The 69956-nt window shown below is 49.5% G+C and overlaps 4 protein-coding genes and 1 long non-coding RNA gene across 5 annotated transcripts; 2 read left to right on the top strand and 3 right to left on the bottom strand.

Moving 5' to 3' along the window:
- Positions 1–20495: 20495 nt before the first annotated feature.
- LOC120663573 lies at positions 20496–22833 on the top strand. The gene is made up of 3 exons (XR_005670538.1): positions 20496–20617; positions 20713–20810; positions 21696–22833. It is a non-coding gene; the product is annotated as an uncharacterized LOC120663573 (long non-coding RNA).
- Positions 22834–27193: 4360 nt separating this feature from the next.
- On the top strand, positions 27194–32677 carry LOC120666399 (5'-adenylylsulfate reductase-like 6). The gene is made up of 4 exons (XM_039946240.1): positions 27194–27506; positions 28656–28831; positions 28938–29062; positions 31946–32677. The coding sequence occupies exons 1-4, from the start codon at positions 27306–27308 to the stop codon at positions 32362–32364; spliced, it is 921 nt and encodes a 306-aa protein (XP_039802174.1). The 5' UTR covers positions 27194–27305; the 3' UTR covers positions 32365–32677.
- A 283-nt stretch (positions 32678–32960) lies between these two features.
- On the bottom strand, positions 32961–38756 carry LOC120666397 (polyprotein of EF-Ts, chloroplastic-like). Its single transcript, XM_039946239.1, has 4 exons — positions 38555–38756; positions 35498–37225; positions 33966–34677; positions 32961–33815 (listed from the first exon to the last, which is right to left on the bottom strand). Exons 2-4 carry the CDS (start codon positions 37164–37166, stop codon positions 33209–33211), a joined length of 2988 nt encoding a protein of 995 aa, XP_039802173.1. The 5' UTR covers positions 37167–37225; positions 38555–38756; the 3' UTR covers positions 32961–33208.
- Positions 38757–40070: 1314 nt separating this feature from the next.
- On the bottom strand, positions 40071–47673 carry LOC120666396. The gene is made up of 9 exons (XM_039946238.1): positions 47423–47673; positions 47283–47330; positions 46225–46278; positions 45702–45755; positions 45358–45411; positions 45195–45266; positions 45019–45108; positions 44835–44891; positions 40071–40409 (listed from the first exon to the last, which is right to left on the bottom strand). Exons 1-9 carry the CDS (start codon positions 47522–47524, stop codon positions 40347–40349), a joined length of 594 nt encoding a protein of 197 aa, XP_039802172.1. The 5' UTR covers positions 47525–47673; the 3' UTR covers positions 40071–40346.
- A 12142-nt stretch (positions 47674–59815) lies between these two features.
- Positions 59816–64672, bottom strand: LOC120666395 (respiratory burst oxidase homolog protein B-like). Its single transcript, XM_039946237.1, has 8 exons — positions 64534–64672; positions 62927–63468; positions 62600–62759; positions 62403–62451; positions 62164–62277; positions 61246–62064; positions 60863–61077; positions 59816–60778 (listed from the first exon to the last, which is right to left on the bottom strand). Exons 2-8 carry the CDS (start codon positions 63441–63443, stop codon positions 59980–59982), a joined length of 2673 nt encoding a protein of 890 aa, XP_039802171.1. The 5' UTR covers positions 63444–63468; positions 64534–64672; the 3' UTR covers positions 59816–59979.
- Positions 64673–69956: the final 5284 nt, after the last annotated feature.

Here is a 69956-nt window from a genome sequence, read left to right as displayed (position 1 = left end):
GCGGGACATCGCGCGCACCTTGGCGGTGTGTTCAGTTTTGGTGTCGGCACAGCACGTCAGTCTCTATACGATCATCAACGGGCCGCCTTTCACCCCCCGACAGCCTCATCCGCCACCTTCTGCCTCAGCTCTGAGCAAAGGAAATCAACGTCAATTATGAAAAAAAAACAAATCGACGAAAACTCGAAGGTACTCACCCGTGATGTTCCTCTGGGCTCGAGCGGCCTCTTCGAGCGAGGACAAGGAGGCTTCCTTCTCCTTAAGGGTAGCCCCCATGTTCTGGAGAGCCACCTCCTTCTCCTCGAGGGCCTCGCCCTGTTCCCGGAGTGTCCCGGTGAGCGTAACCACGGCCACCTCTTTATGGAGGAGCTCGGCCTTCTGCTGCTCGAGCATTGTGCTGAGGCGCTGCAACTCAGCGCTCTGCACCTCAGCCTCGCAAGCTCTCTCCTCGAGCGCCGCCCGAAGGCGTTGCAGCTCGGCAGCTTGCGCCTCGGCCTCCCGGGCCTTCTGCTCCGCTGCTGCCTTCTGGGCGTCCCGCTCATCGGCAGCCTGCGCCAATTCCTCCTCCAGCGCCCGCTGACGCGCCCCCAGATCCGCCATTTTCGTATTGGCGTCAATGTTCTTGAGCACCAGCTCGACGTTGTGCTGCCCGAGCTGGCGCATCTGGGAGTACAGCCGGGTCATCTCGGCGCTCTTTTCGCGCGAGATTTCCCTCAGCTGCTGCAAAGGGGAGGATGTGGGTGAAGACGCATAAAAGTTAAACCGAATCCGAGCAATTTTCGGGGGGGGGAGTTTTTACCTGGCTGACCAGGTAATCCGCATTCTAGTGAAGCGTAAAGGCGCGGTCGAGGGCTTGCAAGATCTCGCCACCCACGCCCATCTGCTTGTTCCAGGCTTCCTCCTCCTCTTGCTCCTTACGGAGGAACTCCGAGGGGACCCCAGATGGGACGATCGCCCCGCGATGGCCCCCCTCGGACGTCCCCGCCTCGAGCATGCCCGCACTGGTTGACGCGAACTCGGCGATGTGCGCGGCGGTGCTCTCCGCAGCAGCGGGGTCGATGTCCATCGAGTCCCCGTACTCCTCGCTGCTATCCGGCAGCTCCACCGCCACCGTCACGCCCCCTTGCGCCGTTGGCACGGGCACTACCGCGACAGTACCCTCGTCCCGGGCCTCCACGGGCCCCGGGACTGGGGCTCCTTCCACCACCGGCGCCTCTTGCGCCGTCTCCTCCTCTGCGACACCCTCGCCCTCGACCCTCGAGGGCTCGAAGACGAGGGTCTCCTCCTCCACACGGTCGGCAAGGCGCTCCTGCGCGCCCCCGCCGATCTCTCCACCTATGTCCGGTCGGGCGGCACTAGCCGCATTGCCCTGACCGGCCTCAACTTCAGTAACTGCCAGGGCGGCGCCGTCCACGCCGCCCTGGCCGGTCTCCCCTGCGTCGGCAGCCGGAGCGGCTGCTTCGGCACCGCTCTGGCTGGCGTCACCCTCCTCCTCCTGTGTCCGAGCTTGCTGCGCCGCCTGGGCGCCTTGAGCCATGGCCTCCCATAGCCTCGCGGCCGCCGCCTTGAGATCCACAGCAGGCAGGGGCTGCAGGGCCGTGTGCGGCATGCTGCGTGCGCCGGTCTTGAGAGCCTTGGCCGAGGCAAGCTACACCGCATCTTTGGGAATGGCCCCGGGGCTGGAAATCAAGAGACACGAGTTTAGGACAACAGGATCGAGAAAATTCACCAAACTCGCAACGAAAACAAAATCCAATTCACTTACCCAGATCGAGCACTCATGCTCCGCTTCCTCGTGGCGCTTCTTCGAGCCCGGGTCACTGAGCCACCCCTCGAAGACTGCCCCGAGGGCGCCCCCCTCGTGTCAGCCTGGTGACTCAAGGCCGGCAGCGCGGACAACTCCGCGCCCACCGCAGCCTCGTCGCCACGAATCGGCACCTCGGGCGCGGGCGTCTCCTCACCGGCTGCCGGAGGCGACGACTCCCGGTCCGCCCCCGTCGAGGGATGGGTGCGCCAAGGCCACGGCCCTTGTCTCTTCCGGCGCCGCCGGCTCCCCCTCGTCCTCGTCCCACAGGAAGAATGGTGGGGGGCTCGCGCCCGCACCTTCCCCGTCGCCCCTCAGAGCGTGGTCCTCGGCATCCGAGGCCTCCTCTTCGTCCTCCTCCGAGGACTCGGGCGTGGCGGGCTGCGGCTTCCCCTCCGCGCGAGCGAGTTTGCACGCCTTGTCGTGCCTCGCCTTCCTTTTCCTCTTCCTCTCGACCTTTGCCTCCGCCGCGTCCTTCCGCCTTTTCATCTTCTCCGTGTGGAGGCGATTGATCAGGCGTTGTTCCGGGACCGGGGGCTTCAAGGAGCCGCACCTCAACCCCTGCGAAGCACGCCCGGGATGGGGTCAGGAAAAGGGGACTACACAACACATAGCGAATTCGAAACCAGAACTTACCGGAGAAATGTACCCCGGCTCGGGGCGCATCTTGATCCACCAGAGATCCTCGGGATTTTGAGGGAACTTCGCCACCGCGTACTTCGCCCTCCGGGCGGCGGTGGTGTGGGAAAGGAGCTTGTTCGACATCCTCGAGCCCTCCACCTGGCTCCCAGGGGTGAGCTCGAAAATCGGCAAGGCCCTTTCCACGAGAGGGATAACCCTCTGCCGGTGGAAGTTCGTGATGACGGCCGCTGCCGTCAGCCCCTTCCTCGCCAGATGCACCAGCGCATCGGTGAGGCCCTCGAGCTTGGCTTGTTGCGATGGGGGCGACACCCCCCAGTCCCACTTTGGCGGTCGCTCCCGGAGAACTTTGTTAGTGAACGACGGGAGTGCGCCCCTATAGTTCCGAAGGTAGAACCACCCTCGGCTCCACCCGGAGTTGTTTGTCGTCATCTTGCTCGTGATGTAAAAATTCCTCCGGGTCGGGCGGACGTGGAGCGTCAGGCCACCGGTGCGCGCGAACTGCCTCGGTTGGCCCCGCGCGTTCTCGACGAAGAGTTCGCCTCGAAATAGATGGATCCAGAGGTCCTAGTGGGCTTCGATGCCGAGGTACCCCTCATAGACGGCGACGAAGACCGCCGCCTGCGAGATGGAGTTGGGGCTGAAATTATGCAGCTCCACTCCGTAGTACTCGCACAAGGCCCTCATGAACCTGCTGACGGGGACGCCGAAGCCTCGCTCGTGAAGGCGCACGAAACTCACGACGTAGCCTTGCGGGGGCTTCGGCTCGGTCTCATCCGGATGCGGGGGAATCCACGCCGGCGCCCCCGAGTCGATGATCCGCGGCAGCAGCCGGTCGGTGAACAGCTGCTCCAGGACCGCCACGGTGGCGGAGGACTTCCCCCATGGCAAAGGCTCCTAGATATCTGACATTTCTTCAATCCAAGGGGGAAAGTGGGAGCGAAGGCTCTGGGATGGCTAAGGTTCTCTCTCTTTTTCCTCCTCCTTCCTCCTTTTCGCTCTTGGCTACGGGTTCAGGATGCAAGGAAGGCGGAGAAGGCAGAGAGGGATGAAGGCAAATGGCCAGGTGAGCCCAAACAACACATTCCTTTTCGTTTTATTTCACCACGACGGGCGGACTCGCCGCCACAGCCCAAATCTACCGCATTGAATGCAGTAGAGTTCGCTGTTGCTGATGGCCGGGCCCCACGGCCGCGGAGCCTCCCACGCGCACACGCAGCAATAACTGCGGCACGGTAACTGGCGGGCACGGCGCGACTGTTGCGCTATCCCATCCGTCCGCCACCGCCCACGCCACTTCGTCTGCCCGAGGTTGTCGCCTGAAAAGGTGTGCCCACACCGCACCGCACGATTCCGGCCACGTCGCCCCCCACCAGTGGAAGACCCGCGCGTGTGGCTCGTGACTCTGCGACGTTTTCGAATCACAATGGAATATTCCTTCAAGGGGTCTCTTTACCCTCGAAGGAATCGCATTTCGAGGCCTTACTGATCAGGGGGTCGAAGCCTGGCCCTTCAGGGGGTTTGACAGGCGCCCCAGATCACTAGAGTCAGGGACTGCAGGGATGTGCCGTACAAGCTACCCTCGAATGCGGAGTTCGAGACATCCTACGCAGTGTTCAAGGCCAGTCGAGGGTGCCTAGAAGGGGGATCCCATCGAGGGAGAGCATCAAGCCCTCGGACCCTATCGAATGGGTCCGAGCCCCGCCTAGCGAACCTTCGCAAGCGCTCTATGTGACGTGTCTAAGGACCACGAGCCGACCCTTATCGAACAGGGCACGGACGTCCGCTTGAACAACCCGCTAATAGCTCAATGAAGCAGCCATAGCTCGCGGCCCGGGCATGGGTAGCATGGTGCGCTTCACCCCTCCTCCCTGCGGAAGGGTGACGAGGGTCGTAATCAAAGTCAAGGGTTCCCCTGAACGCCTTCATACGGGCCTAGGCTCGGGGGTTCCTCGCACATCACGGTTCAAAACCGCACCCTCGAATAAATCGACAACCGTCAATTATGAAGCTCCACATGTATAACCGAACCCCCCCTGCTATTAGCGTACGTTCCCCTAACTGCTAAGCTGAACGCCGGGTCACTGTACCAGCACTGAGAGTGCCGAGGCCGGCTGAAAAAGTGCCGATGCCGGCTGAAACAGACGCTGGACGGCCATCTCAGTAAAGCTACCCAGTGGGACAACGTTTGTAGCCCTTGGACGAGCACAAACGCCCCTCCAAGGCCTCGGGGGCTACACCCGTGGGTGCGCTGACGCGCCCCCGCAGAGGAGACTTCACACATGTTCGAGGGTCGTAACTCTTTGTACACCCCTATACCCTCGGTAATCCTCCCCGTAGAGAAGGAAGGGGACTTTATCGCTCAAATGCAAATGAAGATTACAAAGGGTTACCGGCGCGAAACCATCGAAAGATACAAACACATTGCCACCTACGTGGCAATTTTCCCTGTCTTGGGGAGGAACAAGCGACAAAGAAAGGCACCGAGCCCTTGGCTGATGCAACGGCCAGGCTGCTAGGGATGCGAGAAGCAGCCCCCAGACCTCACGGGTCCAGCGGGACGCTCTCCTCACAAGCCTTCTTCTAGCGTCTCCTCCACCGAAGACCGCGCGGGGGGTCGAGCTGGCGGACAGCACCCTCCGCACCGTCTCCCCGAGAGCAACCTTGTCGCCGGGGGGACGATGCGAAAAACAGCCGCCAGACCTGGCGCCAGCGCCACGGTCAGGCGTCTCCATCCCCCTTCAGGCTAGGGGACATCGCAGGAGCAGGACCCCATGGGCCCAATGCTCTTCTGCTGATCCCACTGAAGCTGAGGGATGGTGCGCACGCCCACTCCGGTCTTCCCCCACCGCTCGCAAGCTTTCTTCTAGCGCCAAAAGCCTAAAAAAGCCAGGCCGCCCCATCCGGAGGCCGGTCACAAAAGGGCAGAGTAAACATTACAAAATTAGGGCGATACTGGAAGAAAGAGCTGAGAGGTTGGAGAAGAAAGGGAACCCCATGACCCCTATTTATAGCTGCGCCAGGCACAAAGCTTTAAGCTTATCAAAGAGCGGAGGCTTGTATCGCCCATGACGAAGCGGTGCTCCACGAGCAAAGGATGTCCTCGGTCCCCGCGCCGAGACACGACCGAACGAAATAAAGCGGAGCTGAGCCCCTGGACGCCAAGCGGTGCAGTGTCGGCTCTGGCCGGCTGCCCTCGAACGGCGCACCGCAAGGCAAACAGGAACGCCGAGGCCAAGGCCCTACGTGCGGGACAGCGCGATGGGAGTACCAGCTGCCGAGCAGCGGGTGCCACCGTTGCCCTGGCCCCCCTCAGCGCGCGGACACGTCTTGTCCTTCAAATAAATGAACAAAGAGGCGCGCACCTCGAAGTACTCCCCCGCGGGCGTACTACCCCGACCGCCGTGTTGTCACATCCGCTGGGCTGGCGCTCAGGCGCGTCTGGCGGGTGCGCGGCATTGACTGATCACAACAAAGGGGAAATCGCCGAATCACCCTTTGGCCGAATCTGTTGACTCGACCAAAGCCTCGGGGGCTACTGTCGGGTGCCATGATTAGGGACACCCTAATCGGGGTGCTAAGATCGCTTTAAAAACAAACACCTGTTAAGGCGACTAGGCCCACGAAGGCGCACTGCCTGCTTCCCGTCCAGAAAAAAGGAAAGGACTCAAAGAAGCCCAGCATGCGGCCCATTCGCATCCCCCTCGAACCCGCGAAATGATCTCCGCCTCGCTCGAGGGTTCCTCTAGGGCCTGCTGGACAAATTCCGCCTCGCTCGAGGGTAGCGGATCTACCCTCGAGCGGGTGACTCATTTTCCACCTCGCTCGAGGGCTCCCCTCGGGACCCTCAATCACGCAACACACGTCCGCCTCGCTCGAGCTTAGCGGATCTACCCTCGAGCGGGTGACTCATCTCTGCCTTGCTCGAGGCCGTCTCTCGGCACAAGGGACAAACGGCCCCGCTGCCCAACCGCTCGCCGTACGAAGGCATTAAATGCCAGCCACTCCGCTACGGCACCTAGGACAGGCGGCGTCAGACTGCCACTCCCACAGTGGATGTGACCGGGGTCCCATCCGCTGACTTCGGTCACCGCTCCGCCGCCCCAGTTGCTGTAGCAACACTGTGGGACCTGTGATGCGGGACAAGACAGGCCCGGCACTGCTCCCGTACTGTTCTGCCGACACCGACCATCCGGACTCACCTCCCACTGGGGAAGGGGTCCGGCGATGTCACGTGTCCTTCCGAGAGGGGCACTCAGCACGCACGGGCGGAGCCCCGGACCTCCCCCCTTGTGGAGTCCAGGACCTCCGCGCGTCCCCAGGACCTCCTAGTATGCACGCCCGCACTCCGACCAGGGGGCCCGGGGCCGCCACGCACCCCACTGCAGCTGGTGCATGCAGGACCCTAGTCCGTAGGGCCCACCGAACGCCGTCGCACCGTATATGGAAAACCATACATCAGCCACGACCACGCCGCCTGCAGGGACACTGCAGGACGACCAGCGCGATCTTCGCAGAACCAAGGACGAAATCCAGGATGACAGCGACGCGCGCCACCTTCCCACAGTGTACTTCCTACAGTATCCGACCACCGTACCCCGCGATTCAGGGGAAAACAACGACTTCCATGCCCCCACTCATGTGCCCACCCCTCCTTGTGACTATAAAAGGAGGAGGTGGGCTTCCTTTAGCCGGGTTGGTCTCTCGTTCTCTGGCTTCTCTCTTCCAAAAAGACGTTCAGGGACTACTGAGCACTCATCTCAGCCGACTCTACTTCTAGCAGAGACTTGGGAGCTTCCCTCCCTCACTCGCCTTGCTTGTATCCCCTGCTACAAGCACTCCGGGTGCAAGATAATACAGTGCCCTCGCACACCCCCTTTGCTGGACGTACGGCCCCGCGGCTGGAATCAGGATAAACCGTGCGTTACTGTGTTGCCTCTTGCATCATCATCTGGGGCGAGGAAGCACGCCGCATTTACTAGTTGGGATCCGGGCCCCCTGGGTCGGGACACCGACACATACCCACTGTTACCATCCCTTGAGGTGCTCATGATGATGAGGCAGGATCCTCTGGTGCAGCCCGCACCCCTACTCCTTCAGTTACCACTACTCAGGTCACTCAGCCCGATGCACTCGCTGCTATTCTGCATAGGCTCTCTGACCAGCAGGACAGGTTTGCTGCAGCTTAGCTGAGCATGCAAGCCGAGCAGGCTCGCCAGCAGGAGGCCCAGACACTTGTACTTGAGGGGATCCGGCAGCAGCAGGAGGCCATGAGGTTACAGCTTCAGCAGCAGTCCCAAATTCAGCAGCAGATATTCACTTTCTTCTCGGGATGCTTCGGTCAGCTGTACCATCACACTGGAATGCCTGAGCTGCTCCCTACACCCCAGAAGCTCCAGTTCGACCCCACTGCTCCCGCTCCACCTGTTGGCGGTATTGTGCAGACACCCTTGGCGTCTTTCCCGATGTCACCTCTTCTTCAGACCGGGTTGTTTGCCAGCCCTGCTCCTACTTCTACTATTGCTCCGGCTCTTGCTCCACAGCCCAGTGTCTGGACAGCCGAGCAGCGTGCAGAGTTCCTCAGGCAGCAGCAGGTTCTGCATCAGCTACAGCACCCCTCAGCTCAGTCACTCACATTCGAGTCACCCTCACAGCCTGAGGTGCTCCGTCCGTCCGTTGTGCGCCCTACTCCGCCAGACCTGACTCCGGTCATGTCTGCTCCTCCGACGGACTCCACGGTCATCGCCGAGCCAGTTGCTACCGCTACTCCAGCTACTTCTGCTGCTCCGACGACTCCGGTCGAGCAGAAGTCCTCTTCGGTCGACGATGACTGGACGGACGACGACGTCGACGACTCTGCTGCTCAGTTCTCCACCGGACCGAGCCTGAAGACCCCGCCTTCTCCAGCTCAGGACTAGATCACCTTTCTTTCTGGTGCTTTGTTGCCAAAGGGGGAGATAGATAGGGGGAGTAGAGATAGGGGGAGCTTGGTGGTTTGTGGCGTGTTTGGATCTTCATGAATTTTGTGTATGGACATGTTATTTGGATATTATGTATGCTCTGTGTTAACATGTTCCTACATGTGCTTTATTTCGAGTAATGCGTGCTTGTTGGTTGCTTTCAATTTCATATCTCTGTATCTCTACTTTGTGTTGTCATCAATCACCAAAAAGGGGGAGATTGAAGTGCATCTAGGCCGATAGATGCTAATGGTAAGTTTCGGTGATTAATGACAACCGTATGCGACTAACGTGTGTTTTGAAGGAAAAATTAATGATTAGTTTAGTCTCATATGAAATGTGAAAAGAGACTCCTCAATTCGGAACAACCATCCATGCCAAGGACTCAATTTTAAAGATTAAAGACCTTTCTAGTCTCAAGTGTCACAAGGAAATGAAGGACACTTGATTTAGCTAGGGTTTATAGTTTTTAGTTCTTGACCATACTATTAAGAGGGGTTCATGAGTTAGCAGCTTAACCGAAATTGAGTTGGCCTTAGAAATCTTGCACACTAGCTCAAAAACAGCCCAAGATGGTCAATATAAGTTAACACAATGCTTGGAAGAAGAAACAATCGAAGTTACGTTCAAATCCAAGTCAATTCAGTTGAAAACAAAGAAAAATAGCAACACCGGTTTAACCGATGCCTTAGCATCGGTGCATCCGACGCTTGGCGGAAGTTCCGACGCCCCTGTCGGTCTATCTCTCTGGATGCAAGCAGAAATCAAATCAACAATCTCTATAGCACCGGTTGAACCGATGGTCCCAATAAAAGCACTGGTGTATCAGATATATATGTTCCAGAGAGCATGTTTTGGTGGACCTCAACTCTCCGTCAGCACCGGTTGAACTGACGCTTCAGAATCAAGCACCGGTGCATTGGATATACTATGTTCCAGAGAGCTTGTTTGAGTTGATCAGTGAACCTTTTCAGTACCGGTTGAACCGATGCCCCTACGGAGCATGCACCGGTGCAATGATGCAATCCTTGATACTGTGTCAGAACCCCAACGGCTACTAATTGGACACAGAAAAACCGGTTGAACCGATGCTTTCACTTACTAAGCCGTCGGTTCTTCCGATGGTCTCGATTTTTCTGCAGTGGACTTCCAACGGCTATGTAACTCTTTCCACTCTATATAAGGGCACCCCCTGGCTCATTTGAAGTGCCTTTGACACCCTGAATACCTGAGGTCACCCTTGAGAAGAAGAGCAAGTGCTTTGAGCAAAAGAGAGAAGATCTAGTACATTGTTTGTGCTTCAACCTTGAAAAATTCATCCTTTGCAAGTGTAGCAAGTGTGCTTGAGCTAGGGCTAACTGAGTGTAGGTCAAGTGAAGGCTTAGGAGCTTGTTACTCTTGGTGTTTGACAGCACCTAGCCGGTCTTGGTGATCGGGAGGTTCTTGGTGAGCTCTTGGAGTTTGTGGGAGCCCCAAGACAAGAAAGTTGTACACGGTGTGAAGCTCGCCGTTCCGGAGATGGAGAAGGAGCATTCTTAGTGATCACATGCTCCTTGGTGAAGCAAGGGAGGTATACCCTTGTGTGGGTGCTCCAACGTAGATTAGGGGGGAGCGTCAACTCATCGATACCACGGGAAAAAATCCGGTTGTCTCATGTCCCTTACTTTTATTTCAAGCAATTAAATCTATTTATTGTTATTCTTGCTTTTGATTACTTGTAGATTGACTAGGACAACTTGCATGGTAGTGTGAGCTCTTGCTTAGGTTTTGATCTTGCTAGTGTGCAACCTTCTAGACAAAATGATCATGATAGTGTGTTTAGCTACCTAAGGACTTTTTGCTAGCGTGCTCTAGTAACTAGGTTTCAAATTTATAGATTGGGCAATACTAGTCTAGGTTAAGGACTAGATAGAAATTTGAAAAAGTCCCAATTCAACCTCCTTCTTGGGGCCACGATCCTTTCAGAGACGGAGATCAGGAGACGGTGGGCTGCATGGAGGAGATTTGAAGATTGTTCTTTGTAATTAAGCTAGCATACACATAATTTTCTGTTCCACCTTGTCCGCCTCGATGGCCCATGGGGTAAAGCCCAAACGAAGATGCATGGGCTTCTTCTAGATGGCCCATGGGCTAAAGCCCAAACGAAGATGCATGCATGGGCTTCTTCTGGATGTAGTCCTTGCTAATCCCAAATTGGACCAAAAGTGAAGCCCAACTAGTAGACCATACCATGCACTGCAATGCACCTCAACTGTGTTTGATCGATCGGCGTCGCTGTGGAGCCGGTGGAACCACGGTTTCCCAGCTCCTTCCCTCTCGTAGTTGGCTGTAGCATGGAGTAGACGGTTTCACCCCCAGTGGGTGGTCGCAGTTTCGAGCTACAGTGCAGCACAATGCCAGTTACTGTAGCACAGAGCCGGAGCAGCAGCGAACGAGCTATCCCAAACAGGGCCGTAGTTAGCTAGGAGGATCATCAGGACACGTGAGACACTCTCGAACGCCGGCCAAGTCATCCCAACACGACGACGACAGTGCATTATTTCAGACCAAGAAAACAATATAATATGCATCGTGATGCATGTGTAGCCTACATATACATGCATCCACAGAGCACGCGCCAAGCAAGCTACTAGTTATCGGCCGTAAACCTCCACGCACTGTTTCCAGAGAGCAGTTTCACAAGGACGACCTCCGATGAACACCCTCTCCTCTCGTGCATAAAACTGAAAATCCTATTTAATTATATTCAAGAAGAAGAAGAAGCATCACAATGCAAGCATCACTGCGCAACTACCGTCGTCGCTGCTGACCGGCACCATATATCGCCGACGGCGGCAGCACGTCTCGGCGGTCGGTCCCGCCGCTAGGCCCGGAGGGCGGGGGCTTCCCCCGCGTCAAGACCTGCTCGTCCACACGCGGCGGCAGCGGCGGCGGAATCACTGCCGGATGCTGCCGGCCAGAGGCAGGACGCCCCGCTACCGCCGCTGTCGAGAGGAACGTCGTCACCGCCAGCAGCAACAGCAGCAGCAACCCGGCGATGGCCGGCGTCGTTCTGCCGCCGCTCGCCATGGTACGGTTAACTTGCCCCTACTGAAAAACGCGATCGATACGCGAGAGATGCAAACGCGCGCAGTGCTCCATTGATGTGCCCGGGATCGATCGGCTTATATAAGTTCTACACGGATACAATCATCGGAAGGTAAAAGGAAATACATTTATGCATGCACGCTTGATCAGTTTTAGATGGAAGCCGGGAGATTGCGATGTGGTTGTTGCCATACATGCGATGAGCTCCGTGGTATTCCCAGGAAACTAAGCGAGATGGACTTGGTAACTCCGCATTGGCGGCAGATGAGTTACTTCGATGTCCTACCACACACACTACTGGAAATCGAAATTTCCCTATGTGCCTATAAATTTGGAGATTTACTCCTTTAAGGTGACTTGCAAATATACAAAAACTTAGAAAGAAAACTAGGAAAGAACTGAAAAGGATATAGCGAGCACCGAAAGAACCCCAGGAAGGTGATCCAAGTTAGGCCAACAATTTTAATTCGATATAGGGTGATTCTTTTCCTCATCCAAGGTAATCTTTGGTACTTGGTAGGGTAATTTAGTTTGTAGCTGTTAGATATCTAGGCAATCTTCGGTATATTTTAATTCCAAATATTACTAACAATTTTATGACATAAAAGAGTGATAATGTGTGAACAAAATATGTGCTTGTGTTCATGTTATTCTCACTAATAAGCATGAAAAAATCTTAAACCAGAACAGGTTTAGAATGTACCCCAAGACGGAACCAGTGCCGGAGGCACCGGTTGCCTCGTTACCAGCTGAAATAGACATTCTATTGGACTGGCCTTGCTCAATGTAACCGAACGACGTCGGTGCAGGAACATGTTCCCAGTGCAGTCCCACAAACGATCACCTGAAAGTAGACGAAGTAGTCGTTCTGGTCGCCGGAATGTGGGCGAAGTAGTCGTTCACGCCGCCATGAAATAGTCGTTGAGGGAGCGAGGAGTCGCGTCAAGACACTCCCTAAAAACCTGATTGCCCGCTATCCCGTGCAGGACCTTCAGCGAGCAAAGGTTCCGAGGCCTGCTCCCGTTAGAACTGTGCGCGCAGTGCTAGCGATGTGATGCCAGAAAGTAGCAGAGGGAGAAGGGAGAGGTCTCCTAAGCAGGAGTATCTGAAGCAATAGCTTGTGTTGTGAGGATGAGTGGAGGAGAAGCTGGTTTATATAAGCGTGGAGGTGCCTCAGATTCAACAAACCTAGTCGCTGTAATTGGCTTTGATGAGTGCAGTTACTGGTGAATCACTGCCATCAGTTACTAGTAACGATCAAGGCCATGATTCTCCAGTCATCACTGTCGATGTTTATTATCTCTGAATTATTGCATTCAACAACAAAACATTCTCATCTCAGCACGTCGCACCGCACCGCATGGCCGCGCCACGCACATGCCACGGCCTCGGCCCGGTTCGGTGAGGCGAGCGAGCGCGCACGTGTGGTTCACTGACCTCCTCTTACCGGCTTCACAAGTGGTGTACACAAGGTCCACCCTTTAAGTCGGTTGAGATCCTCCTCAAATTCCGATACAGAATTAAGCAATTGATTCCCTAACATTTAATAGTGGGCTTTGAATTCTTTTAATTGCATTGAAGAAAATAAATGGGCCAAGCCCATAATTCCAACAATCCCCACCAAGAATTTCAAGCCACACTAGAAATGCTCTCATTCCCTCATTGATATACCAGTATTTGACAGAGACTGTTAAGTTGAACTTCCATCTAGGACAAAGGCTACACTTGTTCACAATTGTACAATGGACTATACCTTGAATTGCTAGTCTTGTGCAAACAAGTTTGAACAGAGCTCTACACTGGTACTAGGCTGCATAAGCATCCCCGCGGTTTGGAGCTTATAAGTCATACTCCATGCCTTTCATGAGTTTCTAGAGAATACCCAGTTCTCATAGACTATGACCAGTAGTCAGACTCATATAGGTGTGTTCCTTTCATATGTTCTGTAGGACAATATCTTTGTTTCAAGAAAACAACTCATTTGTTTTAAAGAAACCACCTGGAACACATTAAGGTATAGACCAACCTACCATATAGATTAAAAGAGAAATGCACCTTATACACGGAATGAGCCTTTTTACAAAGGTTTTTTTCCCTCAGTCAGACTTTAGTTTGTTTCACCATCCTACCATACGGGATCTCCGATCACATAGGACAGGTTACCACTATAGAATGACTCACGTGGGTTTCAAACCCAATTCCATAGATGCATTGTCTATCACATTCCATGAAAGACCCTTTGTAAACTGATTTGCCAGATTTTTAGCTGCCTGAACATAGTCCAAGGCTATTACTTCGGAGTTTCTCAATTTTCTAACAGATTTCAACCGCCTTTTCACATGTCTTGATGACTTCATATTATCCTTTGAACTGTTCATCTTGATAATCACCGTTTGATTATCACAGTTCATTAAAATTGCCCGTATCGGTTTTTCAACTATCAGCAAGTCCATAAGGAGCTCACGAAGCCACTCAGCCTCAACAGTGGCGATATCTAATGCTGTGAGTTCTATTTCCATAGTTGACCTTGTTAAGATGGTCTGCTTGCAAGCTTCCAGGAAACAGCTCCACCACTAAGTGTAAACACATATCCACTTGTGGCCTTTATCTCATCAGCATCAGAAATTCAGTTTGAATCACTATACCCTTCTAGTACCCTAGGATACCCGGTGTAGTGAATTCCATAGTCCATTGTGCCCTTTAAATAGCTCATTACTCTTTCAAGAGCCTTCCAATGATCATCTCCTGGGTTTGATACAAACCGACTCTGTTTGCTCACAGCAAACGAGATGTCAGGTTTTGTTGCACTAGCTAAATACATCAATGATCCAATGATCTGAGAATATCTCAGCTGATCTCGCATTATCCTTTTGTTCTTCCTTAGAATTAAACTGCCATCATATGGTGTTGAGACAGATTTATAGTCGCTGTAACCAAAGCGACTTAACACCTTCTCCACATAGTGAGACTCTGTAAGAATCACCCCACCATTGGTCTCTTTTACCAGCTTTATATTAAGGATAACATCAGCTTCTCCCAGATCCTTCATCTCAAAACTTTGAGATAAAAAGTCTTTGACTTCCTTAATCACATTAAGGCTAGTGTCAAAGATCAGTATGTCATCCACATACAAGCACAAAATCACTCCTTCAGTCCCACCATAGCGATAGTACACACATTTGTCAGCTTCGTTCACAACAAACCCAGCAGACGTCAAAGTTCTGTCGAACTTTTCATGCCACTGCTTAGGCGCTTGCTTGAGACCATATAAAGATTTCAACAACTTACAAACCATTCCTTCTTGACCTTTTGATACAAACCCATCTGGCTGATCCATATAGATCTTCTCTTCCAACTCTCCATTGAGGAAAGACGTCTTAACGTCCATCTGATAAACCAGAAGACCATAAGAGGCTGCCAAGGAAAATAACACTCGAATTGTGGTCAATCGGGCAACCGGTGAATAAGTGTCAAAGAAATCTTCTCCTTCTTTTTTGGGTATAACCCTTGGCCACAAGCCTAGCCTTGTACTTTTCAATAGTACCATCTGGCCTAAACTTTTTCTTGAACACCCACTTGCATCCAACAGGTTTACATCCATAAGGACGTTTAACAACCTCCCAGGTTCCATTAGACATAATAAAGTCCATCTCACTCCTCACTGCTTCCTTCCAATAGTCAGCATCAGGAGATGAATATGCCTCTTCAATGGTTCTGGGTGTATCATCTATAAGGTATAGAATGAAATCATCACCAAAAGACTTTACAGTCCTTTGTCTCTTACTCTTTCTAGGAGCATCATTGTTATCCACCTCAGAATTTTCCACAAGTGTAGGTTCATTGTGTTCTATCGACTCAGCAGAGCTATCATCCTCGATAAACTCTTGCCTAGATGAACTTGTTTCATCTCTCATGGAAAAATATTTTCAAAAAATGTAGCATCTCTGGAGTCCATTATTGTACCAACATGCAGGTCAGGTACTCCAAATTTCACTATTAAAAATCTATACCCAACGCTGTTAATAGCATAACCTAAAAAGACACAATCCACAGTTTTAGGTCCAACCTTACATTTCTTGGTTATTGGCACACTCATTTTGGCCAAACAACCCCATGTACATAAGTATGAAAGTGTTGGCCTTTTCTTCTCCCATTCCTCGAATGGTGTTATCTCTTTATTTTTTGTAGGAACACGATTTAGGACATGACATGCAATCAATATAGCCTCACCCCACCATTCCTTGGAAAGTCCCGCTGTATCTAACATAGCGTTAACCAAATCAGTTAAAGTGCGGTTTTTTCTTTCGGCAACCCCATTTGACTGAGATGAATAGGGAGGCATCCTCTCATGAATAATACCATGTTCCTCGCAGAATGCAGTGAATAAATTTGAGAAGTACTCGCCACCACGATCTGACCTAGCTCTTTTGATCTTTCTCTCAAGTTAGTTTTCTACTTCAGCTTTATAGATTTTAAAGTAGTGTAAAGCTTCATCTTTTGACTTCAACAAATAGATGTAACAAAATCTAGTGTTGTCATCGATCAAAGTCATGAAATATCATTTACTACCTTTTGTCAACACGCCATTCATTTCGCACAAATCAAAATGAATTAATTCTAAGAGTGCCAAGCTCCTCGCCTCCGCGGCCTTATGAGGCTTGCGAGTTTGTTTTGATTCAACACATACATGGCACTTATAATTTTTGACAAAAGTAAACTTTGAAATTAAACTCAAATTAGCTAAGCGCATCATACAACCAAAATTAATGTGACAAAGCCTCTAATGCCAAACATTTGATTCATCAACGTTAATAACATTGTACGCAACTTTATTACAAACATCTGACAAAGAAAGATGGACCAAACCTCCGCTTTCATAACCTTTTCCAATGAAAGTACCAAACTTAGGCAAGGTACATTTATTGGACTCAAAGACTAACTTAAAACCATCTCTACACAGTAGAGAGCCACTGACTAGATTTTTCTTGATGGTGGGGACATGCTGCACGTTCTTCAGCTGCACGGTCTTCACTGAAGTAAACTTCAGATTTACCGTACCAACACTAAGAACACGCACATACGATTCGTTCCCCATCAGCAAGGAGGAAGTCCCTCCGACCTGGTAAGAAGGAAACAAAGAAGCATCAGCACAAACATGAGTATTAGCACCAGTGTCAACCCACCACTTAGGTGAACAAAATACTAAAAGAATTGTAGGTAATGAATTATCGTACCCCAATGTTCCTCCAGGCTCGCTAATTACCATGTTGGCAGACTTCTTGCCTTTGCGGTCCGGACACTTTGCAGCAAAGTCATCCATACTAGCGCACACATAGCAAGCTCCCTTCTTCTTCTTCTTGAACGTGGTTGTCTGCTTAGCCTTTGATAGGTTCAGTGGTGGCTTTTTCTTATTCTTGTGGGAGTTGTTCTTCTGAACAAAATTGGCGCTTGAAGCACCAACAACTCATTTCCCACGTATGTCCTTTGCTCTCGCCTTCTCCTCAACATCAAGAGCCCCAATGAGTCCATCGATCGTGAACATCGGTCTCTTGTGTTTCAGTGAAGTAGCAAAATCCCTCCAAAAAGGTGGCAGCTTAGAGATAATACCTCCGGCCACAAACTTATCGAGTAACACACATGGAGACTCTTTGCTATAATTTCTGAGGTCTTTGCTACTATTGTACACATAGTATGGCGCCACATGGTAGATCTAGAGGCATCTTGCTTGGGGTTGACTTGAATGTTTTTGATATTGGAGCCATTGTTGAGGGTGATTTTTATGTTAAATTTACCCTTGGATGCAAAAAATGATGGCTTCAAATTTGTGTTATATACGGTCTATGGACCAGCACAACATCAAAACAAATAAGCTTTTTCATATGAATTGGCAAACACTTGCTCAAAGGAATCGCTCCCTTATCTAATTAGGAGTGATTTTAATATAGAGTTCCGGAGTGTTTGACTTTAAATGGCCCAAATTGTTTAATGATGTGATAGAGTCTCTAGATCTCAAAGAAATTGTGATGTCAGGCCACCAATATACTTGGGCAATTCCTGGGACAATCCAATTTTTGAGAACTTGATAGAGTTTTGGCTAGTACAAATTGGGAGGATAAGTTCCCGCTGTCAACAGTTGAACCTAGAGACAGAGACATTTCATACCATACCCCACTGGTGTTAAACACGGGGGCGTCCACTCACTAAACTGACCAACATCACTTTAAATTTGAAAGAGGCTGGTTAATTCGGGATGGTTTCATGACATGGTTGCAAAGATTTGGCAATCGGAAACCACTAGACGTACGCCCTTAGAGCGATGGCATAATAAGTTACGTAGGCTCGGACAACATCTCAGAGGCTGGGCCAAACATACAACAGGAATTTATAGGAAGGGGAAGAAGAAGCTCTTAGCGCTCTTAAAAAATCTAGATAAGAAGGCTGAGAGTGTTCCTCTTTCCGATCAGGAAATTAATTTTAAACATTTCCTTAAAGAGAGAAGAAGAGATAAAATGGTACGTGAGAGCCAAGGTGAAAACTCTACTAGAGGGAGACGATAATACAAGATTCTTCCATCTAGTGGCCAATGGGAAGCATCGAAAGCAACATATTTATAAACTTGAAAATGATTAAGGTGTTGTTGTTGGAGATGACCAGCTCAAAAGCCATATTACTCAGTTTTATAAGAACCTATTTGGGACTCCAGATGTTTCGGAGATTACATTGATGGAAAATCAAATTTCAGATATTCCACAAGTATCTCAAGAGGAAAACGACGTGCTCGTTAGTGAGTTCACGGAAGCTGAAGTAAGGGAGGCAGTGTTCCAGATGGAACATAATAAAGCCCCGGGTCCTGATGGTTTCCCAGCAGAATTTTACCAAGTTTTCTAGGGATTAATTAAGGACGACTTTATGGCTCTTTTCTTGGATTTCTTTAACGAGGATCTTAACCTCTTTAGTTTGAATTTTGGGATAATTGCACTAATCCCTAAAATTCAAAAAGCTACTAAGATTCAACAATACAGACCGATTTGTGTTCTTAATGTCACCTTAAAATTTTTACCAAAGTTGGCATAAATAGGTTGAATAAAGTATCTTCGATAGTGGTTAGTCCTACGCAGACTGTCTTTATGCCGGGCAGGAATATCATGGAAGGAGTAGTAATTCTACATGAAACTATCCATGAACTTCATAAAAAAAGAGAGATGTGGTCATTTTTAAAATAGACTTTGAAAAGGCCTATGATAAAGTTAAATGGTCTTTCTTTCAACAAACTCTACGCATGAAAGGTTTCTCTCCTAAATGGTGTAGATGGATTGAAGGAATGGTGACTGGTGGGAGTGTGGGTATCAAGGTTAATGATGACATTGGTCCCTGCTTCCAAACAAAATGAGGGCTCCGTCAAGGAGATCCAATGTCGCACATCTTATTTAACATCATTGCTGATATGCTGGCTCTCCTAATTAAGAGAGCAAAAGCCGATGGTCAAATAAGAGGTGTCATCCCTCTTCTTATAGATGATGGTCTGTCAATTCTACAATATACTGATGACACCATCATTTTTATTAATCATGACTTAGAACAAGCAAAAAACCTCAAACTTTTGTTGTGTGCTTTCGAGCAATTATCTAGGTTAAAGATCAACTTCCACAAGAGTGAAATCTTCTGTTATGGTGCAGCTAAAGAGATGGAGGACATTTATACCGATCTCTTTGGTTGCAATACATGGGAATACCCGTTCAGGTATTTGGGAATTCCTATGCACCACAGACAACTCCTTAATTCGGAATGGAGTAAAGTTGAGGAACAATTTGGAAAAAAAACTCTCTTGTTGGAAAGCTAAGTACCAGTCTTGCGGTGGACGTCTAATTTTACTAAATTCAGTACTTAGCAGCCTTCCCTTATTTATGATGTTCTTTTTTGAAATCCCCAAGGGGGTACTAAAAAATCTTGACCATTTCAGATCTACATTTTTTTGGCAAGGTTCCTCAGAGAAACATAAATATAGACTTGCAAAATGGGACATCTTGTGTCGCCCAAAGGATCAAGGGGGATTAGGAATCTTAGATTTACAATTGCAGAATAAGTGCTTATTAGCTAAGTGGTTGGTAAATTTGCTAAATGCTACTGGCTTGTGGCAAACTTTACTTACTAATAAGTATATAAAATCTAAGTCTCTCACTCAAGTGAAAGCCAAACCTTATGACTCCCATTTTTGGAGGGGGTCATGAAGATTAAAGATGAGGTGCTGGCGAATGGCTCCTTTATTATTAAAGATGGGTGCCAAACTAGGTTCTGGGACGATACTTGGGTAGGCGACTTATCATTCAAAGTTAAATATCCATCAATTTATAATATTGCTCGAGATCCACATGCTTCTGTGGCTCATGTTATGGCTTCGAGACCCCTCAATATTTCTTTCAAGAGGGCTTTGGTGGATATTAAACTTGTGGAATGGCAAAATCTGGTAGCACAGATCGTTAATGTTGAGTTGGTGGACGGGTCAGATACTTTTAGATGGAACTTGACCAAATCCGGGTTGTACACTGTTCGATCGTATTATATGCATCTTATTGATAACCAGCCACCTTCTCAACATAAGATGATCTGAAAACTAAAGACCCCTCTTAAGATTAAGATATTCCTTCATTATTTACAAAGGGGTGTGGTTTTAACAAAGGATAATCTCGCTAAGAAAAACTGGAAAGTGTAATATCCCAGTTATTTAGATAATTTTTAATTTCAAGCCAAGAGAGATTAGAAAGTTGACCAAAATTTGACTTTCTTAATTGTTGGTCAGATGGACGATTGGACACCGCGGTTACGTAGATCTTGTCTAAACGAATCTGTTTGACTATACACATGCCAAGTTTGGATAACGGATGAATTGATGGTGAGCCGATGAATCTAGGCCATTGGTTATGCATTAGATTTCTGTTTCTGATTTCTCACGACACCTTCTTCTGAACGAAAAAATTGCAAATTTCTCCTCTTGGACCCGACTCCTGTTCAGCGCCACCTCCTCTCATCCCTGGCGCCGCCTCCTCTCATCCCTAGCGCTGCCCCTGCTCTTAAGCCTGCAACCCCAATCGGCGGACCTTTCCATCCACGAGAGCTACTGCCAGCACCGGTTGCTCATTGTAACTCTATTGGTTTGCCTTGTTGCTGTTCGTGTTGGTTCCTTGTGCTAAAGGGGCGTGTGGTTTGTTGTTGCTGGGCACACAGTAGAGGGAGGATCGGCTGCTTCCTGGTGGTGCTCTACTGGACGCAGGGGGCAAGGAGGCAATTAAGAGGGCAGCAGAGAAAGGGGAGGGCAGGAGAAGGTTAGGTTTCATCTAATTTTTTTAGTCCTTTAAAATTGGGCTACGGAAGACATTAATCTCCAAATCAGTATATAGATGCAAGGGGTGTTGGCCTGGGGTTTATTCAACAGGAAGATTGAGTTTAGTTATGTTGTATGAATTAGGCTGATTTCTTCGATGAATTTCTGGAATTAATTCTCAAGGAATCTCAAGTCGGCCCAATAATGAAAGTTGTAGGTTTCGTCGATATCTTTACAATGGCGCTAGTTTCGTTCAATTTGGATTAGCGGTTTAGGAGATATCAATGAAACTGTGCTGCTGTTCCATTTAGAAAATCTGTGTGCAGAAACTGTTGTTATAGTTTCGACTTATTTAGAGGCCGAATTTCCCCTGGGCGCTGTGACAAAAGTTGTATGAAATTTTTGGTAGATGTTCAAGATGTATTTATTTGCTGCATTTGGTTAAGAGAATCAAAAGTTATGGGTCAAACAGCGAGTAACTCAGAGAATTAGTCGAATTTTCAGAAATTGCGAGAGTTAATGGTTTAGCCTTTTAGTTCGGGATTTCTTCGAGTATATAAGCTTTCGGTCGATATGAACTAGTTCTTAAGGGTGTTTATTCCACATGTTTGTTAAATTCTAGTTGCGAGCGTGTGGTGCCGGATTCCCGACAAGGTTAAGGCAAGTGCAATGATGAATTCCTTGTTATGTGCATATGCTTGTTTCTTGCTGCCCACTTGGGTCATAACTATCTGGTGGCTTTATTTCACATGTCAGATTTTCCAAGTTCACGCTTTGATTTTTCTGGTTCAATTACATATTCAAGTTGTATGTGCTTCCCTACATATTATTCAAGTGCTGGGGGTTTGAATAAACCCCGATTGTGCGAATTGGTCCTTATGTTCAGGTTCCTGTGAATAAGTGTTGGCCCCACTTATTCGGCTTTACCGGTAAATGCAAAGGAAGTTTCAGATGACGTCCGATTTAGACGGAAACTACTGTTTCATTGGTTATGAATTTTCTGTTGTTCTTATACTTGCAGTTGTTCTTCTGGTTCTAAGTTGTGCTTGCTGAGTATTTTTACTCACTCTTGTGTTTATTTGACTTTTAGGTACTCGTTGATTAAGTTTGCATGGGATGGCTACTACTTCATGATGAGCAAGCACACATTCTCTTGCGATTCATTAAACAAATCTCTAGGCTGAATAAATCTTTGATATTGAGAACTGTCGCGTGTGGTCGTTTGGTTGTCGCTTAAATTTATTCGTTCGTGTTAGTCGATGTGGAGTTCTTGATAATATTTATTTATGCCACCTTGTGCTTATATGACCTGTGTGCCCGTGGATGTTAGGATTTACAGGGGAAACTCTATCAAAATTTACTAGAATTTTTATATTTAGCGTAATTTAGTGCCTTTAGTAGTAACCTCCAGGTATGTCGTTACTTGGGGCGTTACAAAAAAGGAGTCAAAAATGCTGCGAATGTAACAGTATTGAGACTATCAAACATCTCTTTCTGGATTGTCCTTATGCGAGAATGGTTTGGAGGGTAATCTTTTTTGCTACTGGTTTATCTCAACCTATTTCTGTTCGCCATATGTTTGGTTCCAGGCTTTCTAATAAGAATAAAAGGATTAGAAATTTTATTTGGGTTAGGGTCGCTGCTGTCTGCTGGACTATTTGGCACTGTAGAAATGATATTATTTTTAATAAAATCAAAGTTAACTCGATTTTGCAGGTCATCTTCAGGGGAACGTACTGGTTACGTTTCTAGTCGCAGCTGTAGCGTGATCAGCAAGCCAAGAACACACTCTCCTCGTTGAGCAAGAACATAGAGATGATTGCTTTGGAGCTTGCTAATGGAGGGTGGAAGCACATTTATCTTTTGCTTTAGTTCTTGTTTGTTTGTAGACTGGTTTTGCTCTTTTGTGTTTGGAACTATCTGTAATAATTGGGCTGTGTATGTCTTTGGTCGTTGAGACCAGATGTCTCATCCTTTATCTATAAAAAAAATTACTGCAATGATAGCTAAATACCTTGTGAATACTCACTCCGTCATGTAAGACATTAGCAATTTTAGGATAAGTTACATTACAGGATGGAGGAAGTATAAACAGTGCTGCTTTGGCCGTTTTGAGAATGTTTAGAAGTACAAGATGAGATAATCACCAAAATATAGGGGAGATCAACAGTGTATATTGCTGCTAAATATTAGACCTAGCTCGCTATAGGAAACTTATTACATTCGCAAAAATGTTTTCCCTCATTTTAGGGCAGAAGCGGATTTCCTAAACTGCAATTCAGAAATTCTATTATAAAATATTTTTCAATCTTATTCTATTATAGAATCGTTGTATCTTATCTGACATATAGGTGAATTTCTCTGGGATATGCTTGCGGCCTATTCTCCTTCTCTACCACGCGACAATCAGTGGGCTAAAAACAAAAAAATAAACATCATGGGCCTTCCTACAGAATACCATCCAATTCACATGGACAATGGATGGATGGGTTGGATTCTAATGTTTCTACAGCCACAACAGGGCCCAGCCCAAATTTTGTGGGTTTTTTCCTACCATCAAAATGGTTGAATCTTGGTTATTTGTTTTTGGAGTTTTTTTTTACGATGATTGTAAAGTATCAATTGGTACTTTCAGGTATTTTTATCTTGACTTTTTTCTAGCCGCTCATCTATAAAAATTATTTATAAAAATTAAATTAGATTAGTATTCGGTCCCACTTTTTGGTACTTGGTCCTACTTTTTGGAATTATCAGGTACTTTATCCTAGGTACTTCTAGGTATTTTCTACCTTCACCACTGTAGGATTTTATCAGATAGACGTCTTCTATTTTTTCCAATCATTATAAAGTTTCTCTTGTTTTTTAAGGGAAAATGTTCTGAACTTCTCATGCAAATTTAAGCAAAAAAAGTCTTTAGTTACTTGAATTAGTGGGTTAGGTTGTTCTACTTTTATTTTAATTATAGGTCACCAAAAGATTAAACTGAAAAAATTGTGATGACATAAAAACTTTACAAGGCAAAGCTAACATCTTTATGTGTTTTAGGTGCCTAAGTTTTCAGAGCATGACACCATGTATTCTCTAGAAAAAAGTATCGTTTTCTGGTGCAGTTGTCAGCAACGTGTGATATTACCTAATGGAGATCTCTACCTAATGCTGATGTGAGACTTATTACCTAATGCTACACTCGTCATAAGTTGTGATTGGAACAGTATATATACATTACCTACATCTGGCATACAATCAGATGATGAACCGGTGTTGTTGGTTAAACCAAATCATGGTACTTTCCTTTCATAAACAACCTCTTGAAGATCCATCATAGATAAGCATATAGTGGGTTCAAACTTAATTAGAAATGTGTCTCCGCCACAAGTACAACTGTGATATCAAACTTGTGGGCGATACGCGTCCAAGATGTGAGTTGATATAAAATACTGCCACGAAATATTGGTTACTTTTGGAATAAGACTGTTCTGTTCGGCTGGCTGTGGCTGGTAGTAACTGGTGCTGATTTGTTGTCAGAGAAAAGTACTGCTGACTGGTGGCTGATGCTGATTTGGTGTTACAGAAAAACACTGCTGACTTTGGAAGAAGACTAAAGACCAAGCAGATTGCCCGATTAGAGAATGCCCTTTTGTGGGCCGGGTATCAATGTAATTAGATATTTTCCATAGGTGTTATGGTAATTTATTAGGATGGAATATTCACTTTTTCGAGCTGGTTAAGAAATTCCCAAGTTACTACAACTCAAGCAACTTAAAAATACCTGTTTTAGAATATATGGATGATGTTTAAAATAAACTAATTTTCAGTTCAAAGTCATATATTTGAAAATAAAAGGAGTACCTGATAATCGCCTAAGTTAAACCCAATACATATTTTTCGCGTGTGAAAACCTGATATTTCTTGAAACAACTTGGGCAAGGCAGCTTAGAAACACTGCTGTAAGTCAATGCTAGCATGACACTCTTGCTGTTTTTCACATTTTCAAAACCTGTGACAACGACTTTAGTGCACGAGGCCAGGACTTAATCGTTCATCTTCCTCTTGCGAATGAAACGTACTGTACAGGATGACAGACATGGAGAATAAACCAGCTGGAGGCTTGAGATTTTCATGGTTGACGTACAACTGCTGGATTGTATTTTTTTTTCATTTCTGACTTCCATTTGTCCATGTGCTTACTTGCTACGAAGATTCTTAGTTCGTCAAAGAAAAGAAAATGTTTTTATAATTAAGGCACCAAGACTTGTATCAAACCACGTGGTTGGACTTCTTTTTTCCTTACAAATATAGTTTTGAATGTTTTGAGTGACATATATTGAGGGTTTGTTTAGATCCTAAAATTTTACACTAAAAAATGTCACATCAAATATTTGGACACATGCATGAACTATTAAATAAAATATATTTATAAAACTTTTTGTATGGATGGGTTGTAAATCGATAGATGAATCTAATGATTCTCAGCGATGCTACAGTAATCATCCGCTAATTATGGATTAATCATGAATTAATTAGGCTCATTAAATTCGTCTCGCGATTTACAATCCATCTGTGCAAAATATTTTGTAAATAGACTTTATTTAATACTCTAAATTAGTAAGATTCTCTTTCAAAAATTTTTGCCAAAATGATCTAAACACACCTTGAATTAGCCAAGAGACCAACTTTAATTTTTCATGCATGTGACGCCTAAAATTAGACAGAAAATAGGAAAGCCTGAATGATAATGTTGCAGATAAAAATTCACTGTGTCTTGACATTGAACGCCGTCCACTCGTCTAAAGATGCAATCATATGCATCCATGGCAACGAATACCCAAAACACTGGGAGGTCCCAGCAGCAAGAAATAAAATATAGAGGACTATTACATTATTCAAACATAGCTCAGGGACCTTGGTTTAACTTTACCCAGGCAGCCCAGCATGGCAAGCAAACCCGGCGGCCATTAAGATTCAGAATGGGGGAACTGTGCTAAATGCTAACAGCAGGTGGCTGGCCACCGCAAAGGAAGTGTAAAGGAAAAGTTTGGACGGCGCAAAACGGCAGCAACACGTTGGACTGACGTGGTTTCGTTTCGTCCCAGCTCATCGTTTTCATCAGTTATGATTTTTTAGTATGTGTTTGGTTTAGGAGCGAGCTGGACACGGAGCAATCCCACTTCTTGTTTGGTTCACAAGGACACGGAGCCATCCCACTTCTTATTTGGTTCACGAGCACTAGGATCGAGCTATTTCTTTACACGGATAAAGCTACTATATGTGAGGGAATCTTTCAAAAAACAAAGCTGTCATACAAGCAGGTGCTAGTGAAACTCTAGAGGACACTTTGCTTGTCTTTTATAGTTGTGCAACAAACTTGTCCAACACATTCTTCAAAGAAATGAATTTACATTTTGGATGTTGGGTGAGGATCCAAAGGTCGCAGCATCATCTAGGAGTTGTTCTTTGCATAGCATGTGTCCTTGCTACACGACTAATAATTAATTCTTATTACTCTTGTGTTCATCACACAACTCCCTTAACTTACCCTTCTTCGTATCTGGCGGTTCTTTTACCATCCAATTTTCCACTGCAACCAATTCCTTCAACCTCCTCTACCTTCCTTCCTACCCAATCCCTCACTCGGTAGTGTCACCACAACTCCACTTACCACTTACGATTCTTCCTCTATATTCCATGTACATCTCGAAACCCCAATATACTCTAACCCCACATCGCCAATTGCAACTCTTTTCTTGAGGCTTCATCTAGCCCAAATCAATCATCAATATGTAGGAGTAGGAAGGTGTAGCAATCTTGTGGCTGAGAAAGAGAAAATATCAACAAACTATAAACAAGCCAAGACTCTAAAATACCTGCATATCCTCTTCGGCTTGTCTACTTTCGATTTATTCTGACTTATTTTATCTTACACAATATTATTGAATTGGGCTTGTTTAGATGCACCATGTAAAGTTTTTGAAAAATAATCTTTTCACATTTAAAGTATTAAACATAGACTAATCACACTAATTACAAAACTTGTCTGTAAACTACAAAATAAATTTATTAAGACTAGTTAATCCGTCAGGAGCATAATTTTAATGTAGCAATTACTGTAGTAATTTAGTGTCTAATCATGGTCTAACTAGGCTCATTAGATTCGTCTCGTAATTTATAAGCAAACTATACAATTAGTTTTTTATTCTATCTAAATTTAATACTCCAGAAATGTACTGCACACATTGGATGTGATAGTTTTTGAAATTTTAAATTTTACATCTAAACCGGACCTCACTTAGAAATGAAGCTTTCATTTCACCGGCCGAAATGGAGTTACTCGGAGTACGGGTTGCAGGAATACTATCCAACACCGTTAAGAGTACGGCCGTCCCATCCGACCCCAATTCCAAGAGCACACCAAATCTCGAGAGATTCCAAAGCTGACCCTCGAGAAAACCAAGAAATCTCAGTCCTCCTCCCCCTCCCCCTTCTCGCCTCCGTCGCCATGGCCGGCCGCCTCCTCCCCCTCCTCCTGCTGCTGGCGCTGCTCCCCTCGCCGGCGCCGGCTGCTGCATCTGCACGGGATAAGGCGCCGGTGGAGCCGGATTTGGGGCGGTGTCCGGGCCTGGAAGGCGAGCTGCCGCCGTTCGCCGCCGCGCTCCGGGCAAGCTGCCCCGTCTCGGCGGAGGGATTCCCGGCCGAGGAGGTGCGTGTGTGTCTCCCAGCTCTATCCTCTGGCCGTTCGGCTGTTCGGTTGGCCACAAAATCTGTGCTTTCGGGAGGGTGAATCCGGCGGTACGGCGCACGGGTTCCTGGTGGATCTCTCTCTTGCGCGCGCTCCGATGCTGATGTTGAGGGATTTCGGTGGTGTTCATACTTCTTGGTGTTGCTTCCATCTCAAAAGAATTAGTTCCTCTTGGTTTCTTCACTGATTAGGGTGGATGGATTCTCCTGGGGAGCCATGGGTAAATGATGTTGCGTTTTCCAAGTTTCGCAGAGATAGTTGGAGGCATCGAAACCAAACTGTGCTTAGTGGATTGATGTCATTACTTTCGTTATAGGATCGCTTTCGTGATTCCCTTCCCGTCGTGTTGACGGAACTTTTTAAGTAAGATAGCTAAACTAGTCAACGCAGAGTATCAAGATTCAAGGACAGTGTGATACGTAGCCTATATTCTTGGTCTTTCGTTTTATCATTCTATTAGGATCTGCCAAATCTGTCTTTGAGCCTATACACCCCTGAACTACTGGTTCAAAATTATTACCTTTCCTTTGCGGCTTTTTATGGGTTGATGAGGTGGCAACTTTCCAACAAGTGAACTATTTCTCTTGTATTATTTGTATCTTCATCCGTTGTCTAAGTGTATAATGCACATGGTCCTAGTTGGAGTGACTCAAAAGTTCATTTGATAATTCATAGTGAATGGCTGTAGCACTAATTGAAAAGCTTGGAACTAATGTAGAGTCATGAAGTAGTGCTGCTGGGTATAAAGATTAGGGGCTGGTAGAGAGTAGAGACGGACATGGTGCTTCAATGGAATTTAATCGGCTACAAGTTAAAAACGGATGCCATATGGCGCTTTGTTCTTTAATTCGGGCAAGAGGCATAAATGTGACAGCGGAGTATGATATAGTGGATAGCCCATAATAACTTTTTCTTTTTGCCAAAGCCCATAATAATTTTGTATAGCCAATATGTCATAGGGATTAGATTATTTGCAAAGGAGAATGCAAAACCATATGATGACTTTTGCTTGGTTGGCTTAGAGTTCTATTGTGTAATGTGTAGAATGTTCGCCGGGTCACTTTGGATCTTAGGTGTCTAATATGAATCTCACTTCAAACATTTTGGCAGGTTAACGGGGAGGAACTTGTCAGGATGTTAGATGGCAACAAAGAGTACACAGCTGTCCTTTTCTACGCATCGTGGTGCCCTTTCTCACAACGAATGAGACCACTCTTTGATGATCTGAGCTCAATGTTTCCGCGGATTAAGCACTTGGCTGTCGAAGAGTCCAACGTCATGCCAGCGTAAGACCCAAATATGCTCTAGTGTAGTTATTACCTTTCATTGGCATTAATATAGCCAAAGCCCATAACTATAAGCCTATAACCTCTTTCCTTTAATTGTTTGCAGCATTTTTTCGAGATATGCTGTCCGTACACTGCCTTCCATAATAATAGCTCATGGATCATACGCATTCTGGCCTCTTGGTTCTAAAGATCTCGACTCTATGGCCAACTTTTACACTGCTGTAACAGGTATGTTTCTTTATTTTAATTATGTATTAAAATCTGTCATCTGTATCTTGGAATATTTATTATGTGTAGAATAATAAGATTGGTGTTATTAATGGATTGTATTAGCCTGAGCCTTGGGGCTGAATATATAGGGGTGCATGACTTGGAGGGCAAGAAGCCTCTCCTACAAATATGGTAGGATACGGATACAATCCTAATCTACCTAATATAGAGATATCCCTAATATACTCTAACATCCCTCTGCAGTCACAGCGGGAGCGTCGCAGATGGTGAGACTGGAGAGAAGTCGGTAAACTGACACCCCCCCACAGTCACAACGGTCAGTGCACCGCAGATGCTATGGCTGGAGTGGAAACCCACAAGGTTGCTCAAGCAGATGATAGCCCTTGGTGCCGATGTCGAGGTAGCCGAGCTGAGGATGAGTAGCCATGGTCGATGATGCCGTGCGTAGGGTAGCCGTGGTCGACGTAGCTATGTCGAGGTTGCCGAAGACAAAGTAGCCGCACATGAAGCCGCGGACGCACGAGGATGCGCCATGGTGGTGGCGTAATGGAAAAGATGCTGGAGACGAAGATGGCGACGCGTCGAGGCAGTCGTAGAGGGAGCGATGCCGAAGTCGATGCAGTCAGGCCATCGGGCGACACATGCCCGAGTTTGCCAGGCTCGGGAACGCATCGGGGACGAAGGGCACGCACCGGTGTTGCCAATACCGGACGTGCAAGGGAGGATGCACAACCAGACGCCGTCGCCAAGGGGGACCAGCAGAGAAGGCCTCCATGGCGGTCGTAGGCGCAGAAGAAGGAGAGGTAGAAGGTGCCAACGGCTGCTGTTGATGGAGTAGACGAAGTAGTCGGGGACGAGATGGCAACGCTGGCGACATGATTGTGCTAGACGAAGCGAGACGGGGAACCCAGATTTTCCAGCACAAGGCCGAATGATCCGGACGACGCGGCGGCGGCGCTCGAAAGAGACGGCGAAGAACTCGTACAGCTTGACGAAGACCATGCGCGGGGCGCGCAGCGACGAGTCGACGATGAGGTCGGGGACGTGGTCAACGGCGGTGAGGAAGCAACGGCGGAGAAGACCACGAGGTGACGGCACTGCTGCCCGAAGAGGCGACGCAGCGACAGCCCTCCATGCTCGGGCAAGATGCACGCGTACTGAGAACACCCGTCCCAGATCCGTGCGTGTATGCTGATTGGCTGATCAGACCGAGGGTGCACACACGAGACGACAGACGACGATGCCGCGCAGATCAGAAACATGGCAGAGAAGTCGGGGACGATCGGCTTGGAGACCGTGTCGCGGAGGGGCCTGGCGGTGCTGCGGGTGGTGCACCGACGCGCACCGCACGCCAGCCCGGGCGACACGGGTGTTGAAGAAGAACAGCCGGTGATGATGTCGAAGAAGAGGCATGCGGTCGATGGGCGGTGGGCGACGCAATCTCGATCAGTGATCGAGTAAAAAATCAGAGAAATCACCAAAAAAAAATCAGCAGCAGCATCTCGTGTAGGACCTCGGGGTGCGCGTAGCACAGGCACCTCACCCCTCTCTGTCCTTCTCTCACCCGTCGGTCAGAGAGACTGAAACAGAGAAGGCAGAAGCTCGATGGGTAGGTGCCCAGCGACGGCGATGGACTGGGCGGCGAAGGTGTCCAGTGGTCGGGGTCGCGGGTCCCAGGCGTTCGGCGGTCGGGGTCGCGGGTCCCGGGCGTCCGGCGGTCGGGGTCGCGGGTCCCGGCCGGCGTGGGTGGCGAGCGGCGCAGTTCCCGTCGGGCGCAAAAGGAGTCCACCAGGTTGGTGCCGGGTGGCTCCACGCCCGGAGGGGCCGCGGATGCCGAGGCGGGGGCGGATCCCTGCCGGGATAGACGGGATGGAGGGTCGGCGCCGCCACGGGACCTGTCGACGGCTGGAGGAGGGCGCGCGCGGAAGCCCGATCTGCCACCACGGCAGTGCAGGGAAGGACGCGTGCGCCGCGGTTGACCACAGCTACCACCACGGCAGCACTGGTCAAGGTCGCCGTCGGCAGTTCCCACGGCGGATGGCGAGGTACGTGACGATGTGCTGCTACCGGAGAGTCTAAAGGCGGCGGATTAACTCGATCCGCCGCGATGGAGGGCGCTGCCCCCGGCGGAGGTCATGGGCAACCTCCCCGGGGGCGCGCTAGGAGGCCGTCGAGGGGGCGCTCTAGAGGTGCGCCGTAGAGGACGGCCGGCGGCACGCGGAGGGCAGGGTGCGAGAGGGGCAGCGGAAGATTAACCTAGGATCTCAGACCCTAATCTCGTGATACCATGTAGAATAATAAGATTGGTGTAATTGATGGATTATATTAGCCTGAGCCTTGGGATTGAATATATAGGGGTACATGACTTGGAGGGCAAGAAGCCTCTCCTACAGATATGGTAGGATACGGATACAATCCTAATCTACCTAATATAGAGATATCCCTAATATACTCTAATTATGCAATAAGCCAAAGCCAATATATGTTGTTATACCAAACACTAGTTACATCACGCAATTACGCTTAGATTTTGGGGGCGGTCTGCGTGTGTGCGCTAGCGCACGTGTCTGCTCTCTCATGCGTGCGTGTGTATGTGTCCACGCATGTATGTGTGTTTGTGTGTATGTTGTGCATTCGCTTTTCTGCGTGCGCGAGTGTGTACTCTGTGTATGTTGTGTATTCGCTGTTCCTTCTTTAAAGAAATGGTATGAATTATGCCTAATGTATTGTTGCAGCTACCATAATATCACATTATGATCGTTACATGGTGCACTACTATTAGTTATAACTTATAACAATTAAAAAAATTTGAATAATATTGGTGGAAAAGAACAAACCAATTTATGTTACTTTACTCAAGGAAGAGTTGGTTTCATGCAGGCCAGGAACCAGTTGCATATATTGGTCCTCGGAAGTGGAGCGCAGCTCAGAGCACACATTACGCTAAGCTTTGGAACAGCTCTATTAGTGAAGCAGTGAAACGAGAACCCTACCTAGCATTCAGTATCCTATTTATTTGCCTGAGGATATTCTTGTTCTTCTTCCCAAAGTTCTTCGCTCTCATCAAAGGTTTCTGGACCCAGTACTTTCAGCAAATCAACCTTGGAATCCTTGCCAAATTGAACCAGCTGCTTGAATGTGTGCCCCATGCTGTGGATGTGAGGAAGATGTGGAGCAAGTTGAGGCTCGTGGCTGGAGCTAAGAATTCTAGGGTCTGGGCGTCATCTCTTGCTTCGGTGTCGCTTGGTGGGCAATCTTCTCCCCGAGCTGCTGTTGGATTGATGGGCTCGACCTTGTAACTGTGACAAGAGTGTGCTGATTCATTGAGCGGAGCTGGATGAAGTAGCTCCTGTAACTCAGATGAGCATGTAGAGACAGATAAGATCTCTGCTCAGAAAGATACGTCTTGTTTGTAGCATGTAAATCGTAGGGATACTGTTGAGCCTTTGTACATCATACTGTAACATTAGCCCTGAGTGCCCATCAGACTGTGTCTAGCCTCTTGCAATAGAAGACGCAGCATAAGGTCGTTCTTTCCCTACCCTGAATACTTTGTCAAGACATCTTCAAGCTTCATTTTCCTGATTTTTTCGATAAGGAAGCTTTACTAAATTTCAAGAGCATTACAACGAGTTGATACAAAGTCTTGAAAAATATTCCCTGCCTCTGCTTAGTGGTATGCACACAGCCTAAAGATAGAAAAAAAATATCCCAAAGCATTCTAATGACAATCAATCCGCCCGTAGACACTACCCACCCACCCATAATACTTCAGCTTCATTTTTTTATGCCTTCCATTTTCAGTGTAGAAGTCCCTCATTTGCTTGTAATATCCGTTAGCATCAATATTACATTTTTTTATTGATGCTATAGGATTGGGCAAGAACTTTGAAACAAACCACCGAAAAAGATACAAGATTTAATTTGCCGTAATGTTGTTGTAATGCTTTGATGGACATACTGACCACTCTTGTAATCTACAGAGGAGTGCTAAGAAGTTTTCTTTTGAACAGGAGTAGTGACAGGTGATACAAAATTACAGATGGAACTGAGTACAAACTAACAACAGCTATGCACCTTGTCGAATCAAAATGTGCCCAACCTCTCATGTCAAGACGGTAACTGAGGTCACTGTGCTGTCAATCAATCCTCGCCAAGGATGTACCGGATAAACCTCCGCACCTTGATGTTCTCCCCGAGGGAGGCAATCGTCTCCTTTACAAGATCCTTCACCGTTTTGCTGTCATCCTTGATATAGGGCTGCTCCAGGAGGGCCATCACCCCGAGCCTCTTTGCTATCCGCCCTTCGACAATCTTCTCCCTGATGTTCTCAGGTTTGGACTGCAGGTCTTCCCTCTGCATCTCAATATCCTTTTCCTTGCTGATGATGCTCTCTGGGATGTCCTCCACCGAGACATAGTCAACCTGTGGGCAGGCCACCACTTGCATTGCGAGGTCATTCACAAGCTCCTTGAACTTCTCGTTGCGAGCAACAAAATCAGTCTCGGAGTTGACCTCAATCATGCATCCGATACGGTTGTCATGAATGTAGGAGCCTATTAGGCCTTCAGCAGCTAGGCGAGATGATTTCTTGTCTGCAGATGAGAGACCCTTCTTCCTCAGGAACTCCTGAGCCATCTGAAGGTCACCACCGGTCTCAGCCAGCGCTTTCTTGCAGTCCATCATACCAGCACCAGTTTCATCGCGGAGTTGCTTTACTAATGCAGCTGAAACTGCAACAGCTGGCTTCCTGGAAATATGTATGTAAAATGTGAGCCGTGTTACCTCTAAAAAGCATAATAATATAATTCAGGCAGAAATGCCTAAAACACATACTGGGGCACATGTAGTGCACACAATCACAAACACAAGCACACTCAGGCATGAGGAGGGAGATTACTTTTCAACAGATTCTGTCGTTTCAGCAAGCTTGTCCTCCTTTGGAGGAGCAGATGGTGGTGGCTTCGCTGTTGTCTGCGCTGCAACTTCAGCAGCAAAATCCTGACTTTTCTTCTCCAACCCTTCACCGAGATTGTACCGGGCAAATCTCTTAACCTTCATGTTCTCTCCAGTTGTAGCTATGGTTTGCTTCACCCAATCACTTATTGTGACCTTGTCATTCTTTATGAATGGCTGTTCGAACAACGCAAATTCTCCAAGCCTCTTCTTTACACGTCCTTCAACAATCTTAGCCCGGATCTGCTCAGGTTTTGACAAGAGGTCCTCCCTCTGCATCTCCAGGTCTGTCTCCTTCTTCACAACCTCCTCAGGGACGTCATCAATAGAGATGTACTGCACTTGAGGGCAAGCAGCAACTTGCATGGCAAGATCATCAACTAACTCTTTGAAGATGTCACCTCGGGATACAAAGTCGGTCTCACAATTCACTTCAATAAGGACCCCGATCCTGCTGTCATGTATGTAAGAACCAATTCTTCCCTCAGCAGTCGCTCTGCCGGCCCTCTTGTCAGCAGCTGCCAACCCTTTCTTTCGTAGGAATTCTTGCGCTTTCTCAATGTCACCCCCTGTTTCTGCAAGAGCCTTTTTGCAGTCCATCATGCCTGCTCCAGTTGCTTCACGCAATTGCTTCACAAGGGAAGGAGAAATAGTGGCTGCTCAAGTGCAGAAAAGAATGTCAAAATCTTTCTTGTGCATCCTAGCAATAGTTTGCCAACAAATTGAAGGTGCAGTGAACTTTTGCCAAGGAAAATGCAGGGTAGCGCATGTCGACAAAGGAGAATAAAATGATTAAAGGAAGTAACAATTCAAATACAAGACTTTAGTATCATTCTTAATTTGCACTAAAAATTTTGAGAATTATGTTCGACAATCACATTGTAGAATAAACATTGGCTGAAATAAAAATTTGGACAAAGTTGTTACTTATTTCAAGAAACATATTAATTAGCCAAGTTACAGAACTTTATTTATATACCATCAGGAGGTCAGCCTTGTTTATGTTTAAAGCATCAGTAGACAAGTAACATATTTTTATCATATACAAAAGTTTAAGCAAAGCATGCAGTAGACACACAACTAAAAAATATTCAAAAATGTGGAGAAATGCTTGACCTAAATAATACAGCACAATGTGAGGTGAAATTGAATTGTTTATGATCTTGTACAGCAAAAGCATAACAACCAGGTCAACCCTTTTGGCTATCAAGGGTAGAACTCAAAACCTTGAAGTTTACTGATGTATGAAAAACAATGGGACAAATAAATTAACATAAGATATATGCAAAAGTAATTGGAAAAAAACAGTAGCTTCAACAGGTTTGTTGCAATCTATTCTAGCATCCCCTAATCAAATTAGGCAGGGTTGCTCCTTCAAGTGGCTTTTGCAGATAAGGCATGGCTTATCAGATTATTGCATGTCAAAGCCTTGATAGGGGATAACATCACTGACTCGCTCATAAGATTACTACAGACCTGTAGTTGTGCTTGCTTGTTCGACTCCAGCAGCAGCAACCTCTGCACCAGTTTTCTCACTTGCCTCAGCTGGTGCAGCTGGCTCCACTGACCCGATACTTGCAGTTACAGGAACCTCTACGGCTGAAGATTCTTCAGGCTCGTCAGGTTTATCCTCAGTTTCTGAAACTGAAGACACACCAGTGCTATCTGGGACCCCATTGGAGGACAGCTCAACACCAATTGTAGGTGCGCTTCCAGATTCTACAGTTTGGTCATCAGCAGCGTCTGCCACAGAAGTAGAATCCTCAATTCCCTCCTGAGAAGAGGCCTCAGATACAGGGGCAGGAATATCAGTTGCTACTTCAGCCACAGAGCTCAATTCTTCACCACTTTCCTCATCTACCGGAGCAGCTTCCTCGACACTAGTGGTGGCAGCTTCTACGGAAGAGCTAACCTCCTCTTTTCCTTCAGTTTCTGTTGCAGAAGCTGAACTATCAGCTTCAACTACTGCTACTCCAGCAGCTGCTTGTACTTCCGGGACTTTTGTCTTTTCCCTCTGAGCCAAGAATGCAGAGATCTCCTTGTTCCTATGGAAAGCCAACTCAAATGCATTAGTTCCTCTGGACCAGTCACGCTTAAGCTCCGTGTTCAGTGTTTGCAAATCATCTTCATCATCTTCCACGTCTTTCATTGTCAAAGTGGCCTGACCTTGTGCTACATTCAATACTTTAACCCTTATTTGTTTACCAACTTCCATTGCGGATTGCCCAATAAGGGTAAACAATGCAACTGCTTCCTCTTCTCTGGGAAGGAACCCTTCACTCCCATCAGGTAGTGTAACAAATGTCCCAGCTCTTGTTGTACTTTTCACAGTGCCATTCAGAGATTGCCCTGGTGCATATTTTGACTCGCTTGTTGCCTTGGCTTCCTGCCTTTCCTTTGTTTGCCTAGGTGAGCTTCTGGGAGTCGCAGTGGCACTCCGCCCACCAGTTGTAGCCTTAGGTGCTTCCTTTTTTGGCTTGACATAGTCATCACCTTCCCGCATGGTAAGAGAGATGCGCCCTGTTTCCTTATTTGCTTCAAGCAATTTTACTGAAACCTCTTGTCCAACAGTGAAGAGGGAAGATATATCTTTTACAAACCCATCACTTACTCGGGAGATATGGACAAGGCCTTCCGTGAATGCTCCGATGTCAACAAAAACTCCGAATGGTTTAATAGACCTCACCTTCCCAGTAAAAGATGCACCAGGAACTAGATCCTCATCAGTCAGTGGAGGCATCTCACTCTTCCGTATGTTGCGTCCTAATTTACGGGCAGAAGAAGCTTGGTCCGTGCTAGCCTCAGCCTGCTCACTTGCTTCAACAGCATCAGGTGCAGCCTCAAAGTTTTCATCGGAAGTTTCTCCTGAAGAGGATGAATTCTGATCCTCCACTGTGACATTGGTTCCCACCGTTGCAGCAGACAAGGTTCTTTGCCTCTGGGCTGAGGACCAGCTTCTTTTGTAAATACTGATCAAGTGGAATGCTGTTTGTGGCAGCAACAGTCTTCGAGGTGATGGTGATGCTACCCTCGAATACCTAGCTGAGCCCTGCAATCTTCTTATCTGGATTTCTCGGTTGGTCCTGATACTTCCAATGTGAAACAGGCTAATATTGCCGACAGAACAATGAATCACTGGCGTCATTTTGAATCAAGGGAATTAAGTATCCCGCAACTATATCAAACCCCTGATTCCTTCAAAACCTGTGCAGCAGAGAAAGCTCTTTAGATAAAAAGCAATGAGATCTTAATGCCAGAAAAATAGATTAAAAAAAAGCAATGAGATCTTAATGCCAGCAAAATAGATTTAAAAAAACTGTAGAACATACAGACTGCTAGGGCATGCCAACTACAACATTTGCCAAAAGGAAATACAAAATCAGAACTAAAAGTTGCAGGAGTATCTGTTGCAAGCTTTAAGCATAAGGCATCACAATTCTATTGCAAAATAGTATCATTTTCAGGGGAAGCATGTTCAATCGTTCCAAGAAAAAGAAGGCTCCATTGATCTATTTATTAAATAGAACTAACTTGTATTTATCTGGGCAAGTCAAAACTCAACACTGGAGCCACTCTACATCACCTAGTGAAATAAAATAACCCACAGCCAAAAGAGCAATTGTGGATAGATTGCAGTGTTAGACCAAGCACTTCTGAAGCTTTGAACCGTGAATAAGATCGTCTACGCGATGTCTTGCAAGCTATAGACGAATCTCCGCTCAGTTGAGCAGAAGCAGATGTTTCTGCTCCAATCTGAATGCCAAACAAATCAGGGACCAGATGTCTATATTACCACAGAGTGGGATTGCCACACCATAAATTTTGCACCCCAAAGCTCAAATCGAACAGCCTCGGTCATCACTGAACTTCAATGTTGACCTCCAAGCAGGGGCGGAGCTACGTTGGTTGCAGGGGGTGCCCGGGCACCCACATCGAAATGAAAACTTAATGTTAATCATCAAATTTTCACTCTATAAATTAGAGAGCTAACAGCAGAACCATGGACGGAGCACCCCCTCGATTCAGCTCTAGCTTCGCCCCTGCCTCCAAGCTGACGCAGAGTTGTCACGCATTAATTTTGCACGGGAACACAGATTTTTCTTCTTTTTGTAAGCCCGTTAGACAAAGTGGCAACTACATCAGCGGAAATGGGTCAGCGCGCTAGCACTCAAGGGCAGCAGCGGTTGAGAGGGCTAGAGACTTCATATGCACGGAGAGCACAGTGTAAATTAGCGGGGTTGCGGAGAGGCCACCAATGCCGCCGCCACCGCCGTGGAAGTGCGCATGTAAGGAAATGCCGGCGCCTCCCTGCTCGGTCTCTGGCCGCCCTCGCGCGAACGAAGGTACTACTACCTACCGGTAGAGCCAAGCGCCCGCGGGTACGGAGCAGGGGTCGCATGCGAGAGCCTCCGACAGGAGCAGGAGAGCGCGGGAGGCACGGCTGGCTGTGACACGCGCACGGCACCGGGACAGGCAGGCATATCCGCGAACACATTGCGCGCGCGGCGAAGGTGGGCGGGCAAGGGACGTCACCTGGTGGCACACACCACGCCGCCGGCCGGTCCGGTGGTGGCGGGGCCGCGCCTCCTCGTCGCCGAGGGGAGGGGAAGCGGAGGCGGGAGGGGAGGGGACAGCGGGAGAGGATTAGCTCGCTGGATTTTATAGCCTTATCTGGAGGGAGAGAGCCAGGAGAGTGGAGCGAGGATGTGGCTCGCGGGCCAACTCGTGTCCCGACGCCGGCTTGGTGAAAGTTGAGAATATTTTTATAGAAGTAAAATGCGTCACCGGTCACTAAATTTGTTCGACTATGTCATCCCGGTCCCTAAACTCACAAATCGACCGTTTAGATCCTCAAACTTATTTGGTTGTGTCGTTCCAGTCCCTAGACTTATAAACCATCTGTTTAGATTCTCAAACTTGTCCAGTCGTGTTATCCCAGTCTCTAAATTTGGTTTTGAGTCTCATTTAAATCTAAACCAGACGATCTAAAATCTTTATATCAAAAAATAATTTATAACTTTTTTCATATGAACTCGAATGAAAACAAACTTTATATCAAAATTGTATCTCTCGACGCGATCTACAACTTTGCAATTGAAAAGTTTTTGAACTAAAATTGTTTAGAGCCCCAAAATTTAATTTTAACTTTTAAATTTCAAAATCTATAAACTTGCAACAATATTTTGAGACTCTAAACAGTTTTAATTCAAAGATATTTCAACTACAAAATTGTAGATTACATCGAGGGCTACTATTTTGATATACAGTTTATTTTCATTCAAGTTCATAAGAAAAAGTTATGAATTACTTTTTGATATATAGATTTTAGGTCGGCTTGTTTGAACCCATATGAGTCTCAAAATCAAGTTTAGGGACTGAAATGACGTGATTGAACAAATTTGAGGACGTAGATTTTCTAGTTTAGGGACCGGGATGACACAGCGGAACATGTTTATGGACCGAGATAACACAGATGGACAAGTCTGAGGACCTGAATGGTCGATTTGAGAATTTAGGGACCGTGATGACACAACGACACAAGTTTAGGGACCGGTGATTGACTTTACTATTTTTATATATAGTATAAGTGTTTCAGAAAATACTTCCTTTTGTTAAAAAAATCTTTTTATTGATCTTATAATGTTTTTTATAGATTAATTATACAAAGGGTGTATTTATATTCAGATAATGCAACTTAACCTGATGGTATGTTTGGTCGCGTTGTTTGATTTGAATTTGAACAGCTATGTTACTGCTCGCGAGAGAGGCAATGTGCCTTGTCAAGGGTAGCGAACAAGATATCAAACATCTTTCCCTTGCAAAAGTTGTGTGCAAAAATCAAATCAAGCTGAACAGGCCAGATCAACTGGCCAAAGCACATCAAGAGTATGATTTTGTGTGATCAAATTCGAAGCGCCAGAATTCCACTGAACAGGAATACCCTTAGAAATTGGCGTCATTCTCCATCCAAAATCCACATCACGTTCCAAGTAAGCCATGGCTTGTCAATTATCGACATTGCAAAGTTGCCATCGAGAACCAGCTCAAATGCAAATAAAACACATTCCGGGAATGGAACGATAATAATACGGTGATACCAGATGATTACTTGCGATTGGTTACACAACTGTCACTGCAATTTTAGTTGAGCCTCAGTAGGTCACAACAGCGTTCCACAACAGCAGGCTACACGACCAGGCGAGCCATCACGGAGCATTGGCTCGTTTTCTTATACAAGAACTTACACTATCACTGTTCTTAAAGTTCCTACGTCCGAGCCATGCGAGAAGCAGCTCCACTTCTGTTTCACTTTACCCGCGTTGATCTATTCATCACTTGATGTACCCACGATGCCCTTGTCGGCAGCACCATCTTCAGCAGGGGTTTCCTGCAGCCATCACAAAGGGAAAGGTCAAGCAGGACATTAGGAAACTGTTCCACTAAGAAACAGTAGTGCACAGCAGGCAGCAGGAATTAAGCCATCATGAAAGCTTGTAGAGCTATATCATAACATGTTCATTCATTGCAGAAAGAACGAAAGAACAAGATATTCATTGTTTGTTTCTAAGTTCGTCCAGACAAGATCCCCAACCCAACCCTAAATAAAGTTTATCATCAAGGAATCCAAGGGTTGTTTGCAGAAAGGAAAATGGTGGATCCTTGTATTGAGGATAATCTAAGGTAGAGTTTGGTTAGATGGACTTTCATGGACAGGAGATGGCCATCCCTGCTTCCGTAGTGTTTGGTTGGGTGACAGGGTGGCTAGGGGTGCCATAAAGATGGAATATACCCTCTAGGCACTGGATGGAGTGAGTCAGATTTTGTTGTTGGATGAGCTCATCTAACTTGGTTGATCTTAATCACTACTAAAATGGTTAGAAATAATTAGCATGTATTGTTAATTAGTATTTAACTCCGCTTATGCTGACTGGAAGACTCTCTCTCCTGAGTCGTCTCAGCATAGCCGGTCCCAAGCCCGGGTAAAGGAGGAGGGTTGCGTTAGGTTTTGGCAAACCAGCATAAAAAATAGCCACTCTAATGGTTTTGAAACCCACAAGAAACTCGTTGGGGCGTAACCCTCTTAGCGACGCGCTACATCGGAACCCGGGTGTGGTGATAAATGGACAAGAGCCGGGTCGCCATCCACCCAAGGGCGCGTCGTATCGTGACCTGGGTACGATGATAAGTGAGCAAGGGTCGGGTCGTCACCTGAATGGCACACTACATCTACGCCCGGGTGTAGTGAAAAATGAGCAAGAGTCTTCGCACTTCCCTCGACGGGTGCGAAGAGTAAGGAAGCTAGCCGAGCCAACTAGAATTCGTATAGATAGCTGGAACATAGGGTCCCTAACGGATAAGTTGCGAGAGCTAGTTGATGCAGCAATTAGGAGGCGTGTAAATATTCTATACATTTAGGAGACTAAATGGAAGGGCCAGAAGGCAAAGAAGATTGAGGATACTGGCTTCAAGCTTTGGTACACGGGAGCAACTCCGGGTAGAAATGGTGTAGGCATCTTGATTGATAAGAGCCTTAAGGATGGAGTCGTAAAGGTTAGAAGACAAGGCGACCGGATTATCCTAATCCGGTTGGGAGTTGGAGATTCGGTTTTGAATGTGATCAATGACTATGCCCCTCAGGTAGGCCTTAGTGAGAGCACCAAGATGCAGTTCTGGGAAGAGCTAGATAGCATGGTTAGTACCGTGCCTACCAGCGAAAAACTCTTCATAGGAGAATATCTCAACGGCCATGTGGGTGCGACTAATGTAGGGTTCGAGCAAGTGCACGGGGGTTTTGGGTATGGTAGCAGGAGTCAAGAGGGGGAGATGTGTTGAACTTCGTGTTAGCCTACGACTTGTTGATAGCGAATACCGTGTTTAAGAAGAGGGAATCCCATTTTGTGACGTTTCGTAGTAAACAACACTCGAGCCAGATCGACTTTATCCTTGCTTGGAGGGAGGATAGACGTGATTGCTTAGATTGTAAGGTGATACCTGGGGAGTGTCTTGTCCCTCAACACAAGTTTGTGGTGGCGGACTTTCATCTTCGGGTACGTGTCCACCGGGATAAACGTGCCAAGATTGAGAGAACCAAGTGGTGGAAGATTAGAGGGGAAGCGGCACAAGCGTTTAAAGAAAGGATGCTAGGTGGGGGGCCTTGGGAAAAAGAGAAGACGCAGATGACATGTGGCTAAAGATGGCAACATGTGTTCGGAAGATGGCCTGTTCGGAAAATGGCCTCAGAGGTGTTTGGCGTGAGTAGAGGAGACAAACAGGAAGGGAAAGACACCTGGTGGTGGAACGACGAGGTGCAAAAGGCTATTAAGGAGAAGAAAGAGTGTTTCAAGCGCCTCCACTTTGACAAGAGTGCGGCCAACATCGAGGGCTATAAATTAGCGAAGAAGGTTGCAAAGCGAGCTGTGAGTGTAGCAAAGGGTAAGGCGTATGATGACCTGTATCAGCAGCTAGGCATGAAAGAAAGGGAGAAGGACATTTATAGGATGGCTAGGATCCACAAGCGAAAGACAAGGGACATCAACCAAATCAAATGCATTAAGGATGAGACAGATCGACTGCTAGTGAAGGATGAGGAGATCATGGATAGATGGAAAGAGTACTTCGACAAGTTGTTTAATGTTGTTTAATGGGGAGAGTGAGGGCCCTACCCTTGAGTTAGATGACTCTTTTGACGATACCAACAGACATTTTGAGGAGAATTCAGGAGGTAGAGATCAGGGAGGCTTTGAAGAGGATGAAAGGATGTAAAGCGATGGGCCCTGATGGTATCCCCATTGAGGTGTGGAGATGCCTAGGAGATAGAGCAATAGTATGGTTAACTAAGCTTTTTAATCTCATTTTCCGGTCAAACAAGATGCCGGAAGAATGGAGAAGTATATTAGTACCTATCTTCAAAAACAAGGGCGATGTTCAAAGTTGTACTAACTATCGTGGGATTAAACTGATGAGCCATACGATGAAACTTTGGGAGAGGGTTATCGAGCATCGCCTAAGAAGGGTGACAAGTGTGACCCAAAACCAATTTGGGTTCATGCCTGGAAAGTCAACCATGGAGGCAATTTTCTTAATACGACAATTGATGGAGAGATATATGGAGCAAAAGAAGGACTTGCACACGGTCTTCATTGACCTTGAGAAGGCATATGACAAAGTACCAAGAAATGTCATGTGGTGGGCCTTGGAGAAGCACAAAGTCCCAACTAAGTACATTACTCTCATTAAGAATATGTACAAGGATGCGACGACGTTTGTCCAGACATGTGATGACAACACCACTGATTTTCCTATTAACATAAGCCTACACCAGGAGTCAGCATTGAGCCCTTATTTATTTGCTTTAGTGATGGATGAGGTCACAAGGGATATACAAGGTGAGATCCATTGGTGTATTGCTGATGATGTGGTGCTAGTTGACGAGAGTATGGCAGGGATTAATAGGAAGTTAGAGCTGTGGAGACGCACGTTAAAGTCGAAAGGGTTCAAACTTAGTAGGACCAAGATCATGAGGGGAGAGATGTTAGTTTAGATGGGCAAGTGGTGGTCCAGAAGGATACTTTTCGGTATTTAAGATCGGTGTTACAAAAGGATGACGACATTGATGAAAATGTTAGGCATAGAATTTTAGCTGACTGGTTGAAATGGCGAAACTTCTGGCATCCTTTGTGACAAAAGGGTGCCACAAAAACTAAAAGGCAAATTCTATAGGACAGTAATTCGTCCGGCGATGTTATACGGTGCTGAATGTTGGCCTACAAAAAGGCGACATGTCCAGCAACTAAGTGTAGCAGAGATGCAAATGTTGCGGTGGTTTTGCGGGCACACAAGGAGGGATAGAGTCCGGAACGAAGTTATTCGGGATAAGGTCAGGGTGGCACCAATTGAGGAGAAATTTACCCAGCATCGACTGAGATGGTTTGGACATGTCCAACGAAGGCCTCCTGAGGCGCTGGTGCGTAATGGGGTTCTTGAGCGGGCCGATAATGTAAAGAGGGATAGAGGTAGACCTAAACTGACGTGGGATGAGTCGGTTAAGAGAGACCTTAAAGATTGGAATATCTCTAAAGAGATAGTTTTGGATATGAACGCTTGGAGGCTAGGAGCGCTTAGAGACTAGCTATCAATGTGCCTGAACCTTGAACTTATTTCTTTTGGGTTTCATCTCTAGCCTACCCCAACTTGTTTGGGGAAAAAAGACTATGTTGTTGTTGTTGTTGTTAATTAGTATTTACTACTACGAGGTTGTTGTCAGTAAGTGTGCAATTGGTGTGCCAACAGTGTACTTTGGTGTTAATTAGCAATTACTGTGATGAGATTTGCTGAGATAGTAATGGTACACAGTAATCAGTCTATGATTAACTATGATTTAATACATAACTAATTAATTCTTCTGATGATCCCATCCAACCAAACAAAAAATTGCCTCATCTCATCCACCTGGCCAAACAAGCAACTTGGATGGCATATCCATTAAAACATGGTTGGCTACATCCCATCCAACCCTGCCCTCAAATCAAACAAATCCCTAGATGCCAAAGAATGTTCGGTCCATCAGAACATTTCATGCTATACCCTCTAAACCATGTTTATCTTCAATTTAGAAATCTCGCATACATGGATCATCCTACAATTTGGAGAAGAATTAAGTACAATTCTGAATTTCAGCAATGATTGCGCACACTCAATTTTCAGGGAACTGGGAAAATACTAACTGCCCAGATTTCTGAAGGCTATAACAGACAAAAGAAGAGTGCATGTTGCTACTTTAATCTAGTCATCCATGTAACAAGTAATTACTTACAGTCTTATCATCCTTAGCGTCTCTGCTTCCATCATGATTTTTGGAAGCATCATTCAACTGGAAAGGAGGGTAAAAAGGGTTAAAGAATCACTTATTAATAACAGAAGTCCCCTAACATATGTCAGCAAATACCTAAGCGGCTAAGCTATCCATTCTTCAAGTAAAACCATGGAGAACTACTTACTTTCAAGCTCCCTAAGTTAGCTGACAAGTCCTCATTTGTATTCTCCTCTCCACTTCCATTGCTCACATCATTTTCAGTAGCATCTTGAAGCTGAGATGAACAGATTTAAGCACATTACGAAGAGAAAGTTCCCACAAAACAGAAATTACAAAACATGAATGCAGAGAAGCAATTACCCCCAAATTCATTAAGCTAAGTGACACATCTTCCTGCTGTTTCTTGAGGGTTGTCCTCAGCTCTTGGAAATCCTGGAAAGGAACATGAGATGAAAGATTTTCAAAAGGAACTAAATCCAGAGACGAACAGCACAAAACTTTGGAATGCAAGCAAGATCCTTACTGAACGAAGTTGTTCTATTTCATTATTGAGTGCACTTTTGATATCAGAGATTTCCTGCAAGACAGATAAAATGATAAATGATGTGCTAATAAATAAACTGCCATGCAACTTGCAACTGCAAGAACTCTGCTGCTAGCCTAAGATTTGAATGTTGCTAAAGGTAGCGACACTTTTAGCTTTACGCTACACGAACAATGAACTAAAAGGAATTATCAAAAGCATACAACAGGCATTTACATTCATAAACGATCTCTAGTGAAATTTTTACTTGATATTTTACAAACTAAATGTTTACATAAGCAAACCAGAAACTAAATATTAATGTGAAGTGCAAAGATACTCACAACTTTGTACTTCGTCACTTGGGTGTCTAAATTGCTCCTCCAATTCTCCAGATCCTGAAACATCAGAAAATTATTAATTGTCATGTTATTAAAACTCCACAAAATTCGAAGTAAAATAGTAATAACAGTGTAAATAAAACATATCAAGCATGTCACCATTCAAAGAAAGAACAGGAAAGAAGATGCATCGCTTCTACATTTGGAAGCAGTTGTCCAAAAGGGAAACAGCATATTTTATGCAAAATTCTAAAATTTAGGGACCATAAATAAACACTCCAATGACAAAATCTGGTTCACCAATCTGCTAATAGCTAAATTTCCAAATGGAATGAACAAACTTACAAATGCATCAAGAGTTACTCATATGCTCATGTGGATTCAATGAGAACTTATTACCCAATGCACCCAAACTCATGCGGATTGAGATTTAAGATTCCCGAAAGCATATGGTTCATAAGGTAATGAACAAAAAAAAGTTCATAAAATAGAGTGAATGTACAAAGTTAACAAAATTACAACACACCTCCTTAAGCCCTCGGAGTCTCCCTAAAAGCTCTGATTGTGATTCATTCAATTCCTGCTCAAGAAAACACAGAGAAGTTAGTTTCATTTAATGTTTACTATGGAGATCTAAATATTACTTCTAAAAGAAACTGCTGAAAATAGCAAACTCAGAGCAGAGAACTATTCCATACAATAACAAAAAAAAATTAAGGAGAAGATCAAAACAGAAATTGTTGTCAGAATACACATGACAGTATACATGTTGAATATAGCTTCATAACTACTGCACAGGCTAGGGTGTGATATTCTGGTTTAGTAGGGAGATTTAAATTAACACCTCTACTCAGAATGCGGGCACTGTGCATCAGTGCCATCTCTGTCATAGAATAATATGTGAACAGATGAAACTCACCCAGACCCCGCACAGTGCGGGAAGCCTACGGCACTGGGTACGCCCTTTTTTTAGATGAAACTCACATTGGTATGAGTTAGGGCAAGTGGCCTAAGTTTGAATGATTCGTTGCTTGTCTAATGCTCATAGATAGAAACAGCACATCTTCCCGTTGAGATCAGTCCTACAACTAGAATTTGTTTATATATACTAATCCCAACCTCTGATCTTCTTCAACTGTACCTTTGATTTCATGATTGTCGTATCAGTTCAATCCATAACCAAAGAAGTGACCATGCACAGTGAAGTGGTTGGTTAGAGGATAGTCTCAAAGAAAAGAAAAGAACAAAAGGGTACTGAGGTGTCACAAGTAAAATTTGGCAGACACGGCCATACCACAATAACATGGAAAACAACATCCAAGCATTTAGAGAATTTCCCGAACATAGTTTCTGGAGCCTAATTGGCAGTACATTCCGGTAGCATTCAGGAGCTCCCGGTGCCTAGTGCCATCACTGTGACACCAAATAACATCCCCGCGCACCCCCCCCCCCAACCCACACACGCACAGCATCATTTCCGTCCGCCCGTCTCCACGTCTAAGCAAATCGAGGCCAAAAAAAAAAGGAGGGGGGGTGGGGGGGACAGTAGAGTAAACCCTAGGGCCAGCACTGATGGATCCTCACCGAGATCTTTTCCCCCACTGGCAGCAGCTCCTCCTTCCTCTGCGAATCCTGGCACAGAACCAACGCCGACAAAAAGGACAATCAGATTCAGCACCGCGGGAATCGGAGGAGAGGGGAGGGGATGGGGGAGCCGTGCTAACCGCCGGGGACGGGGTCGGGGACGGGGCGCGCTCGGCCGACACCTCGGGCGACGCGCCGGGGGAAGCGGGTTGCTCCGCCGGGGAAGCTTCGGGGCCCGACATCCGGAGGGAGCGGCGGCGGTGGCGGCGACTGCGGCGGCTAGGGTAGGGTTAGGGTTCCGCGGGGTGGCGAGGAGCTGGGGAGCGGGGCCGGTGGTGTGCGCGAGAGGGAGGGTTGATTTGAAATTGAAATGGGAGAAGGGGAAAGGGGTAGAGCGGGGGGAGAGAGAGAGAGGAAGGCCAGATGGGAAACCTGGGGAGCGGTTCCGATGATCTGGGCCGTCCGATGCTCCAGAGTCCAGACATCTGTGACACGCGGCGTGCAGTGTTCTCGAGTGTTCAGCGTCCACCGTGGCTGTGTTTAGATGGAGTGAAAAGAGATGCGAAAAGTCACATCGGACAATGTAGCATACTATAGCACTTTTCGTTTGTTTGTGGTAAATATTATTCTACCATAACCTAACTAGGCTCAAAAGATTCGTCTCGCAACGTACATCAAAACTATGAAATTAGTTTTTTTATTTACCTACATTTATACTCTATGCATGGGTCATTTGCTATATTTAATGTTTCGATGTGATGGAGATGTGATGGAAAATTTAGATTTTGGGAGAGTTTTGGGGGCATTTAAACACACCCCGTGGCGTTTTTGGTTCGTGACACTCTCTGGAGAACCCACCCGAATTTTTGGTCTTATTTGGTTTCCTAGAATTCTAAAAACAGTAATACTTTGATCACTAATTACTATATTAAATAAAAAAGTTTACAAAACCAACTTGTCGGTACACTCAGACAGGAGTACCTTCTCTCCTACAAGACAAGGACGAAGGCCGTGGACAGGTCTCAAACCTCCGCGGGCTGGACCTGTGCCTCTACAAGTGGAAGGCAGACCTCCAGGAGGCCTGAGTCATCGAGCCAGTCAAGGGATCCGGACCCAGCACCTTATTTGGGTAGGAGTCCGGAGCCTCGCAAGCCCCTGTGGGCGCGGCCGCCGACCCCAGGGTCCAGCGCCGCCACGTGTCCCACAGGGCCGACCTCCGGACCTCTGCTCCCCGCTTGAGCAGGGGTCCGGAACCGCCACGTGCCCCTGTGGGCGCGGCCGCCGACCCCGGGTCCGGTGCCGCCACGTGTCCCACATGCACGAGTCTTCTGCCTAAAGCCAGCCTTCCTGCCGCATTAAATGCTGGTGGTTGGGGCGTGCGCTGCCAGAGCAGGGCATCGGATACCCACTCACGGGTTGGACAGGCGTGACATGACAACACGGTAAGCCCGCCTGTTTCCAAGGCGGCTCGTCTGTTACCGAGGCACGCAGCAGTGTCTCAGCGCCGCGCGCGTGGGCGACGAGTCATGATGACCAGCTACTAACTGGAGCAATAGTGCACGCTGCTACAGCGGACTGAGTCAGTAGTTCGGCGCTTCATCATGACCTTGACGTGCGGCTCCAGAGGCTAGACTCTACTCCGACAGGACAGCTCAAGACCATCCCAGGTCAAAAGCTACGCACGGAAGCCGACGACAAGATCTCCGGATCTGAGGCATTGAAGGCCAAAATGTAGTTTATAATACATCGCCGGGCCCACCTGTCGGGGTCCCGCTCGGTGTACTGCTCCCCTTGGGCTTATAAAAGGGAGAACACGCACGGTAGAAAGGGAGAGGTTCCACAAGTTTTCACACATGCAGAGACAGGCATAGCTCCTCCCCCAGCTTGCACACAAGCTCAGACAATACATCACACAGTCGACGTAGGGTATTACGCTCCGGCGGCCCGAACCACTCTAAATCCTTGTGTGCTTCCGTGTTCTTACGCCTCTAGATCGAGCATTCCTTGACTGCCCCCAAGCTCATCCTACACTTAGGATTAGGCGGGTGCAGTCCGCCACCCGGCTGGAGAAATCATCCGCATTTGGCGCGCCAGGTAGGGGGCAGCTTGGTTTTAGCTTGATCGCCCACTTGGCATCTCCATGGCTCGGATTGTCGAGTCCCATGACCACCCGATGGGGGAGGACGCGGCGACACCCGCGCCGCAGGCCTCTCGCCGTCCAACGCCGAGGGCTGCTGCCCACGGCGCGAAGCAGCGTGCAGCGGAGCACGCCCCCAGAGCCCCCGCACAGGCCGCTCCGAGTGAGCCGATAGCCGCGGCCAGGGAGCTGCTCCGCAACCCGCCAGATCTGGCGGCCTCGCCGGACGTGATGAGGCAGTAGCGTGATGACATCGACCGCCTCATCATCCTAGCCCAGGCCACCCCCGGCTCCACAGGGACTGGGTCGGGACAGCATCACCGACGGGGCGGCGCACCAACCTCTGCGCGCTCTCCTACAGTGGGAAGCGCGCAGACAGCTGATCTGCGGGCAGAATCCAACTGCAGGCGTGCGGGAGAGGACGCCCACGTCACCATGGAGCGGGCACGTGAATGCCGGCTCAACATCGAGGGTCGGAACCTCGATGCCGACCTCGGCGCGGCGGCACCAAGGTCCCAGGTAGACCTGGGCAAACGTCGGGTCGGGTCGGGTTCGGGTCGGGTAAAGGTCGGGTCACGGGTCGCATAGGACGGCCCGTGCCCGACCCGTACCTATCACCGGGTCGGGTCGGGTTGGCCCGTGCACCCTGCCCGGGCGTGTCGGGTCGGGTTTTTTTTCGGGTTGGGTCGGGTTTTTTGGCCTTTGGGTCGGGTTTTTCGGGTTGGGTCGGGTTTTGGGTCAAAAATCACGGCCCGTGCCCGGCCCGTTGATTGTTGCAGGTCAAAAAATACGGCCCGCGCCCACCCGCCACGTAGCTCGGGTCGGGTCGGGTCGGGTCGGGTTTTTTTCGGGCGGGTTGGGTCGGGTTGTTCGGGTCGGGTGACCCATGCCCAGGTCTAGTCCCAGGGTCATATCCAGACCCCGGTGGCTGTTGTGGGCTGCGTCGCTCTCGCGGAGCATCTCTGCATGGTGGTCTGGCCACCCAAGTTCCGGCCACACCTGCCGGAGAAGTACGACGGGACGACCAACCCATCGGAGTTCCTGCAAGTCTACGTCACCGCCATCACCGCGGCTGGGGGTAACCACCCCGTCATGGCGAGTTACTTTCACGTTGCCTTGACCGGGCCAGCCCGGACTTGGCTCATGAACCTCTCTCCCGGGTCGATCCAGTCCTGAGAGGAGCTTTGCGCGCAGTTCACGGCGAACTTTGCCTGCGCGTACCAGCTGCATGGCGTGGAGGCCCACCTCCATGCCGTGAGGCAACAACCCGGAGAAACTCTCCGGGCATTCATCTCCTGCTTCTCCAAGGTACGCGGAACCATTCCACGTATTTCAGATGCATCCATTATCACTGTCTTCCGCCAGGGGGTCTATGACCAGAAGATGCTGGAGAAGCTGGCCGTACATCAGGTGGAATCCATGACCACCCTGTTCGCCTTGGCAGACAAGTGCACCAGGGCCGCTGAGGGTCGTGCATGGCACTCAGCCCCTCAAGCTCGGGCCGCCCAGACGGGCGGCCCGGGTTCCGCTGCTCACTGCAGCGACGATGAGGAAAGCCACGGCATCAACACGCCGCAATCTGGCACCCTGGTCGCTGCCATAGCGCCCGGGGGCCGGAACTCGCGTGGCAAACGCCCGCGCCAGCAGGGCCGCGACAGCGAGCCGTGCCCTGTCCACCCCGGGAGCCACCACTGTGCCTCCGAATGGTGCGAGATCCAGAAGCTCGCGAAGCACGTCAGCAAGCGGCGTGAACAAGCCTCCAACGACCACGAAGGCGATCAACATACTGATGGTCGCTGAGAGGTCCGAGCAACCTACGCAGGAGGTCCCAGCGGTCCCCCAAGCAGAACGTGATGGTCCGGCCATCACGAAAGACAACAAGTGCCCTACCTCAGGGGTCCGGCCGGGTCCCGACCCGGAAAAAAGCCAGAAGTCCCAGACTTCGACGCACTGGAGCTCCAACACGCTCCACGTGCACGCTCCCCAGCAGTAGATGACCTCTCCGTGAGGGCATCAACTCAGGCACCCGTGTCTGAGGGCGTCCGCGAAAGACGGCTGCTGGGACCATCCGCCTAGCCTGCCGAACTGGGCGAAGGGGTCGGACTAGCACCTCGAAGCTAGCGGTCACGGCGGTGCTCCATCTATGGGGTCCGCCAAGGATTCTGGGCGCCATTGAGAACCTCGATGCATGGATCTCCGAGATCCGAGAAGACCTCGAGGTGCCACATCCAAGATGCTCAGGGAGGCCCCGATGCACAGATCTCCGAGATCCGGGACCACCTGAAAGACAAGATCCTTCCTGAAGATATGTATCCGCTGAGTACATAGTGCGGTTGGCTAGGTGACACACGGTCCGCCGTGGCGCCAATCGCATATTCACACGATGCATCACCCAGGAGGAGGGCTGCGAGCTGCTCGCAGAGATCCAAGGAGGCGAGTGCGGAAGTCATCCTTCGAGGTATCCCGCACACAGGTTGGAAAAGCCTTCCGGCGTGGCTTTTACCAGCCAACTTCGCCTTCAGGATGCAGCTGAGCTGGTGAGTCCTGCGAAGCATGCCAGACTCATGCAAGCAAATACACACACCGGCTCGGACCCTGCAAATGGTTCCACTCGCTCGGCTATTGGCTGTATGGGTGGAATAAGCCGACTCCGGTAGCACTAAGCCCACTCCGGTCGCACTAAGGTGACTCTGGTGGCTCTCTCCATTGATAAGCCGACTCCGGTCACACCTCCGACTCTACATCTTTGTAAGTCCTACCCTTAGAGGCCCAGCAGGGAATAAAACATTTTCCTTTGTAACTAGGTAGTACTTCCGTGTGGTCCAGTCCGGTGAGCCTCCCCGTGGAAGGATCCGGACCTCTGCGAACCAGGTTCAGGGAAGCATACTCATCCTCCGGGGAGGTCCGGAGCCGTGTAGCCGCTTGGCCTGGTTCCATACCCTAAGCCTACATGCTCTACCTCCCTAGAGCGAGTACCGTAGTACCTAAGACTGGGGGCTCGGAGGTCCGGACAGCTCCGGCCTCATAAACCCGTGTTCTGGTTTACATCGCATATCTCATGTACACCTAGTTATAAAGGAAAAGTTTATTCTCAGTTCGCCTCTAAGGATGATACATTCCAATTTCAATCTACGCATTCTGTTTGCACTAACCCCTGCGTGGTTCCCACTCCTGTGTCCGAATTGAGTTGGCCGGCATGTGGTTCAGATTGGGACCCCCCTTACTGCTAGAGGGGGGTCCGGGTCCTTAGGAGCCAGCTTCGGGGAAGAGGTTGTAACACCCCTGTGTTAATCGTCTCGCTAATCAAGAGTTAACTCGCTATTCATGGCCTCAAATTCGTCGTTAGCGCTAATCGTGTTTGCTTAGTAAACATCTACTTAGCGATGTTCGATCTCGTTTTTGTCCTTGATCCGAGCTCCAAATCAACTTCCGCCCAAAACGAAAGTTGTAGATCTTCTTTTCCTCTACAACTTTTATTTTGGCCAAATTTCATGTTCCCATATGAAAAATTGAGTTTTAACTGGTCAAACTCGGGCAAAAATCATTTAACGAAGAAACAGTGTCTCCACTGTGTTCGTCACTGTGCCCCGACGCCATACCGGCGACTGTGAACGGCGGCGAGCTTCCACGCGTCGGCCATCGCGTCTGAGCGCCGCTCTTCACTTCGCAGACGACCTCGAAGCTTCCCGTTCCGTTCCCCATTCTCCTTCCTCTAAGCTAGGTCGAGCTCGAGCGAGCAGAACCGAGCGACATCGCCGTCGTTCGTCGCTACGGCCAACCTTCGCCGCCCCACCTCAATCCGTCGCACTCCGAGCTTCGCGACCTCGCCCCGAAGCTCCTCCATCCCTCCACGAGCGCGGCCGTGCTCTACCCCGGCCGAAATCGAGCTCAGACCGCCGCTCGCCATCGCCGACCTCCGTCAAGCTCCGCCCCGAGCTTCACCCTCACGTCGACGATCCCCTTCCGGCCTTCCTCCGTGCAAAATCGACCCACGGTGAGCTCAATCGCAACCTCCTATCCCTCTCCGACGCTTTCCCCACCCGAATCCACTCTGCGCCGCCGTCGTTTGGCCGCTGCGCCGCCGCGAACGCGCTGGGCGCCGCCCGTGCGCGCCGCCGGGGCTCCCTGCTCCTGCCCGCGGCCCCCTACCGCGCGCCCCTAGGCCTCTTGGCCTCCCTGAGGCTCACGCCGCCCGCTCCCGCCGCCGCCGTGCGCCGCAGTGGCCGGAACGCCGCCGCCGCCGCGCCGCCGCTCCAAGCCGCGCGCCGCCGCCGGCGCACGCCGCGGGGCCACTCCTGCGCATGCCCGCCCGCGCCGCCGCGAGCCCTAGGGCCGCCTGGGGCCACTGGCCCTCACCGCACCGCCGCGCCGCCGCCCGCCCCCGCCGCCGGCGTGGAGGCCCCGCGCCGCCCCGCCCCTGCCTCGGCGCCGTCGCGGGCTGCTGCACGCCCGAGCCCCCTCCCTCTGCGCCTCCCCGCTCGAGCCCTGCGCCACCGCCCAGCGCTGGCCGCGACCGGGCCGCGGGCCGCGACCGGGCCGCGCCGCTCCGCCGGCCGGACTCCGCCGGCGGGAGCCGGTGTCGCGCCGCCGTTGGCCCGCCTTGGCCGCGCGTTCCCCCCCCCCCGTGCGGGCGAAACAGAGGAGTGGGGGGGGGCGGGCTGGGCCACTGTCAAGTGGGCCCGGCTGTCAGCCCTCCTTTATGTTTTCCGATTTGTGTTTTTATTCTATTTTTCGGCTGGAAGTTCATAATTACGTATAAAATCACAGAAAAATGCGATAAATGCCAAACCAATTTTGTTAGGTTTCTAAAATAATGATCTTCAGAGGAAAAATACTGGTTCATGTGAATTGTCACTTTTTCTGTGATGAAAATTCAGTTTGTGTTAAAACTAGTTTAATTTTGTACCACTTGTTCTATAACTCTAAAAATTATTGAAAAATTCGTAGTGGCTTACTCATTTCATGTGTAGTCCACTGTAAAAGTTTCGTGGCCTGTTTCTATGCGCTTTTGGGTAGATCTATTTATACTTCGTTTACTTGCTAGGGTTAGTTATTTGTTTCGTGCATGCAAAGCAAACTCTTGTTAATCCATGCTAACCTAAGTCGTTTTAGTAGTTGTTTTTGAAGGAAACACTTCAGGCTAAATGTTTGAACTTTGGTTTCACATCGTAAACACTTATGCTTTGCTCTGTGTCCTAACGGTTGCATGTCATATTTTATTCGTGTAGACGCTACAAACGAAGCTGTCCACGAGCTGATCGTTGAGCCGGTCCAGGAGCCACGAGCAGAAGAGCAGCAGCAGGTCGCCGTTGAGCACGCTCCAGCAGACCTAGTTAACCCCGCTGACCTGCAAGGCAAGCCCCGGAGCATAACCATAATTTAAAATTATTCAATGTTTATTTAAGTATTGTGCATTTATGTTTTAGGAGTTGAATGGAACCATAGTATGCATGTTTTCCCTAGGTACCGTGGGCCTATACTAGTATGCAGGTGTCGATAGAAAGGCTTTGCTAAATAGGATTTCGGTAGAAGTCGAGTGATTACTGTCACTCGCGAGTTTAGGATCTTGATCCCTTAGCTTTGGCTTGGAAATGCGTTGATGAGTAAAAAGAATTGGAGACCGGGCGGGAGTGAGTTAGAATAGATGAGAAAATGAACTCCCGCCTGTGTCGATTGAGGACCGTACCGTTGTTGGCCCTGATGACCGAGTTTGAACAGTACTAACCACATACCGGAAGTAGGAGGTAGTCGAAACCGGTAAGCTGTGTACCACATTACAGCGGTGATTTGAATTCCGCCATGCTACGCTGGGCGTGGGAGTTGGCGGGTGTTGGATAGGATGCCGCCTCCGGGTTCTCCGGGAGTTCACCGCGAGGGGCCCATCACCTGGGTTTTAGCAGGCGTAGTTCAGATGCTGTGGTAATGTGGGAACAGTTGACGTGCATGGCCCGGCGGGGCTTACATGTGTCGTGTGAGTTAGGTCCACCTTGCAAGGTTAAATCGGATCGATTCGCCGTCTCTCTCGGTTAAGAGAACCTTAAGAAGTGAAATAAGTATTGAAAGGTAGCGATGGAATGTTGTATTTGTTGTTCTAAAAGATAATCTGTTCTACCATGTGTGTTTTAGATGAATAGGCGAACTTAGTAATACTTGGTATACTAAACGGAGCTAAAATATTGAAAGTAAGGATTCACTTCTAGCAGCTTTTCAGCAAAAGAACTTCAGAGCCAAAAAGCTTTGCATGTCTAGTTAATGGGCTAAGTATACCCAGAGTCGGGTAAGCCTTGCTGAGTATTAGTATACTCAGGGTTGTTGTTGTAACCCCTCTGAGCAGGTTGTGTCCCGGCGGACTTCGAGGAGATCTGTGCGTCCTGGATTGGACAGCCGCTTCCTCCAGGTTGGACCGTCGAGTGGGCCCCGTCTTCCCCGTGAAGATTGGGCAGGTTGGCGCCACATCGGTGGGCAGGATGTGGAGCTCACCTTTTATCGTCGTCGTAGCTATCGTATTGTATTTCGAACTCAGTTTTAAACTTTCGCTGTGCGTTTGAACTCTGTTGTTTGTATTTAAGACTTTTATGTAAAACTAGTGTTGTAAATTAATTTGAAGATTTTTATATGCTGGTAACACCTGTGCTCGTCTTCGTACGAGTCTAAGTGCAATTGTGATCCTGGAGTACAGTAGTTTAATCGGGATTTTACCCGACAGCCTGTCAGGTTACACCGTTTTAAGTGCACAGTAACTTGATTAAGTATTAAGATGATGGTTAGTGCATTTAAGCCGGTTTAATTTGGACGGTGCTGCTACAGAGGTGCTTGTTCCCGGGGGTGGTCCGGAGCCCTGTGCAGCCGCTTAGCCTGCTTCCGTACCCTAAGCCTGCGCACTCCACCACTCTGTAACAGGTGCCCTAGTACCCGGAATTGCGTACCTAGAGGTCCGGACCTCATTCTAGCTTGAGGCCTGGCCTCCTAAGCTCTGTTCCACAGGTCTGGCTGCGTATCTCAAAGAACCTCTGCCAACGGGATCCGGGACTACGTGGGCAAGTTACTCAACGCCAGTCCTAAGTTGTGTACAGGACGGGGGGCCAGAGTACCTAGAGACCGGCAGCGCCAGTTACTGGCGTTGCAGGGGACGAATTCCCCCGCGGAGAACACCGGCGCGGTCCGTCCGAGCAGGCGTCAACCACGACATGGATTTGGCCCCACCCGCGGGTTAATACCTCACCCGCAGGTGGGCCCGGGGGCCACTGTCGGTACATTCAGACAGGAGTACCCTCTCCTACAAGACAAGGACGAAGGCGCTCAGGAGCGGCAACCACGGACCACGGGTCCGGACCCCCGCGGACAGGTCCCGAACCTCCGCGGGCCGGACCTGTGCCTCTACAAGTGGAAGCCAGACCTCCAGGAGGCCTAAGTCATCGAGCCAGTCAAGGGACCCGGACCCAGCACCTTATTTGGGTAGGAGTCCGGAGACCTCGCAAGCCACTGTGGCGCGCGGCCGCTGACCCCAGGGTCCGGCGCCGCCACGTGTCCCACAGGGCCGACCTCCGGACCTCTGCTCCCCGCTTGGGCAGGGGTCCAGAACCGCCACGTGCCCCTGTGGGCGTGGCCGCCGACCCCCGGGTCCGGTGCCGCCACGTGTCCCACAGGCACGAGTTTTCTGCCTGAAGCCAGCCTTCCTGCCGCATTAAATGCTGGTGGTTGGGGCGTGCGCTGCCAGAGCAGGGCATCGGATACCCACTCACGGGTTGGACAGGCGTGACATGACAACACGGTAAGCCCGCCTGTTTCCAAGGCGGCTCGTCTGTTACCGAGGCACGCAACAGTGTCTCAGCGCCGCGCGTGTGGGCGACGAGTCATGATGACCAGCTACTAACTGGAGCAACAGTGCACGCTGCTACAGCGGACTGAGTCAGTAGTTCGGCGCTTCATCATGACCTCGATGCGCGGCTCCAGAGGCTAGACTCTACTCCGACAGGACAGCTCAAGACCATCCCTGGTCAGAAGCTACGCACGGAAGCTGACGACAAGATCTCCGGATATGAGGCATTGAAGGCCAAAATGTAGTTTATAATACATCGCCGGGCCCACCTGTCGGGGTCCCGCTCGGTGTACTGCTCCCCTTGGGCTTATAAAAGTGAGAACACGCACGGTAGAAAGGGAGAGGTTCCACAAGTTTTCACACATGCAGAGACAGGCATAGCTCCTCCCCCAGCTTGCACACAAGCTCAGGCAATACATCACACAGTGGACGTAGGGTATTACGCTTCGGCGGCCCGAACCACTCTAAATCCTTGTGTGCTTCCGTGTTCTTACGCATCTAGATCGAGCATTCCTTTACTGCCCCCAAGCTCATCCTACACTTAGGATTAGGCGGGTGCAATCCGCCACCCGGCTGGAGAAATCATCCGGCAAACTCAAGAATCCTGCGATAGAAACCCTGACGAATCTAATGAGGTCTTTGACCGCGTGATTAGAAGATGGCTATTATAGCATCACTATAGCTAATCATCGGTTAGTTACCGTTATTAAATTCGCCGCAAAAAATTACACTTATCCCTAAAAAAGATTTTACAAATAGACTTAATTTAGCCCTGCATGTGAATCCTAGAAGACGCATTCTAGAAACTCTAGAATGCATCCAAACAACAGGGACAATGACAAGAACAGGATAGATAAATGAGACTTTGTTTGTGGCTAACCCAAACTTTGGCGAATAACAGATTCTAAACTCCCAAAGCTGGGAAGAATGTTCGCGGTTGTAGCCATGGCAAAACTAGCTAAAAAACTATACACACATGACATGTGAGGTTCATCGCTCAATGATTCTTTTTATCAGACTGTATCCAAATAACATCTTGTTTGCGAGAAATATTTCGGTACAATAGTCCATGCTGTGCGGCCAAGCAAAATTGAGACGAGCACTTTGCTCCCTATGTTCCCTAAAAGCCCATTTGAACTTGGGTACAAAGAATAAGATGAGACGTATACATGACTTTTGCCCATCAATCATCGATACCGTGACTGTGGCTGGTAGCTGATGCTAATTTGTTACGAGAGAAAACTACTGGTGGCTGGTGCTAATTTAGTACAAGAGAAAAGCACTGTTGGCTGATTGACTGACAAGCTAAACGAACAGAGTGAATATAGTTTCCATCAGCCGAGGCCCACAGGCCAGCCCAAGGCACAGCTTTTTGACCCAGCACGATATTAATCGGGTCTAATGGGCCTGAACCGGCCATGCATGGGTGTCGTGCCGTGACTAAGCCGACGCCTTGGCACGTGCCCAGCCCGACACGCAACGAGTTTACCTTGACATGCAAAGCCCCCGTTCAAATAGCAGCCCATCAACTCCATATCACCCCCCATTTATCAAATCCTAGGTATAAAATCACTTAACCCCTCTCTCCACTCCCTTCTAACCACCGTCGGCTGCTCCCTTCTCCATCCATGCTCGCGTCGCGCCATGACGCAAGTCGTGGTCGGGCGGGCACAAAACGGTGTGGAGAGCGACCGAGCGGTCGGCGGATTGCGGCGACCAGGCGCGAGGCGTTGGTGAGATGGGGTTGAGCGGGGAGCGGGCGATAACGACTAAATCTAATCTTCCGTTGGGTCGGGTTGGATCAAGTCAAAAAGGAGCTCATGGGTTTTTTCTTCAGCCCGAGCCCGGTAAGGCAGGTGATCGAGTCGGGATCGGATTAGGTAAACCTAATTTTTATGTATATAATTTTTCGGATTGGGTTGGATCGTGCTTTTTGCGATTTTGGGTCAAAATGTTCGGCCTGAGGAGGACCCATACATTGGTTGGGGGGCCGTTTAGTTCCCAAAAATTTTCACCTCCTTTTTAAACACATATATGAAGCACAAGATGTAACTAAATAACAAAACTAATTACACAGTTTGGATGTACACAACGAGACGAATCTTTTAAGCCTAATTAGTGCATGATTAGCCATAAGTGCATCACTGTAGCAAATTATGAATTAATTAGGCTCATTAGATTCGTCTCGCGAAAAAGCACTCAGCTGTCAAAAAACATTTATAAACAGATTTTATTTAATATTATAAAATAGTAAGATTCCTTTTGATGTGATAGAGACTTCTGAAAAAAGTCCTGGAGCCAAACAAGACCTTAGTAACCATGCCACTGGGCTTGCACCATGATGCTCGTGCTCGTTTGGCCATTTATTATAACCGTAAACTAGGGGTGCAAAAGGATGATCCGCTGTGTTCGCTTGGCAGTGGTTGGTGTCTGTTGCTGATTTATTATGAGAGAATAATACTGCTGACTGGCTAGTAGCTGGTGTTGATTTAGTATGAGAGAACAGTACTGCTAGTTGGTTGGCTAACAAGCCAAATAAATAGAGCCAATATTTAGATGCACTTCTAATCCTCCTTATTTCAAAAAGCACGATATATATTTGTATGTGAGTAGTACTGTCCTTATATACCAATAATAAATAAATCAAGAAAAAAACTAAAAGCACACTGCCAAATCCGACTTATACACGGCGTTGTGTTGTGTATCATCAGCAGTTGCTGCTGATTTGTAGTTGTTCCTAGCTAGAAGTTCTCCTTGTGGAAGACGAACTTGGTGGTGGTCTTGTGCGAGAAGTCCTGCGCCAGGCGGCGGAGCTCCGGCGTGACCTTCTGGTCGCCGCAGTAGAAGACGCCCACGCGCTGGCCCTGGTGGGCGCAGGCCACCCGCTTGAAGACGTCCCGCCAGTTGGGCCGCGCGAAGTGGGTGCGCACCCGCGTCCCGGACACGACGTCGACGCCGCGCTTGGCGTGGTGCAGCGTCTGCAGCATCACCAGCAGCGCCGACCGGGCGTCGCCCTCCGCGTACACGCTGGTGCAGTGGTTGTGGAGCTCCACCACGCCGCCGCCGCCCCGCGCGGCGTCGCGCTCCGCCACCTCCTCCATCACGCCGCGGAACCACTCGAAGGAGCCCTCCTCCCGCGTGCACCAGTAGAAGTAGACCCGCCGCGTCAGGAACGACGGCGGCGACGGCCGCTCGCCGCCGCCGCCGCCGCCGGGGACGTTGTGGAGCACGTCCTTGACGATGCTGATCAGCGGGGTGGCGCCGATGCCGAGCCCGATGAGGAGGAGCACGTCGTACTTGCCGTAGTCCTGCGCGGGGGCGCCGTAGGGCCCGTCGATCAGCAGCTTCGGGAGCTTGCCGCCGCCGGCGGCGGCGGGCGACGTCAGGTCGTCGGCGCGGAGGAGGCCGCTCTGCCCGGCGGCCGGGGCCCGGCACACCTGCGAGAAGAGCGCGCGGAAGCTGGTCGTCCAGTCGCCGCGGCACCGGATGTGCATGCTCAGGTAGTCGTCGCCGGGCGCCGAGGTGATGGTGAACGGGTGCCTGCGCGCGGCGAATTGAGCACAAGAAATTAACCATCCATCCGTCCACGGCGCCATGATCCGAGAAGCCGGCCGGCGGGCTTACCACTCGAACGGCGAGACCTCGCCGCAGTTGACGTAGATGTACTGCCCGCTCTTGTAGCTGAACCCGTGCGGCTTGCTCATGTGGATCGCGATCACGTTCCCCGGGTACACGGCGACCTTCTCGATCCTCACCGTGGTCAGGCCGTGGGACCTCAGCGCCCGGAGGAGCCGCTCGCCGGCGTACAGCAGGAGGGGGATGGCAAGGTACATCCATGTCTGAATTTTTCACATTTCAATAGAGATCGATCTTGTCAGAAGGAAAAAAAAAACATGAACTGCAATTTTTTTTTTTCCAATCTGATTGTTGTGCCTTGTGCTACTGATGATGAACTTGGTGGTGAGAAATGAATGCCTGAAGATCGAATTGAATTTGCAAATTCTCACCGTCTGCTTGTACCAGGTCCGGTTGATGTAGAGGCAGACGCCGTGGACGACGAAGGCGACGTAGACGATGACGAAGAGGTGGTGGGAGTACCAGAACATGTTGAAGCCGCTGAGCCGCCGCAGCGGGTTGCCCTCGCTGAGCTTCCCCCGGCGGAACCACGGGTGCGCCAGCGTGTAGGCGACGGCCATGAGCACCACCATGATCACCCCGGTGACGCCCTCCACGCCCCTGACGAACCACCAGTAGTTGGGGATCCGCCGCCGGCCGAAGTAGGCCTTCATCGGCTCGTAGGCGGCGGCGCTGGCGTGCAGCAGCCGCGGGAAGTCGCACGTCAGGTGCGTCACCGCGTGCAGCGCCACGCCGACGGCCACGCCGCCGGCGACCACCTTGTGGAAGTTGATGTTGTCGTTGAAGGGGACGGCGGCGCCGAGCCGGGTCCGGGACCGGAGCCAGGTGATGGTGTTCCGGCACACGGGGAGGAGGATCAGGGCCATGTTGAGCTTGGTCGTCTCGGCGCCGCCCTTGGCGACGCAGACGCAGTACCCCATGACGGCGAACGTCGGGTGGCGCCGGTACGCGGCGAACTTCCAGGCGAAGAGGCCGGCGTTGACGGCCAGCCACAGCGCCATCACCCAGACGCGCTTCCAGTTGTCCTCCAGGAAGTAGAGCAGGCCCCTGGAGGCGCGCCGGAGCGGGTTGCGGCCGGGCGCCGGCGCCAGCTTCTGGCTGATCAGCTGGCTGATGTTGGAGCTGTGCGTCAGCAGACGGGACTGCGCCTGCGACGGCGGCTGCAGCAGCAGCGACTCCAGGTTCGCAATCTGTTTGTTTGTTCGTTTGTTTCAGACGAACAATGTCAGGGCACTGAACCATGTCGAACGGGATGATGTAGAACTGAGAGGGGAAGAATATCTATGGACCTCAATGTAGCCGAGGTTGTCGGGATCGAGCTCCTCCATGATCATGGCGGTGTACTCGTCGACGCGCTCGAGGATCTTGGACAGCTTGTTCGCGGAGGCCGTCAGAGTGAGGACCTGATGGTGCAAGAAATTCAGAATGTTCAGAGTTCAGATTCTTGACTGAATCAATCAAGCTAATCGAATAGCGAGATGTTTGTTTCCATTAATGATTAATCCATTTTCATTGATTGGTTCATTACCTCTTTGAGCTCCTCTTCAGTGATCTGGCCATCAGCATTCTTGTCAACCCTGCAACAAGTTCAGAACAGAGCAAGTTCAGGGAGTATACATAATGTTTGCAAGCCTGAATGCAAATTTCGTAGATTTTGGGACGGTTTTATCGGAATTCATTTTACTAGTACAAAAAACTGTGACTTGAGTTAAACTGAACCCGTACATGTCAAAGAAGGTCCGAAGCTTGGCGTCGAATCCTGGATCAGAGAGCTGCTCCCAGAACTCCCGGAGCTGATCCTTGGTGAGCACCTGCGCGGTGATCCCTCTTCGCCGCGCAAGGGAGTCGAAGATCTGCACGGCGAACTCCTCGGATCCAACCATCCCTGCACCATCATCAGATGGGCAAGAACATCTCAGCACATTACAGCTGATGTAGCATGAACTGAGAGAAATCCAGACATGTTCATCTCTCTGTTTCTTTTTTTTTTACTCCAAGCTGTTCAGAGTTGAGGGAGAAATCGAAAGAATGGTGGCAAGGCGTGCAGCTCACCGATGCACGGGCCGAAGCGGGAGCGGAGGAGGAAGCCGTCGACGGCGAGGCGGTGGAAGCGCTTCTCGACCTCGGGCCAGCCCTCGGTGACGGCGGCCTGGTTGAGGAACTGGAGCCCCCGGAGCGCGCTGGCGGCGCCGGTGACGCTCCGGTCGAGCCCGGCGGCGGGCCGGTCCGCGCGGAGCAGCGCCGAGAGCGGCACCGCGGCGGCGCGCGTGCTCCCCGACGCGATGCGCCGGAGGGCCCTGAGCTTGGACGACAGCCCGCCGGGGCCGGGCGCCGGCGCCGGAGCCGGGCCGTCCAGGAGCGCCGCCTCCTGCGCGTCCGGGGCGGCGACGCTCTTGACGCTGCGCACGGCGACGCCGTCGCCGTCGCCCTGGACGTCGAGCGTGACCTCGACGTACTCGTCCTCGTCCTTGAACCGCGTGCTCCGGCGCTTGCCGTCCGTGGAGGGGCTCCTGAACGCCGACGCCGGCGGTGGCCCGGCGCCGCCGCCGCTCCCGGCCTGGCCCGACATGCCCCGCTCAAATGAAGCTCCGATCCTGCAAGGGCGCGGCGGCGGCGAGGAACATCAGCAGTTTAGCACCGGCCAAGAAAGAGCACTCCAGGATCACGAAGCTCGCTAGCATCCATCACTTTCGAAAAGGAACAGAGAAAGACTGCAGGTACTGTAGTAGTTCTTGTTCGTCATGGTGTCAGATGCTAAAGTGCGATAGCAACAAGCTATCTAGCGCATGCAGAGATACAAGCAAATCTAGGAGGGTCCATCTTCACTGACTCGAAGAAGCGAAGGCACAACGATGAACAGTGATCTGAGTCTGGATGAACAGTGATCCTTACCGCAAATCACTGTAGCTGGCACTGTTCACGGAACGCTGTTCAAAAAGGTACTGTTTTACACTGCAGCATTGGTACTGTAGCAATCAATCTTAGTCATCCGTCTCAGATCGGGCGGCCGGAAATACACTGAAAGTCACCGCTACAGTGTTCCCTGACTTCCTTCAAGTGAGGGAATCCCGATTGAATCTAGGACGGCGATGTTATGTTACTGTGAAGAAAGAATGTCAAGTGACATCACATTCTCCAGGCAGTCGCTGGCGGAGTTTTCCACCACGAACGGAACCGAGCAAAATTGTCAAAAAGGATGTCAAAAGAACCAGCAGAACGCGGAGAATCTACACGCAGGAAATCGAAACCGAAAGCAAAACCAAGGCCATGTTTGGTTTAGGTGTGTAAAAGTTTTGATGAGAGAGAAATGATGTTTTGACCACTAATTAGGGGTATTAAATAAAGTCTAATTACAAAATTATCTCCACAACTGTGGTACTGTAGCAGTTGCTCTACCTAATGAGGCCTTTGACCGCACGATTAGAAGATGATTGAGTGCGGTTACTATAGCATCACTGTAGCCAATTATGATGAAACTTGGCTCATTAGATTCGTCTCGAAAAGTTACACCCATTCCTAAAAAGGTTTTGCAAATAAACTTCGTTTAGTACTTCATGCATACATTCGTCTTTTTTGAAAAAGTTTTGATGCATTCATCCAAACATAGCCCAAAACGGCGATGGGTTCATGTCGCTGGTCGCTGCCAGCCACTCACTCACCCTTTTGACTCAGCAACCTGAATTCGAGCTCCTCCTGTCAGCCCGTCGCAGGCGGCAGCAGCCAACTCAATACAGACCACGAGGCCGCTGGTCCGAATGTGAAGGAGAGCTCCAAGAACACGAAGGGTCGCTGCTTGCGCTGCTGGTGCTGAGATGTCCAGGGGACAAGAACGCGCTGCGGGATATATAGACGAGGGTGTAGCAGCAGACTAGTAGGTAGCAGCAGACTAGTAGGTAGCAGCCTACCAGCGGAGGAATTTCTTCGTGAGACGAATTTCTCAGGCCTGTTTTGCATTTAAAATTCCAAAACTTTATAAATTTTTCCGTCACATCGAATTTTTCAATGCATGCATGAAATATTAAATCTACACGAAATAAAAAATTAATTGCATAATTTATTTGTAAATCACGAGACGAATCTAATGAGCTTAATTAATTTATGACGGGACAATAATTATTAAATACAAATGAAAGTATTATAGTATTTTACACTCTAAAATTTTTGCACCTAAACACGGCGTTAGTACAAGTAGTAGTAGTTGTTGGGCTGGGACGGACGAGGGCGCGAGTCAAAGGGAAGAAGCAGGGACAGCGCGGCCGCAAGGGCGATCGATACAGATACAGGGGGCGCGCCCAAGGTTGGCCACGGAATCCGGCGGCGCGGCGGGCGACGCCGTGGAAACCAGTGAAGCGCTCTGCCGGCTTCGGCGTTCCGGGGTGGTTCGCCGTTTCGGTTTGGTGTTCCCGGTGGCCGGTGATGATGGGATTTGGTCCTTTTGGGTTTTGGCACATGAGCTGTGCGTACTACTTTAGACTTTAACTGCATTCTCTCCTTCTCCGGTGCTTGCAGGAACATCGGAGCCCTTTGTTTTTATTTTCATTTTCGTTTATTTTTCTTTTATTATAATGTCCGATCCCTCTGCGACCTTATCCTACGCTACATTAGTATCATTCAAAATTCTATAAGCGCAATGCGATTTTTTTAAGCGTTTACTAGTTTAAATCGGCACCATGGGCATCAGACGACGCGAGAAAACCCTTGGAGTTTTGTCTCTCTCCATGCCGAAAGTTTCTTCTTGGTAAGGAGAGAATGATGATGTAAAACACATCATCATCCAAAAGCGACGCGTCCTTATAAGGTGGCGCCTAGCTCTAGCTTGTCGCTGTCGCCGCGGTTAATAAGGAACAAACCACTTGCTACTTGCTAGCGGCATCCAACAAAAGGAGCCAAACGAGAGGGTAAAGGTGGACAACTGCTGTAATAATAATAAAAAAGTTTGAGCCTAATCATATGGTTAACTGCTTGGTTGTTAGGCAAAACGTGCAAGTGGCGCGGCGGTGGTTTGTGGGTGGCACGGCGCGACGCGACGCAGGCAGGGAAAACCGGATCCACCCTGCTGCCCCGCTCCCTGTTTCCGCCTGAAGGGCGCGTGGAGAGAGAGAGGGGAGGAGCGAGCGGCAGAGCACGCGGCACGGCGTCCGAGTCCGGCTAGCTGCAAAGTGTAGGCTCGTGTGTCCTGCCTGCACCAAGCCCTTCGCTGGATTGACCAAGAGATTGTCTACATACAGGTCCTGTTTAGTTCTCGCTCTAAACACAAAAAAACCATCACATCAAATGTTTCGATAGATATATGGAGTACTAAATAAAGTCTATTTACAAAATTTTTTATATAGATGGGCTGTAAATCGCGAGACGAATCTAATGAGCCTAATTAATTCATGATTACAACAGTAAAACTACAGTAACCATCTGCTAATTATTAATTAATCATGGATTAATTAGCATCATTAGATTCGTCTCGCGATTTACAACTCATCTGTATAAAAAGTTTTGTAAATAGACTTCATTTAATATTTTAAATTAGTAAAATTCCAACGCAAAATTTTTTTCACTTGAACAGGGCCATACTAGGTTGGTGGCCATCCTCGTCAACATGAGAGAAGCAGTACTGTGCGTGTGCCATGCATGCTGGCCAGTGGCCACCAGCACGCCCAGCCAGCTGGAAAACATCATCAGATCCCGGGGGCGCGTGGCCTAGGAGACCAGCCCAGAATGAAGCTCAAACAAAGCTTCATGATTGCTGTAGCAAATATTGACCGCTAATTACGGTGTCAAACAAATTCAATTTACAAAACCAACTTCAGAACCCCGTGCTAGGAACTCTGAAGAATCTCATGAGTCCTTTGACCGCACATTTAGAGGATGATCACCGTAGGTCTGTAGCAAATCATCGATTAATTACCGTCATTAGATTCGTCGCGAAAAGTTACACACATTCATACAAATATTTTGTAAATAGATTTCATTTAGTACACCATGCATGCGAGATTCTTTTGTAGAATGGAAGGAAACAAACCAGACCAAAGTCGTATTAGATTGGAAAAAGTCCACTTTTGGCCCCTCAACTCTTTACAAAGTTTAATTTTGACCCTCAACTACAAAACCGTACAGTACCGGTACCCCAACTATCAAAACCGTTCACTTTTAGCACCTGACTCTGATTTTGGTGGTTTTCATCCGACATGGCACATGTTGACCGGTATTGACCCGATGACGTGGACAGACAGGGCACATGTTCTCCACCTCGTCACCAACGTCCGCTCCCCGCATAACCACATCCACGTCGCCGATGTGTCCCCGCGCGCCGCGGGCCACCCGCTGGTCGGCGCCCGCCTCCTCCTCCCCGACGACCCCGGCAACATCCTCTCCCTCTCGTTCCCCCGCCGCGCCCGCAGCTGCCCGCTCACCGCCACCTACCTCGACGCCGGCGCCATCCACTTCCTCGACTTCGGCGCCGGCTCCGCGGCCTGCGCGCTCCTCCACTTCCACCCGGACCTCTCCGTGCACGGCTGGGAGCTCGACCCCGCCATCCTGGCCGTCGCCCGCGACTTCTTCAGCCTCGCCGAGCTCAAGAAGGACCACGCGGCGCGCCTGTCCGTGCACGTCGGCGAGCCAAGCTCGAGAAGGACTACGTGGCACCGGAATTGAAGTGGGAAGGGACTAGGGAGGCCGAGGGGCTCACCACGAACTCATTTTGGGGGCTGATTTGGGCGGAGGAGGCCCGGAGAAGCAGATCGACGTGAGGGGGGCAGAGCTCGTGGTGCTCCAATGGCGGCCGGCGGTAGGGCCGCTGATTCCGACCGATTCAACTGTGGTTTGTCGACACCATAGTGCTCAGGAAGGAGCATGCCGCTGCGTTCCAGAGCATGGACGCACAGATGGCCTGCGGGCTTTGCCAGCGCCACGCCATGCTCTGCGTGGGCGCCGTCTTCGCGTCGGGCCTCCTCCGCGCCATCCACTTCCTGCAGCTCCACTGGGAGCAGCTCGCCACTGACATCGAGGCTGGCGCGCTGACCCCGCGCGTGGCCGACCCGTCCGTCCGCGAGGCCGTGGCGGCCATCCTCCTCCCGGACCTGGAGCTGGCCCGGTTCCTCCACGCCGAGTGCTCCCGCGGCGACTTGGCGGGCATCGTCACATGCGTGTGGCCCAACGCCGAGTCCTGCGCGCGCCTTGAGACTCCTGCTGCTCAGCATCAGCACCACGGCGCCCTTCCTCGATGATGGCTGCTGTTCCATGGGCGGCGCGCCCTCCACCGCTGTGTCCGCCGAGCAGCACGCGGCCGCGCTGGAGCAGAGGCGACTAGGGCGGCGCGGGAAGGCGACCGGGGCTGGGGTGGCTCGCAGGGGCGGAGACGGTTGGGGCCGAGGCTGGGGCGGCGACGGTTGGGGCCGAGGCTGGGGCGGCGCAGGGAGAGCCGGAGTCGGGGCGCGGGGGAGAGAGGGGAAGGGATGACATGTGGGACCCACTGCTTAGTTGGCAAAAAAAAGAAAACCACTGCCACATCACCTCAAAAACACCAAAACCAGCCTTGAGGGTGAAAATTGAATGGTTTTAACAGTTGAGGTACCAAAATTACCCGGTTTTAGAGTTGGGGATTAAAGTTGGACTTAGACAAGAGTTGAGGTGCCAAAAATGGACTTTTTCCTATTAGATTTGTCCATAAGTCTTTAGAAAAATATAATAACAACCAACATATGCACTATATATATTCTGGTGGATTCAATAAAGTAAATCTGGTATTGTAAATATTATTATTATTTACTATAAATTTAGTCAAAGTTTACCAAGTTATATCTAAGTAAGTAAAAACAGACAGGGTACGCTTTGACTGACTCCAACAATCCAACGCAAAATCGGAGAGGCAATCGGGAGTTTGCCTCGTGTACAGTAGTTGGATGGAGCACACAAAAATTCCGGTCTCCAACAGAGCCGACGCGCTCGTGCGGTTCGCGACCCACCACCACGCCGCGGGGGTCACCCGTGCTCACGCTGCTGCCGCCATCGGACCGCGGCGGCGACGACGACCAGCCCAAGAAGTAGCGGAGCGCCTCCGCATTCGGCTCCGCCACCCCGCACACCGGCTCCGGCCACTCCCACATCCACTTCCACTCCAACGACACCTTGGACTCCGATCCCGACGCGGCCTGCCCGGACCCCTACGCCGCCCTCGGGGGCTGCGGTGGCAGTGGCGCCGGACACGGCGAGATACCGCAGCCGGCGCCTGTCATTCGCCCAGGCGCTCCCCTGCCGGGCCACGGCGAGGGCGAGCCCCAAGAACGCCAAATCCATCAGCCAGGACCGGCCGTGCCGGAGATGCCATGGGAGTATGCTTCCTACAACCCTTAGAGCTCGAGGCCGACGGTGGTCGCGGCGGAGGGAGGAGGTGGATGGCCGACGGAGGTCGCGGCGGAGAGAGGAGAGAGGAGGAGGATGGGAGGTGCGCCGGCGAGGAAGTGGGTGGCCGTTGCCCCGCCGCGGGCGTCGGGAGGAGGGGATGGGGAGGTCGCCCGCGCTGCCTGCCCCGCCGCTCGCCTCCGCATTTGCATAGGAGGAGAGAGAATTTATTTTTAGCTCACCTCTCTCCTCACGACACAAAAGTACCTGCTGCGTTGCCTTGTCTCTTGGAGATGGGTTTCGTGCGGCACAGTACCCACCGAGATGCAAAAATGGGTTTGTTACAAAGTTACAATTGCAAGTGCCACCGCGGTTGCTGAGGCCCCCCATTGCCGACCGTTCCGTCACCGGTCCACCAGGGGAAGAAGAATCGCAGCGCCACCTCTCCTGGTTAGTTTTCGCGTCGCATGGATGGTGCTGCGTGGAGACGAGCCTCTTCTATTTCCTTTTTGTGAAAAAGATGGGAGCATCTGGCAGCAGGTGGGGCCACGAGTTCAGAGGGCCCCACCCGCCGGTGGGGGTTTGTGAGGGGCGCTCGTGTCTCCATGGACACGTGCTTTGCATGCCCTCCGTAAGTTATGTTATGTTACGTTACGTGTGCAGCTTTAGATAGGTATAAAGTATAAACTGAGGTCGGAGTCTGTACGTAGTCTGTCAGATTTTGTGCTCCCGTCGGAGATGTTGCATT

This window comes from Panicum virgatum, chromosome 3N (genome assembly GCF_016808335.1).
Source record: "Panicum virgatum strain AP13 chromosome 3N, P.virgatum_v5, whole genome shotgun sequence".
In the NCBI taxonomy this organism is placed as follows: Eukaryota; Viridiplantae; Streptophyta; class Magnoliopsida; order Poales; family Poaceae; genus Panicum; species Panicum virgatum.
The sequence above is the reverse complement of the archived record's forward strand: the minus strand, read 5'-3'. Positions and strand labels throughout refer to the sequence as shown.

Excerpts from the sequence above, each read along its gene's own strand:
- LOC120666399 (XM_039946240.1), top strand. The coding sequence starts at position 27,306 with ATGGCCGGCCGCCTCCTCCCCCTCCTCCTGCTGCTGGCGCTGCTCCCC. Across the intron at positions 27,507-28,655 it reads AGGGATTCCCGGCCGAGGAG|GTTAACGGGGAGGAACTTGT; the intron begins GTGCGTGTGTGT and ends ACATTTTGGCAG. Across the intron at positions 29,063-31,945 it reads CTTTTACACTGCTGTAACAG|GCCAGGAACCAGTTGCATAT; the intron begins GTATGTTTCTTT and ends GGTTTCATGCAG.
- LOC120666397 (XM_039946239.1), bottom strand. The coding sequence starts at position 37,166 with ATGACGCCAGTGATTCATTGTTCTGTCGGCAATATTAGCCTGTTTCAC. Across the intron at positions 34,678-35,497 it reads ACAAGCAAGCACAACTACAG|CCACTATTTCTCCTTCCCTT; the intron begins GTCTGTAGTAAT and ends GCACTTGAGCAG. Across the intron at positions 33,816-33,965 it reads ACGACAGAATCTGTTGAAAA|GAAGCCAGCTGTTGCAGTTT; the intron begins GTAATCTCCCTC and ends ACATATTTCCAG.
- LOC120666396 (XM_039946238.1), bottom strand. The coding sequence starts at position 47,524 with ATGTCGGGCCCCGAAGCTTCCCCGGCGGAGCAACCCGCTTCCCCCGGC. Across the intron at positions 45,756-46,224 it reads GACTCCGAGGGCTTAAGGAG|GATCTGGAGAATTGGAGGAG; the intron begins GTGTGTTGTAAT and ends CTGATGTTTCAG. Across the intron at positions 45,412-45,701 it reads AAGTGACGAAGTACAAAGTT|GAAATCTCTGATATCAAAAG; the intron begins GTGAGTATCTTT and ends TCTGTCTTGCAG.
- LOC120666395 (XM_039946237.1), bottom strand. The coding sequence starts at position 63,443 with ATGTCGGGCCAGGCCGGGAGCGGCGGCGGCGCCGGGCCACCGCCGGCG. Across the intron at positions 62,760-62,926 it reads CCGCTTCGGCCCGTGCATCG|GGATGGTTGGATCCGAGGAG; the intron begins GTGAGCTGCACG and ends ATGATGGTGCAG. Across the intron at positions 61,078-61,245 it reads GGACCTGGTACAAGCAGACG|ACATGGATGTACCTTGCCAT; the intron begins GTGAGAATTTGC and ends TGAAAAATTCAG.